We start from the raw sequence: 72089 nt of genomic DNA on the forward strand, positions 1-72089 counted from the left end.
GGGATCAACTATGAGGATCCTAATTGCTAACTCATTCGATCTTTAACTTATTTTCAATATGACACATGTTCATTAATATAAACATTTTTTGGGGGCGGGGGGGGGGGCAGGCTGGGTGAGTTAGGAGTTGCTCTATTAAGGATCTGTAACTTCAAGACATAATAAAACCATCAATTAGAAAAGTTCCATCTTTATCAGCATTTTCTTCTCAGATACCCGGTATTTTGAAATATAATAAGGGTTCAATAACTCGATTTTTTATCAGTGGGTCTGTCTTTGTCATTTGCGTAATAAATTCGGTACCAAAACGTTAGCATTTTCTTCATAACACTAGACAGGGTCTAGTTGTTTTTCCGTTTTTAAAAGATTTTTCCATTCGACAAAATATTTCTGTTCAAGATTCTTTCATGTCTGGTTCATGTAGATGTGTTTTACAGTCACAATGAATTACCTAATCATCTCGGTCCAGTGAGGGTTTGACTGCCATTTTAAATGTTAAGACTACCACTCTAATTTCTTTTTAGTTCATAACTTTACATGAAATATATGGAGATAACGAACAGTATTCAAACTTCAAATTCCATTAAACAATACAAAATATAGGAGCAAAGCAAACACGAGGCCCCAAAACACCAGAGCTGGGGTCAGAGTGAGCGACCCCTGCTGACAGGTCTCATCCGCCATCTGCTCCTTGTTATGATCGGGAATTAACGAAAAAATCCGTCAACAATTCAGTGTGTATATAAAGGCCTAACAATAAATATAAAAACGTCAGTTAGCATTTGTCTTAATGATAAATTGTATTTGCTGTCAAGGTCATTGTATTAACCATAGAACTTTCGAAATGATGATTTTAAACGGGAAAACTGATATTCTTGTTTCATCAACTTGTCTGTCAATAATTTACCTTGTTTCAAACATTTATCATACAATATGTAGAACAAGACCTTGCGTATCGAATCAAATGAGAGATATAAACACCGTATATAGATGATGAAGGATTATTGCTGCATAAGTAAGGAAAGTTGAAGACTGAAAAGTTAAACTCAATCGTTTGTCATAAAGCATGATTGTTAGATTACCCTTAACTTGTTTTGCAAGTTAAATATCTTGTGTTAGACTCTGTGATATGTTTTATGCATATTCTTAAGTAACAAGTCTTTTTCAGAATGGGTAGATGTGCATTAGCTCTAAAAATACCAGAAGTCTCTGTCGAGACTATAGCTCTACTGGTTTGTACTTATAACAAAGGATGAGAAAAGAAGCCATTGCCATCTGACCAAACCTGTAGAAGGAGTAGCGTTTTAAAGGAATTTCACAGAAAATTCTATTTTTAGTAACAATGGCAACACTGTTCATCGAAATCAAAAACGGATGCATAATTTTATGTATCTTAGTGTAGTCTACTTGTGTGCCAAGTTATATTGAAATCAGACCAAAACTGTAAGAGGAGTAGCGTTTTAAAGGAATTTCACAGAAATTTCTATTTTTAGTAACCATGTTAATTGAAATCAAAAACAGAACATTCCTTTCATCTTGTGTGCCAAGTAATCGAAATCAGACCAAAACTGTAGCAGAAGTAGCGTTTTAAAGTAATTTTTTATGTAACCACGGCAACACTTCGAAATCAAAAAGTGCTGTTTTTTGTATATTAGTGTAGTCTACTTGTGTGCCCAGTAATATTGAAATCAGATCAAAACTGTAGGAGAAGTAGTGTTTTAAAGGAATTTCACAGAAATTTCTATTTTTAGTAACCATGGCAACACCGTTCATCGAAACAAAAAATGGCTATTTTAACAACTTGTGTGCCAAGTTATATTGAAATCAGACCAAAACTGTAAGAATCGTTTTAAAGGAATCCAGATTTTTGCATAATTTTATGCACTATTCTTTAGTGCAGTCTACTTGTGTGCCAAGTAATACTGAAATCAGACCAAAACTGTAGCAGGAGGTTTTAAAGTAATTTCACAGCATTTTTTAAATGGAATTCGAAATCAAAAAACACACTGTATTTTGTAAATTCTATTTTTAGATCAAACCATGGCAACACCATGGCAACACCGCTCATCGAAATCAAAAACCGATGCAACTTTTAATGTATCTTAGTGCAGTCTACTTGTGTGCCAAGTTATATCAAAATCAGACCAAAACTGTAGGAGGAGTAGCGTTTTGAAAAATTGTTTACAGACAGACGGACAGACAGACAGGCGGACGGACGACGGACACCTTACTATCGCATAAGCTTTTCTGGTGTCTCTGACCAGTAGAGCTAAAAAAGAGATATCAATATTATATCCTTCTCATTGTTGTTCTTTTTTGTGTTTTTTGTTGTTTTTTTTCTATTCTTTGTTTTCTTGAATAAGAATACGCTGTAACTATCTAAAGAAAAGCAGTACTTTCATTCTTAGTTTTTTAAACATTAAAAGCCTTTGAATGAGAAAGTCAATCGTAGCGTATGTTTGCTATCTCTTGTAAATGACAATATTCCATAAATTAGCATAGCTACAGTGTCTGATGATAAAAGACTTTTATTTAAGTACTTATCTTAATCATGCAAACTACATTAATTTATCAGACAGATGATGTAATTTTCTTGCTAATCTATGTACAGCTGTATACAAAAGTAATGTCGATTGTATTGTATTATACTTAACGCATTTTATTTGAGGGTTCTCATGAAATTGCCAATGTTTCAAGATTGTTTCAGTATTTCTAGTAATAACCTGTGTAGACATATTGTTTTAAACATATTTTATTTGCAATGCATCATTCGAATAAAATACCCTCGAATGTTTGAGTAATCATTTCGAAAGAACAATCATTACTTATGTTTTGGTCTTAAGGTACACACGAGAATCGAATCAGGGCCTCTAATGAAGAAACCTTGAACCGTTGTTTCCTCTTTTTTAAACAGTATATTAAACATGCATTATTTTATTGATCAACAGATGTGGTGATGTTTCCGTTTTGTTCTCGAGCTCATTTACACCATGTCTGTAAAAATGAAAAAAAATACATTTGCACGAACCCTTTTCTTTATAACACACCCTCAAAGACATTTTTACGGTAATGAAATTATGAAAATCCCAATTTTGTATTTTAAATGTTCGAAACTTGATATGAGATGAAAAGTTTCTTTAACAGGACCATTTTATGCATGCAGTGAATTTGCAGCCCTCCATTGGCAAGTCGTAGCCATTCAATATGTCTGAAAAATTTAAAAATGGGACTTAACAACAAACAATTCCTTCTTAATAAGTTAATATTTGGACATGGAATAATAAGAGATTGAAAGTTCATTGCTTATCTAAAGTCATATGACTTTTAAGGAGAAGAAACATGGATTCCATATATCCGTTGTTTTGTTTGTGTATTTCCTCTTTGGGTAGGGGTGTTCAAGTTTTATAATATTGTCTATTATTTTCATGAAAGAATGCTTCAGTGTATATTTTCATCTACCGTATATAATATAAAAGCTAAGGAATGTCTTTCTTTCAGTGTGTCTGCTATCTTGTACATTTGTACACGTGACAAAGGAGCCATTTTTATCTACGGCATGGCAATACAAATACGATCCAAGTACGGTACGTTATCAATACTTTCCCAGATGTTTATGGTCGTGCAAAACTTCATGGTGAAAATTATTTGCTACTTAATCTTGTACTCTCCCCCTCGAAAACGTCAAAGTAATTATTTATCATTTTTGGCTTTTTAGGGTGTTGCTGCAATGAAGAATAGCTATAGACCAACCCCAAACGACACTTGTCACGTGTACAAATTAACAGACGAACAGAGACAAGACATACATACAATGGCCGGGGAATTTAAGATAGAGGTATCGGCATATAATAGACGGCTTTAATCTTAGCATCTTGTCTTTAACGCTTCAGTATTAGTTGCCAAATATCTTTAAAATATTTTTAACTATTATTTTCATGCTAGTTAATCTATTCTCAGATAATGATGTATCAAGCTGTCTTGACACAACACGGAGAAACGATGACAGCACAGGAATTAAACAAAACAAGTTTTTACATCTGGAGATACTGTTCACATCAGCTAAAATTTATGAAATATAATTTTTATACATGAATCACCTAAATAAAATTCTGATGTATTTTATTTTTAAATGGTACAGGTGAAGATAATAAAGGACGATGAATTTCAATAAAATATAATCAAAAATTATGTAAGACAAAAGACAGGCACTCATAGAATGAAACACCAGAATACGATCAGGCGTCTGTAAGGATGAGGATAGCCAGTAAAATCAAGAGCGTGTTTTTGTATTGATCACATGATCGAAGTATTCCGTGATGAAAACTTAATATCCAAATTATGGCTTACCATTACATGTGAAAACATTGGCTAATGAAATGAAGCCCACTCTACTGAGTGAAAGCTAAAAAGTTAATCATGTAATTTGATATAATATTATAACCATATAAACTGCAAGTTTGTTAATTTTAAAGAATCATGAAAAAGAGGCACATACCAGGGGTGATCAAAAAGTTCGCGAACTACCTCTATATCTACAAAACCACAATTCAGATTACAAAAAAATTTGTACACAAATAGCCATACACAAATTCTATAAATAGCATATGTTGAATAAAGTTTTGCTCCTGTTTGTGGCGTCACAATGTGAAAATGACGTCAGTATGCAGATCACTTGTTACAAAAAATTGTTGCCTCAGTCTTACTCGTTGAACGAATGACAATAAAATTTATGGAATATCTTGGAAATTCTTTGCAGTAGCGTATAATAATTTGTACACTGTTTATTAAGAGAAAAGACTTACTATAATTCAATCAATGATTGGATTGATCGTTTTAGAGATGGTTAAAAATGATATTTATTATGTTGCCCAATTGAAAGCACGTTTGAAAAGAGATGTGTTTTTGATTAAGCAATTTTTTACCAAAGACCTTCAAATTACAGTTTGAAAAAAAGTTGAGTATCTTAACAATAATATGATTATTAAATACCTAAGATATCGTTTACTTTTAAGATTTTAAACATACTATTTTTAGATATGATAACAAGGAGGCAGAATGATTTGGGTTTTGATGGTCGCCATGCTTATTTTTGGAAGGGATATTCCTATCCATCCATTCTGTTTAAGTGATTTGACCATTTCCGACAAATGAACTGGTCTTGTTATAAAAAGATAACTTACATAGAAAGAAATATAAAATTCAGAAAAATCTTTCAGCTTTTGTGACAGAACGATACTGAAGGGGTGGCATATGTGCATATGGCATACCGATGGCATATGTGCTTTGAATTTGGCAAGGACTAATCTAAAATATAATCAACACTGAAATCAAAGCTTGTTTCTTTTATGGAAGTTCTCTCTCTCTCTCTCTCTCACATAGAATATATGAATTTATGACCTTGGCCCTGACCTTTTGACCTCAATATCAATAGGGGACTTTGTTGGACCATGGGGAGTTGTGTAAAATTTTTGCTTAAGCCCAAAGGCTTCTTAAGATATTGCGTGAAAACGAAAGTGTTAAAGACAGACAGAACTACAGACAGATGGACGGGTGGACAGACCGAAATTAATATCCCCAATTTCGGCGGGAAACAACACAGCTGTGAACCTGCACATGAGGGAGAGAAAAGAAACGTCCCTTCATATGCTTTAAACCAAACAGGCTGACTGTATCATACTGAAGGATAAAAAATAAACTTGCTTGTATTTCTATTTCTCTGAAAAATATAATTTTTTTAAAAATATAAACAAAGCAAGAAAACATCAAAAAAACATTGAGATCGTATCCCTGTTTCATAATACAGGTGGTAATCTTTAATTTCTTTTAAGGTGTAACTTAAGTTTTTTATTCTGTATAACTTATTTTAATATTATCGTTTTTTAGAGTACTATAAGGTTTTGAACTCCCTACCTTTGTATATTATAGATAAATTATATAATGATATATTTTATGCCTCCTATGAGAAATATCAGCCTGATGGTGCAGTTCGAATATGTCATTTTAATAATTCAATGACAAAAGTAAAATGTAAAACAAATCAAAGCAAGAAAACAATACAGGTTACATGTACATAGGTGAAAGGTACAAGTGTGATCCCTGAAATTTACATGCAGTGAACATATCAGAGTACATGTAAATATGCATAAAATATAACATAAATGAGTAAATTTGGAGGCTTTTAAAGTGACAAGTTATAAAATAATATAAAACCAAAAACCCCAAAAAAGGGTGGGTGGTGGTTTTTTTTTTCAAGGCACTACCAGGCTAACAAAAATGGCGCAACAAAATCAAGGATTTTGATTGGGTTACTCTGTCAAGAAAAGCAAAGCACGCAGGTCCACTTTTCCACAAACATTTTTTTTCAAGGCACTACCAGGCTAACAAAAATGGCGCAACAAAATCAAGGATTTTGATTGGGTTACTCTGTCAAGAAAAGCAAAGCTTGCGATTTCGCAATGAAAGGTTATATGATAATTGCGCTGCGATAAAGGCGCATATCCTGCAGACTGCGCAGGGATTTGCGGAATTATCCTAAGGTGTAAAATATAATATATTTCTCATAGCGGCATAAATTGAATTATCTGTGATAATATTTTTTATTATAGGATGTTTTGTAGATGTTTTATATTAGGATTAACAAAAGCATTTAGAAAGTATTAATAAAAATTGATGATAAGACTAATTAATGGGTTTTTTCTCCTATCTTTTTATTTCCCCTTTTACTTAAATAGTCTTACAACGCTGGCAGCATGTTAGATCATCAAAATTCTGGCACATATGGACTTGGACAAACCTCCATCAAGAGTTGTATGAACACTGTAATTCGTTCTGAAAAAGAAGTGCATTTGTTTTAATCAAAGACTGTTAATCACATGGACATATGTTTAAACTTCATGCAGATTATGTTTATCACAAGATATATATCTGAAATGTAGACTTAAATTCATTGGGACCATTAAACAAAAATTCAATAAATTAGTCAGTAAACTTTTAAATTTACTCATTCAATTGAGGATTGAACATTTTCAGTTCTATTTATACCATCTCAATGAAAATAAAAACAACTTTTTTTTTTCCTTTTAGGGGTGCATATTTATTCTTAATATCAGGTTTGAAGGGACTGAAGTATTTCAGAGCAATTATTTGGCAGTCTATACTTTACCATGAAATATTTGAAGATGCAATGTAACAAACAATTTGAAAAGTCTATTAAACAATACAAATCAGGAGCAGAACAAACATGGACCTCTAAAACATTAGAAGTAGGATCAGGTGTAATAGAGGAAATAGTATCTTTTGCTGACAGGTCACATCCGCCATGTCCTCGATCCTTGACATGACCGAGAAATAACGGAGAAATGCGTTGGTGTTTTAATAATGGCATAACAATTAGTATGGAAAAGTTAGTCACCATTTGAGTTAATGATAGGTTATTTGCTGACGATTGTATCGACCTTAGAATTTACGAAATGATTACTTTATATGAGGCTGCTGATATTCTTGTTTCATCAACTTAATTAAGAATCATTCATACGTAGAGCAGTCTTTTATGTATCGAATTATTAACTTACTCCGTATGCAGGTAATAAAGGTATATTGATGCATAAGTAAGGAAAGTGGACAATTACGAGGGTTGTCCCGTAAAATCGTGGACAAGTTGTCTAGTTTGAAAAATAATCATCACTGCGTTCTGAAATTTTCACCACTTTTTAGTAGATAAATTATGAATATACATAGCAAATTTCAAATAGATATATGCATAGGTAAACAAATTGTGATATTTTATGTTATGTACTGTATACGGCGCACGGATGATTCAAAGTGTCTAAAACAGCTTCCATCTTTGCTAAACTTAAAGTTGGATAAGCCCCACTTAAAATTTTATTGATTTACATATGTTATATCTATAACCAGTTAAGAAACCAATAAGGCACATCATGCATTTCTGAATATTTATTAGCAAGTTACAGACAGTATTCTCACCATCATTCAACTAAAAGAGAATCTCACATCGAGGTCGACAGTGACAGTGTCCTTTGCTATAACAAATGGCACATATGTTTTGCACTATCTGGGGACTGGATCACGAAGACTTCACTAAGAAAACTTTCATTTCATTTATATACTAAAGATCTGGTGATATTTTTCATATTTTCTTTCTTCTGTATTCATTTAAAGTCTCTTAAGGCGTCATTAAACATCCTAATCTATCTGAAAATTTATAAAAAGTCGCCATTTTTCGTGTATTGTGTTTATTACTTTCCCATTTCAAATGAAACTGCCAAAAATTAACCAAATGCCTTGAAATTTTTAAAAAGACGACAGAATTGATTAAGGAATGGAATTGATAATTTTCAAAATGTATTGAAAACTTTTGAACGAATTAATTCACGTCTTCTCTAATATAATGCTATTTTTACCGTGACCGTACCTTGTGCACAAAGAGAATAAAATCTTTATTTTTAAATATATTATCAAAAACATTATGATTCACTTAAATATGATGAATAAACATTTACTGAAAATTTCAGCGTGCGCCCATTACTTTTAGAAAAACGCTTTGTCCACGATTTTATGGGACAACCCTCGTAAAAAGTTAATTTGTTGTTAGATAACCATTAACGTCTTTTTCTAGTAAAATATCCAAATATGAAAAAGATGTATCAGCTTTTGTGATATCCCCTTTTTTAAAACCCATTGGGATATAAGTCAAATTTTATTTACAGTTATACTTTGTCTGCTGATATCATTTCAATAATTTCAAGAACATAAGAGGTTATGTTCCCCAATGAAAACTGTTGCCATGGACTGGATCTTAAAAAGTATAATACTCTCCTTCAATTTATTCTAAATAAAAACAAATTTATGATTTGCTTCAAATGGATTGCTACAGAAACATATTTTTCTACGAAATGTGTATGAAAAAAGCTGTCTGCTGAACAATTTAACTATATGTTTGATTGAAAGATCAATGGATTTGATCTATGAATGGAAAGATCGTAAGATCTTTCTGTAGCGTATGACATTAAAACCGGATCAACGATCCAATTTGATAACATTTCAGTTCAAATGAAATTATTGTCTGCTTTTATTTTTTCCAACACTTACTGAAACGCCTCTTGTTTTTCTGGAAGTGCATAAATGGTAGATAAAGCAAAAGTCCTCCCAGAATGAACAGGAACGCATAGAGGAACTCCAGTCTAGGGTCTTGTATGATCGGAGCCACGACCAAGTACAGTGAACACAGCAAGAAAATGACCGGAAACAGGATAAAGATCTGAAAACAGAGATACCATGAATTATTAAAAAATCTAAAATCATAACTTGCTCAGTGTATCGCAGTCGTACAAATTTCTTAATACTGTTTTTTAGACAATGTTTAACCTTTTTAAATAATGCGTCGAATAATGGGGAAATATTTTATATTTCATCTCTATGTATTGACCTTTATCTTGCGCAGAATTTAAAGAACTTGTAATGAAAGTATAGAGTAAGCCATACACAGAGAATATATTTATTAAGGAAAATGTCATTTAAAAATGCTTCTTCACTTTTTGAATATCTCTGTGTTGTACTTTTTAAATATATATTTATTAATAATTTGAAATGAATATCAGACATGTTATAAATTCTCTGAAGAATGAAATTATGCTTAAATATGAAAAATAAGAGACAATTGGACTACGACACCTCAGAATACATTTGGAAAATTTGATAAAAAAAATCCATTGGTTCTTGAAAATAAGAAAGTTTATGACAAAAAGAAAAAGGTCAATCTTTATAAAAGAAGCTCACTTTTTGTTTGTTTAAGGTGAGTTAACAAATCAATCACAATAAGAAAGTAAAGCGTATAGAATGTTTTTCTCTCAGTCTAAGTGTAAAAAAATTGAGTTTTTTGTAAAATACATGTAATATTATGTCTATATGATTTGCCTTTATTGGTCTTTTAACACTCTTCCATTTGAATCTCAATATAAGAAGAGACACAATGGCTAACGCATAAAACAACCAGGCGGCAAAGCTGAAGAAGTCGATCAAACTCCCGATATCCCCAGGAATTAACATGAGCAAGCCAATCACAGTCTGAAAAGAAAGATAGAGACTTTCAAACGTTTATTTACTGACACGTTTGTTAGAATGTGCTAGATACATATATGAAAACAGGCTTATGTTAAGTTTGTCAGTTTCAAAAATCAAATAATGCCCTTCAAAACTATATTAATGAAGGAGTTGGTACGCAGTGATATTTCAATAAGCAGATATTGATTTCAAAGATAAGGTCTTCAAAGTCTTCATTTGAATAACAAAAATTATTTAAAAATGTAAGAATATTGCAATGAGATGATAAAATAATGTATGCCTATGGCATCTTCAATTTCTCATCGATATGCTTTCAGTTATACAAATAGCAGACCATGGAAGTCTTATGAAACAGTAACAGTCCTTGCATTTGAAAGACTGTATACACAAGCTAATGTTATCACTCTGAGAAGAAAACAGGAAGAAAAATTGGCTAAAATAATTATTAAATCATCGTTGACAATGGTTTTCGGTCCACTCGTTTCCAGCACACTCTTGGCAGATTAAACCACTAACACTGTATCTGTATGAGGCGCGTTCTCTGTATTTCTGAGTTATCTTTTGATATCAAAAAGAATCCTTGATAGCAAAAATTTGAATTTTTTTATATCAAAAATTCTTAATTTGAATTTTCGATATCAGAAAATCATATTCTTATAGCCAAAAATCATTGAATTTTTGATATCAGAAATTTTTTTTTGATGTCAAGAAATGCGTTCCAAATTTTGATATCAAAAATATAAGTAAAATGAATGCTCTCTTATTTCCATTTCAATAGCGTCATTCTGAATACTGATTCTACTTCTGTTTAGTGATTAGTGTTATCACTTTATAGTTGTTTCAGTCTATTTCTTGTCTTTGTGTGTGATTAGTGAAATATAAATAAACATACAAAAATTAATTATGCAACTTTATAGTTGTTTCAAAGAAAATGCTATATTTAACTAATTAATATATACTTTTGTGTGTGTTTACATCACAAAACATTGTAAAATCATCAAAAATATATAAATATATTGGTTTTCCATGTTTGAATACATATATAATAAACATACAAAAATTAATCAATACATTTGCAATGCGGAATCAAAAGTTTAAAAATGCATCTGGAAGATTAAGTCGGCTACAGTTTTAGTGATGTAATCTGCTAAAGGTTTGTGGTTTTGCGGAGGTGTGATTAAATAAAACTTTAATTAGTTTTTTATAAATAACACGTTTATAACTTCAATGGGAATTAAGTGGGTCGGTCAGATCAAATGAGGCCTTCTGTTATTAAATATATATAATGAGAAAATTTAATATTAAAGAATATATGCTATAAATAATATATTTACATCATAAAACGTCATTTGTAAAATCATCAAAAATATATAAATATATTGGTTTTCCATGTTTGAATACATATTTATACATTACATTCTCAAAAACATTTAATATCAGTAACTAAAGGCATATTCGACAGTTTACATTTGAGAAACCTTTAATTTTTCCATTTAACATCGAATTTAATAAAAAAAATGAACACAGTGACTGGAATCAAAAGTTTAAAAATGCATCTGGAAGATTAAGTCGGCTACAGTTTTAGTGATGTAATCTGCTAAGGGTTTGTGGTTTTGCGGAGGTGTGATTAAATAAAACTTTAATTAGTTTTAAGGCGATAACGTACAAAATGTAGGTATATGTTTGTTATTGATCTCAATACATTATTTATGTCGAGCAATATTTTACTTATGCAACCTATCACATTTCCTTCCTTTGTCTCAAAATCACAATACCAACGGATAAGTTCAATACTCTTTAAATCTTTGTTTGCCATAACATTCAACTGGATCTTCATCATAAATTTCAAATTTAATTATTGCATAATTTTATTGATTATAATACAATGAAGCGCATTGAAGTGGTAAAATTTTCCGTTTGGATGGAACGTTTTGAGCTATATTTAGACACGCCCATTTCTTTAGAAAGGAAAAATCGGTCAAACGATTCAATAGAATACCTGTAGAACAGGTATATCATAAATATAATAGCCAATGAAATTGACGGTCTACATAAACACCGAGTAAGCACGTGTTCGACTGATACATGAGCTATGCTAAATCCAGTAAACATGATAAAATTATAATTACTAGTATGTACAAATTCGTTGCAATGCGTGTTTTACATGAACTCTATACATAGCTTTTTCTAATTTAAAAAATTTCAGTTAACTCATGTTGCTTGTCGAATATTTTCCTTTCTCGTTTCTAAAGAAATGTCATTATGTTATTATTGACGTTCAAAACATGACTCAGAACGTTTCGTCCAAATGGAAAATTTTACCACTTCAATGCGCTTCATTGTAACACGACTAATGCGTCATCCGATTAATCTGCAGGATAAATCAACATAGTTGAACATATTAACATACTCGTATTAAATGATATTTTAAAATAATCATTCTAAATGTTTTGGAGGTCCATGTTTGCTCTGCTCCTATTTTGTATTGTTTTATGGATTTTCTTCTTTTTATCTTGAATACTGTTCCTATCTCAATATTTATATAATAATGCATATGACTGAAAAATTCATAGCCGTGCCTTATTCAAGATAAAGAGAAATGATATATTCAATGGCTAGTAAATTTACTTGACCAGTTTGTTCAATACAAGAATTAAAGCGCGTTTATATTCTACCGCCATACGGACGTTATTGGCAGGGAAAAACATACACTATCTACAAAGGCCTTGGACAAATGCATTTGACGATTAAAAAAATCCCTCGTTAATAACTTTGCTTAATTTTTTTTTAACTTTGTGTCTTAGACTTTATATACTTTATTTCTAAGCTAAGACATGACGTCCTTTTATTTCTTTACGTCATATAAGTATATTTCTAGGAATGACATTTACTTTATTATTTTTTTTTTTATTATTTTTGCGTATGCATATTAATTAATCTCAAATTTGTTTGACCCTTTGTCTCTATATTTTGATTGGTTACACATCGTGAAGACCAATTATACAACTTACAATGGACTACATGATGGCAAACATGATTTCGCCTACTGTAAAGTTCAATGCATTTTGATTTGCCAGACATATCTAATAATTTTGTATATGTATCTGACATCTACCTTTCCACATTGAGCACAGTTGCAATACATTTTGTTAAACAATACCCCAAAATAAGGAGCTTACTTCACTCTTTTTAAGACTTTCTGTAACATATATATATATTTTAAATGAATCAACAACTTGTTTCAAACAGGTTGTATACCTGTGAGATACATCGGAGAGAATACACGTCTTGTATACGATCTGATGCACTACACAGAATTGCATGATATTCCTGGAACATTAGTCATGATTGATTTTGAGAAAGCCTTTGACTCTGTGTCATGGACTTTTATTCAAGAAACATTGGAATTTTATTTTACTTTGGACCAAGTTTTTGTAACTGGATAAACATTTTTTCAAAATAATATAGTTTCTTGTGTGTCTCGGGCAGAAATTTTATCTACATGTAATTTTTTCAAGTTAGGACGGGGCTGTCGACAGGGTGACCTAATTTCTCCTTATATATTTCTCCTATGTGCTGAGATACTGTCTATTAAAATAAGAAATAATGAGAATATCAAAGGAATTAAGATTAATGACACAGAGTACTTAATGTCACAATATGCAGATGACACAAACATAATTCTTGACGGCTCTGAAAAATCACTAGAGGCTACAATGCTAGAATTAGAAGAAATTTATAAAATGTCAGGTCTCAAAATCAATCAATCAAAAATCCAAATTGTTTGGATTGGAAGTTAGAAGAATTCTGAGGATGGACAACGAACTTTAAACTTTTAGGCATATATCATGATGTTGACTTAGCAAAAATCACAAAACTGAACTATGACAAAAAACTGGTTAAAATTAAGACCATCATAGAGCAATGGAAAAAGAGAAACTTAACTCCTATTAGAAGAATCACATTGATTAATCACTACTTATATCACAGCTTAATCATTTATTTATTACTTTACCAAACCCACCTATAAGTGTTATAAAAGATCTAATTGATTAAATCACTACGTATGTCACAGCTTAATTATTTATTTATTACTTTACCAAACCCACCTCTGAGTGTTGTAAAAGATCTAAACAAATTGATCTTTAACTTTTTATGAAAATCAAATATAGACAAAAAAAAAAAAAAAAAAAGAAAAGTTGTTATTCAGAAGTAAGCACAGGGAGGATTAAAAATGGTTAATATTGTTTCTTACATAACAGCTTTAAAATCTGCATGGATAAGAAAAATAATTTAAAACAATAACCAAAAGTAGAAAAAAATTATTAGAAAATAGTGTGGAGATTGATAAACTTGTAAATACAGGATCAGAATATGTGTCACATTTACAAGAGAATGTGCAAAGTAATTTTTGGAGAGATGTTTTGAAAGCTTTCCAAGAAATTCAGGAGAAAATAGAGATAAGAAATTGTCAAGAATATGCCTGTCAACCTTTATGGTAAACCAACAATTTCAAAATTGAAAAACAAGCAATACTCTACAAGTCCTGGTATGCAAAGATAATAAAATTTGTATATGATCTTTTAGATGAGAATAGTAACTTCTTATCACTGGACAAATTCAACACAATTACGATCTGAAAATTAATCATTTAACTTATACAGGCATACGACAAGCAATACTTGCAGATTTAAAGAAGTATAACTTTTGTAGAAATGGATTTATTCATAAACCAGATATTCCATGTAATATTAAAGTCTTTGTATTGACCAAAAAAGGATCAAAGCCTATGTATGATATGATAAATAAATCAGTAATAAAACTTGTGGGTATGGGAAAATGGGCAAAATTTTTCACCTTGACAGATACAAACTGGAAAGAAATTTATTGTCTGCCTTTTTTAACAACCCAAAATAGTAAATTTCAATGGCTTCAATACAGAATTAATCACTATATATTGACAACCAATAGCCTTATGTTTAAAATAGGTAAAACATACTCTAACCTGTGTACATTTTGTGAAACAGAGGAAGAAACAATATTTCATTTAATTTGGCAATGTCCAGTTGTAAAACAATTTCTAGACAGTGTCATCAAAAAGACATTGTATTAAATCTAGATGGTAAAACTTTTATATTTGGAGATATAGGTACTACTAGCTGCAATAATGTAGCCCTCTCCGATTTCTTTTATCTGATGTTTTCTGGAGAGGGCTACAATTCCACAGCATCTCTGTAATGGTGCAAAAATATTTTTTAAATACGGGAGACGGCAGGCAGAAAAAATAGTTTTTACATTCAACTTACATCTAATAAGACGAGATTTTTATTCACTGTCGACAACATAACCCGTTAAACGCGAAAAACATGTAAAATATATCTTCGCCAAGTTCGTGTTTATCTTCAACAGCCATGACAGTTCAGGCGTGACGTACCGAGACTTGCGCTTGAAATTTAGAATAACTAAATAAAGCAGGTTTCGGTGTTTATAAGTAATTGTGATGAATAGTATCACTAAACATCGATAAATAAAATCATTCCATGTGTTATTTTCTCGTAAACAGCGATATTTAGGTAATTCAAAAGAAATCCGCTCCCTATAGATCCTTAATCTCATTGGCTGTCCCAGAATAAAATCTGTCAAGGTCAGTAAACATGGCGGATAAATTTAAGTTGTGATGCTGACATACACGAAAAATAATTGATATATGGATTGTTCTGTATATTTTTGTATGATTTATGTCTTGGATAACTACATTTTTGGAGTCAAGGTAAGAAATGATAATAAAATAGCCATTTACTAACAATTTGAGCCGAAATCCGTGCGGGAGCGAATCGCTTCCGCAGCTGCACCATTACGGAGATCCTAAGGAGTTGTAGCCCTCTCGATCCCCCCCCCCCCCCAAAAAAAGAGGGAGAGGGCTACATTATTGCAGCTAAGGTAATACGATATCATCAAAATCTTTAAATATTTTGCTTATGTCAATGAAGCAATATATTTACAGAGTTCGTTGTCAACACCTCAGCCTCTCTATCCATGGTTTTCTGAATGAATTCAAAATTATTTATAAATTAATTGAAATATACAGCTAGAGAAGGTGATAAAATAGATGAGTTTAATGCCTCCTGGCAAAAATGGCACTCCATACTCTCAGACTAACATCAATAAACCCGGTCTTAAAACTAGTTTTGTTACCTACTCTATTTATCACCCACTTTCTTTTATAACATCATCTCTTTCTTTCTCTCTCTCTCTCTCTCTCTCTCTCTCTCTCTCACACACACACACAATGAATGCTGCAATGAAATATTGTGTTCATCTCATATGTTTGTATTATAGCTTTGTGGAATTCAAATTAAAAAACCCCCCCCCCAAAAACAACAACAACAACAACAAAAACAACTTGTTTCATAAATTGATATTACGGCCATACTGACTTCAAGCTCTGTAAGTATTCTTTAAACAATTTTCCTTAAAAGCATTTAAACTTGTTGCATCTACGAAAGTGCCTTTATTTTTAGAATTCCTGCAGTCTTCCAATAAGCGTTGAGCGTCCTTATCGTAGCCGCATATAAATTTGGTATGCATTGCCTATGGAAAATTATTTTTCTACAAACTATGATTTTGTCTTTCTAGGTATTTTACGCTTTTACCTATCTGGTTGCTTATCCATTCAATCGTATACTAGTAGTGCTTTACATACAAAATGAATCGTAGAATTCATGACTACATTCGTAATATAAGGTTTCAGTAATACAACAAAATTGTTCCGGTTTTGAGTATACTTAAATTGCACTGATTAACGTGATAAAATTAGTCTTTTTTGCGCCCGAAACGATAGATCCGAGGCGTATATTGTTTTTGTCCTTTCTGTCTGTCTGCCTATCTATTTATCAGTTTGTCTGCAAACTTTAAAAATGCTTTGTAAACATGATTTTTAGCTTTTATCATAGAGAATGTATACATTGTGACGTCACGTTTTATTTACACCCGGCTCAAGTCGGGTCGATACTTTGTAACCAATCAAAGCTCATGTTACAAGCTAGATAGGAAATAAATTGTTTTTGTCCTGTCTGTCTGTTTGTCTGCAAACTTTAACCTTCGCCACAACTTTTGAACCATGAAAGACAGACTTCGTATTTAGTATGCATACTCCACTAATTAAGTTCTTTCAATTTACACCAAGTCAATGAGCTTGTGACCTTGACGGGGACCTTTATGCTAAAAATAGCTTTATGTCTGCAAACTTTAACTATCGCCATAACGTTTGAACCATGAAAGATAGAGTCTTCATATTTGGTATGCGTACTCCACTTATTAAGCTCTTTTAGATGACATCACGGTCAATGATCTTGTGACCTTGATTGTGGCCTATATGCTAAAAATAATTTTTCGTCTGCAAACTTTAACTTTCAACATTACTTCTAAAGCATGAGAGGTAGAGACTTCATATTTCGAATGCATACTCCACTAATCAGGCTCTTTCAAATTACATCAAGGTCAATTACCTTGTGACCTTGACTGTGACCTATATGCTGAAAATAGCTTTTTCGTACTTTCGCCCTAACTTTTAAACCATAGGAGATAGAGACTACATATTTGGATTGCATACTCCAAGTTAATCAAGTTCTTTCAAATGACACCAAGGTCAATTACCTTGTGACCTTGACTGTGACCAATATTCTAAAAATAGCCTTTTTTAAAAAAACTTTGTTACCGCCAGGCGCACAGTGTTTCACAAACACTTCTTGTTTCCATTCATGAAGAGTGTACATTTTACTTTCAAAGTAAGTGTCCTGTTCTTCGAAGTATGTATTATTTTGATGGTATTCAATTAACTCTGTTTTCTTGTAGATCGTTATATGTAACATTACCGTGAATATAACGCATGGCATTGGAGTAAGACGTCGCACACTAACATATGATAGCACTTCTGGGAACTGTTTCTCCCTTCCTGCAGCGTATAATGTTCTATAATGTCAAACACACATCGATCACATGTAAACATGTGTATTTTCATTAGTTTTTAAGAAATGTTAAAGTCAGTTAATACAAAATTAGATGCTTAGGTTAATGTACAAATATTTTTGGACTTCTTTTGATTGTAAATGATGTAAACATAAATTTACATGTATATGTCACAAGTATTTTGAATCTTACAAATAGCCTTTCATGGAGAGTTTGTTCTTTACATTTGTTTGAGTATAGGTCTTAAGTTGCGATCTTCCACCGGAAAGTTGCCCTTGTCAATAAAGACAATTGCCTCTGTGTACTAACTTTATTACCTTATTTTGAATGTATTACCTGACGCCAGCAAAAAGAGTACCATTGGCAGCTCCAAATGTTGAGCACATGACAAAGATCGGCATTATGATGGCGACCTGCTTTCCAAGAACGATTTTACCCCAATCCTGTCAATAATTATGCACATCTATGAGGTTCATTAAAATCATACTCTTTCATGATGCATGATCTTATGAATAATTTATTGAAAGATTGAGAAGAGCACTGTATGCAGTAAATCATCTTTTATTCGCTATATAATAACTATTTTTACGTAATTACTATGTGTATCGTCAAGTGCAAATTAAATTTTCTTATACAGTGTACTTACGGAACGACTTCAATAGCTAGCCATGTTTTGCACCGAAAATGAACCAGGGTAATACAATTTTAACTTGGACAGCTTTCAAATTCATTATTTATAATTTAAGTTTCAACCAATTGCAATGAGTGTAGAAGATAAGATATTTTTCCTTCAAATATGCCGTTTAAAAACTTATATTAAAAGAATTGTCAAGCGTATTCATTCATTTAAAATATTGTGACTTGTCAAGCGTATTCATTCATTTAAAATATTGTGACGTAGGCAACGCAGTTTATAAAATGCAAATCAATTTTCCTTTCCAGTACCAAATGGAGTGTTTAAACCAAAATTTAATTCTTACAATTCATAAATTATAAATAACAACTTTACAACAACCGAAATTCCGCAAATTTTTACTGGAGTGCAGTAGTTAGACAAAGTAATTGCAAAATATATTGGGATTTAATCTCCTCTGTTATGATATAAAGGTAAAATACACATTTCACAGGTTCTAAAATATAAGTAATATGAAATTTTGGTAAATCGTATGCTGTTTATTCTAACCTTGCATAGATGTTAAGAAGGAGGTTGATTAAGATTTCATTTTGTTACAAAGCACCTGTAATTCAAATTTAATTCCTTTTTTTTAATTGTTATTTTACGAGACTCACCACAGCAACTGCGTGGGAATTGAGAAGCCCATCTTTTCCTAGAACAGCTAGATATGAAATGTTGGTTAAAACGTAGATAATAGTCACCAAAAGTACTCCCATGGTATTAGCACGGGGTAAATTTCTGCAAGAAAAAAATATCATGTTTGGGAAAGCCTAGAAAGCCAAATCAAGATGCGTGTCTCCCAATGAATATGGAATTCAAAATCAAGGAACATGCTTCCAATTATTTTTCCGATAGAGAGAATACTAACACTAGTATTTGCTACAGCTGAACTTCGAAATCTCAAACACAAAAAAAACCTATAGTTGAATTTCGGAATTTCAAACACAGATATCTCGAATATCATGGATAATTTGAATAAAAAATAACGAAAGTCATCGATCTCATAAAAACTAGATATTATACATTTAATCCATCCGACAAAATGTCTCTTCTTTTTCAAATAAGAGTAAAAACCAAGCATCGTTCATGGGTAAAACACACTGTCTTAGAGCTTTGAAGGCTATTTGCTTGACGTACGACTACCGGCTTGAAATCTCTTATATGTTATGCAATGAATAGCTTATATTCTGTGCCATTGCTTGCTGATTCGATATGAAGCAGTAATGAGTTGTTATCGGCAATAGTCTTATTGATAAATTATAGTGGTAATAAACACCCGAAATTTCGAGGAAATGTATACGTAGCGATGAAAATTTTCGCAATGTAGCAGAAATATTGACCTCATGGTAAATTCCCCTATCCTCTTCTAATACATTTAATACATCAACTACATATTAGCTGCCTTTCTTTACCACCCCCTTAAACAGTTTTAGAAATAAAATTTTGATTAAAAATTCAAACAATAAATCTTAAGATTATAGTTATCTCAATGTTGAAAATAAGACTTTATAGCACAAATATTTTAATTATTTTGACTGTTTTCACTTACGTGAGAGGATTTTTTAACTCTTCTGTAATGAAATTCAAATTATTCCTACAATTAAAAACAAAATGCATACGAGTATAATATTCAAAATGTTTGAAAACAATACAAGGGGAGTTAGTTGGACAGAATTCTTATTGCTTTTCTATTCTTTATATTATTATTATGTCGCTCGATATTATTATTACTGTAAAATCACATATTTTCGTTGGGTAAAATTTTCGTGGTTTAAGGAAAATCTCTTGGTTCGTGGGGATTTGATTTCGTGGATCAAGGATTAAGTATGTAACATTTTACATTTCGTGGTGGACATGAATTCGTGGGTCTTGTCATACCTCGAAAACAACGAAAATTAAACCCCCACGAAAATTTGTGATTTCACAGTATGTCGTTCGACATATTGCGATTGTACGCATGGTTTTTTTGTCCAGGCTGTTTCTCGGAGATGGCTGGGGCAATATTTCTGAAACTTTCCTCAAAGGACGACCACTGGTTGCAGTTGTGTTGTGTGGTCATTCAGTTTCAAAATGGCTACCGTTGCCATGGAAACCTGCAAAAAGCGACGAATTTTGTCCGCGATTGTTCTCTCTGGTCCCTTAAACATTCGTCATGAAACCTTTTTTTATTTTAATGATTAGTATCTGTAGTTGTGCGATTCGCATTTAAAATTTTCAAATAATCGATTATTGCCATGGAAACCAAGGGAAAGTGAAAATTCTGTACTTTGATTTTTAAATCAAAGTACTGAAAGTACTCAAAGGACTGATACGAATTGATGGTTGTCCAAGATCAGCTAATGTGTATTGTTTTATTGATACAAAAAATGAAAGTCTTATCCACTTCGGGGCGACATACGCAGTCGCTATTGCTTGTAATAGCAGACTTTCTAGGTTATAGTTATTATTATTACTACACGTATTTCATTTCATTTTTTTTTTGGTTATAGCGCAACATATTTCAATGCACTTTTGGAAATCAAACAAACCAGAAACGTCTTTATTTCCCAATTTTGATATATTGTGTAGAAGGATTTTCAGGACAGCATATCTACATTTAATATATATCAGATGCGGAAATCATACCATTAGCACTTCTCACTTAGATTATTTTGAAATAACGAATTCATGCACAATATCACATTAAATTTTCAAGCTGGCACGTAATCCCGAATAATTATTGCGAAAAACAGTGTCAACTTGCGTTACATATATTGTGTTGATGAACCTTGAGATGAAAATTAGTCTACCACTTGGGTATGATTTGCATTGATGGATAAGCATTTATTTACCATGCATCGTAAGCCCACAAGGCATCGTAGAAAGCTAGAACTATTCCAGACGCAGAATTCGTTGAGCCTTCAAATCCTTTCTGAAACGTTTTCACCTCCCCTAAAGTGTAAATATGAGAAACATGAGAAAATGTATATGAAACGACGTACAATTATTTATGCATTAATTGGAGCATTAATCAATTGAAGCAAGATAATCAGCAGTCTCGTCTAAAATCATCATTTCGTTAGTTGTACGGTTGAAACAATGGCCTAATCAGCTAATATAATTAATCATTAAGTAAAATGCTGACTGACTTTTTTCATACTGCTTGTAAGGTCATTATTTACACGCTGAATTGTCAACGGATTTTTCCTTTTTCTCGAACATGACAAGGTGCACGCGGCGGCTGTGATGCTCACTACTCTAACTCCTGGTACCTGATCCCACCTCTGATGTTTAAGAGGTCCACGTTTGCTTTGCTCCTATTTGTAATATGATGTTTTTAATGTTTAACCCCTTCCCTGCAGTCACGCATGTTAACGCATATACCATTTCCTATTTCTAACGCAAAATCACGCGTTTACCTTTTCCCGCAATCACGCATTTTTCACGCACTTTAAAAAGTACTAATCTTTAATTTAATGCCAATTTCCTTCTATTTTATATTTGCTAAAGTCTCATAAAACTAGAGGTACTGTGAGCAATGACCTCACTAAATGATACCCCCGCCTCCCATATGGTTATAATGGCAAAGTCCATGTTTTGCTGTGGCCGGGAAACCCAAAATTTGAGTCGGATCAAAAAGTAAAATAGGACGTGCACAATGGCAATATGTAATAAAGATTCTGTGAAAGTTTCATTAAATTTCACTCCGTGGTTTAAGAGGAGTTGCGGATAAGAGATGGGTACCCCAAAGCGTAACAGACAGATAGACGGACGGACGGTCATACCGAATACAGTATACCCTCCCACTTTTCAAGCGGGGGTATAATAACATTAGTTACACAGTCAGTTAGTGACCTAATACGGATTCATACCATAGGCGCTTGGTTACAGGATGGTGTTTTGTGTATTATGTGATTTTCTATGTGTGCCTGAATACCCTCATTAAAATAAAAATAAAAATTCGCCGAAATTAGCACGTTTTAAAAAATGTCATATTTTACTGTATATAAAAAGAGTAAAGGAGCGTCACTCGCCATCTTGAAAATCAGGGGGTGCCTCGGTTCACACTTGATTTTAATCAATATCTACATTTTTCCTACCACAAAACACCATCCTGTAACCAAGCGCCTATGATTCATACAGGGTGTGAAATGGAAATCCGTATTAACAGATTTCCATTTCACTGTAAGTTGGTCGTTAAACTGACTGTGTTACGAATTTATCCCGCTGAAGACCTTTTTCAATATAAAAAAAATATTTGTGCATATTATGAAAATATTAAGTTTTAAACCAATAACAATCAACATAAAATATCGTTACGGTAACAAGAAATTTAACTAAACTACCTACGTAAACCGTTTCTTCACTCGGAGTTCCTCGGATGACTCGTACCTCGCACATAACCTCGGACGTCAACGGTGAGTTACCATCTTGCTGATTCAGTCATGTGATCTTATTTGAATTTCTTTCAAATATCATACATTTGAAATCGGCGTTATTTTATGACACACTCAACATTTTTTTCTTGCTTTCAAAGCCTATCTACATGAGTTTGTAATCAAAACCTGTTTGATAAATAATTCACAAATTAAGAAACATTTTCAAAGAACGTTATGCAGAGCGAAATATGAAATGAGTGATAAGGCAGTTTCCGGCAGACCTAATGTAATACCAATTCCGAGGTTTTAAAGTACAGTGTATGCCGTTTCTTAGCCGCCATTTTTATTTACAATAACAACAAAATAATTTTAAAAAATTAAGATAAAATTTAGACAAGTCATGTTATAGCTTTTATAAAATCGACAAATTTGTAAAAGGTAGGATAAGAAAAGTTATTTTCTTATTAAAATATCACGTCATACTATTATTTACTCTTAACTTTTAAGAAACTTGTACAGCGCTATAAAGTACTTGCGGGGAAAAAGGTAACGTGATATTTCTATGACGTGAACATAAAGTGTAACAGTTCAGTAAGTTGGGTGTTTGAGCTAAATTACTGCCCGTTATCTCCACATATTTTACTGTAAAGAGACTTTTAATAAGCTTTAAGAATACATGTTACCTTTCCCTAGCCAGACAAGACCGCCAGTAACAATGATGATGAGAGCTATAAGCTTAGCTACGGTGAAAAAGACCTGTACCCTGGCCGCAAACTTCGTGTCCCAGCAGTTGATTATCGCAAGAGTTACTGTTGAAGAAAAAAATACGCCAGACCTAATGTAATAGTTGTTAAAGTACAGTGTATCTTTGCTTTTCCAAAATAATTTTAAAAAATTAAGATAAAATTAGACAAGTTGTTATATCTTATAAAAGCGTTTAAAAGGTAGGTTAGATGTTATTTCTTATATAAAATACTATTTAATTACGTATAAGGCATTCCTTTGGATATCAATGCGTCAATGTTTAAATCGATCAAACTTAATGAGCTGATTTAAGAAACTTAATCAATTAATACGTATTAACAGATATCAATGCGTCAATGTTTAAATCGATCAAACTTAATGAGCTGATTTAAGAAACTTAATCAATTAATAATTAACAGTTACGGGTGTGTTTTCAATCTATTTTTCGAGAAAGTTATGCGATGAAAACTAAATATAGATACACATTTTCTAAAATGTGCAATTTCTTACTCATTGCAAGAGCAGCAATCACTTTCTTTGGTACAGGTTGTTCTCCACACAAGTCAAATAAAGCAATGAAATATTCTGCAAAGGTAAGACAGATAATGGCCATGGACGATGGATTCAGCACTATAATCTTGGTCCAGGCAAATAGGTAAGCCATCATCCTCCCCATTGCAACCATTATATAACTGTACTCTCCCCCTGACTTTGGAATTAGTAGTCCGAGTTCCGCATAGGAGAGTGAACCTACAAATACATGTATGATCCAAAAGAATTTTAACCTCTGTGTTTACATAACACTAATGTCTATTTGCAACAAGCCAACTCTTAAAACATTAAGATGTAAATAGATGGATGAGGGTACCTGTGAGAGATAAGAGACCTGCTGCTGCCCACACCACAAGACTTAACCCCACAGATCCGGACTCCTGGAGCACCCCCTTAGGGGAAATGAAAATACCCGAACCTAAAAGACATTGTCATTATAGTCAGAGGTTCTTATAGTGTTCATATAACAGTCCTGTAATGTTAGAGGTTTTTACCTGATACCATCCCTTGATGTGGGGAATATTTACATTTAACTCTATGTTTCTAACCTATCATATTTCCATAATTTCTTACTAAAACAATGATATAGGATTTTGCTATCTATAACAATTCCAATTAAAAAAAAATCTTACCTATTACAGTCCCATGAAGATGGAGGGTCTTACCTATAATAGTCCCTACGATTATAGATGTTCCACTGATCAATCCCAGGTTTCGTTTAAGCCTAACCCCACCCTTAATTTCCACGTTTACTGGTGGGGCCTTTCCACTGTTCATCCCCCTTTGTGATAGCTCCATATTTATCCTTCTACCGCATAGACAGGTATTACAACAGACCCCCGGTATGCAGTGACATGTTTTCCATACAAAATGTGGAGAGCTTTCAAATATTACCACCAGCTGCAGCAGAATAAAGTTATTGCAGAGTCCAGATTAATTTTGTTAATTTTGTACTTGTTTATCATCTTAAGATCACAAACGTTTATGTAGAATGCCTCATTTAGTTACGTAATCATTCTACAGTGTATTAAGTGATAGTTGAAAGGACTCCAAGTAAGCTTGAAAAATATATTTGTAGTAACAATTTATATATAAAAGAGCAATGTATGTATAGACGGAAAAAGAGGAAGAAAAAACCCAGGATGAATGTTTTATTCTATGTTTTATACATAAGACTTTATTGGCGAATAGATGTGTGTTCTTCTGAATATGCTCTTTTACAAACTTTCAAGATTTTCAATCTTAGATTTACAGGAAAGATTTCCAACATGCACCTTTATGAAACGATAAATATTTGTATATTTTTAAAGGAAATCAAATGTTTTAACATCCGTCCATTTATCATAAGCCTCTCTTAGTTTGTTCTAGAAAGTTTAAGCGTTTTACACAGATGAGTGTCCGAAACAGAAATGTCAATAAACATTCATATTTGATGTCATTTGACTGAGAACTTTCAATTCAAAGACTCAATAAATTACGTGTGACACGAAAAAATTGAGAAAAAAAAATTAAACAAAAGATCACATTTACTTCTCCATGTTCTCATATAGTTAAGTATTTCTATATCAATTGCAATTGCATAAAAAATATAATAATTTGTATTCTTAATGATAAGAGCTAATGATCATTTTGGCATTTCAATGCCATACATAACATGTGCATTTGGTACAAAATACTTATTTGATTAATACAAAAAAAAAAAACTCGGTCATTGCTATAAAAGGGATCAGTATACATAATTAGCTGACACATAAAATTTCCTTGCTTCCTGTATCTAAGACCGTAGAAATTAATAATGCACGTTAAAGCAAATGCTTGTTAAATACAACGACAAGAAATGATTAGATAAAAAAAAAATAATAATTAAGGACGATATAACACATATTGGGGCTGTTTTACGCTTTATAAACCGAGCGGTTTATAAAAAAGCGTAAACTGCCCCAAGTTATTTTTTAAAAATGTTATCAAAAAAGCGTAAACTGCCCCAAGTTATGTTATATCGTATAACATAGATTAAAAAAAAGCTTCATTCCTTATAATTTAATTTCTGTGGAGACAATAAGACAATTTCCCCTCCAAAAATGACCTCACATTGAACATAATTTTTATCTTAACGTCAAGCGGAGTCATACGTTTTTGACGTAACTCATTGTAACGTAGGTAATTTATGTTGTTCAATATAAAATAAATATTCTACCCAATCAAATGACCTGTTACAACTAAAATAAAATATAAAAATAACTATTAAATAAATACTTTTTGCTCGATCCATCAGGCGGTGAATTTGTCTACAAAATAACAATTATCGTAATTAAACCAATTTATTGCACTTAATTCTATTGTACAAATGCATGATTCACCAGAGGATTTTTTTTAAAAGCCATTAAAAATAATAAACCAGGATGTCCTTTTTATGCGGAAGAACTTTTTTTATCATTTTTTCCTAATGTACACAGTGCATTATTCTAAATGATACTTTTATAAAAGATTTTATGTGAAAAAATTAAAAAGATACCGCTAATCATACGTTTATTTGCAATTGCTTTGGGATTTAATAGAAGTGTCTTCGCATTTTGGTTTTATTAAATGATATAATTATGATGTTGAAATCATCAAACAGTAATTAATAATGGACAACGGAACAGATTTTAATTTGATTGTAATGTCTATGAATTATAACTTAAGCAAAAGAAAATATAAGAACCATGCAGTAAATAAAATTTAAGCGGAGGAAGCATAATCACTTATCATTGGAATTCAAAGATGTTTCACAAAAGTTATTATTCACTCATGTCGAAACATTGTCTAGAGAGTATTTTCTATGTAAAACATATAGAGATAACAAACATTATTCAAGATAAAAGTCCATAAATAAATACAAAATCGGAGCAGACCTCCAGAATATCAGAGGGGTGGGATCAGGTGCCATGGAGGTGTGAGCATCCCCTGTCGGTCACACCCACTGTGTGCTCCTTGTCATGATTGGGGAGATACGGAAAAATCTGTAGTGTCGTCAATTCAGTGTATAAATAATGGACTAACAATTAGTATGAAAAACAGTATGTACGATCAACAGATGAAGATTCCTTACAGATTAAATTTTATTCATCTCATTTTAAAAGATTCTGTTAAATCCTTGTTTCATCAACTTCTTTATAACTATAAAAAGTTTGCCTCGTTTTAGAAATTGTTTGTAAGTAGCACATTCTCTTGCGTGTCAAATCAACTGGGAGATATAACCCATCTGCAAGTTGAAGAGAGAAAAAGAGGACACATTTGTCTGGCAGACTGCAAAGTCCGATGCTGACGGCGAAGTCCAATGATCTGCGCCAAACTCCGATGGTTTAACTATTGTCGGAACGGGCGCCAGAGTCCAATGGTCAAGCCAAAGTCCGACGGCTTGTTTCCTATGAGAAGCGCTTCTTTGCTGAAGTGCTATGGTCCGATGCAAGCTTTAGACAGCTCAGTATTTCGTTTCGCTAGAACTCCAGCCTGTGGCAGTGGCATTATTCGTAGGAAAAGTAATCCCGGAGAATTGACACTGTACGGAGTTTGAGTCCGATGGTGCCGAGAAACAATTAACGTTTATGACGTCTCAATTATGAAACATGTGAAAATAACAAACAGTATTTAAGATCAAAAGTCCATAAAACAATAAAAAACAGGAGCAGAACAAACATGGACCTCCAAAACATCAGAGGTGGGATCAGGTTCCATGGAGGAGTGATCATCTACTGCCGACCAGTCACACTGGTCGTGTGCTCCAGGTCATGATCGGGAAATAACGGGAAAATCTGTCGTCCATTCAGTGTATTAATAATAGATTAACAATTAGTATGAAAAACGTTAGTCAGCATTTGACTTTCGATGTATCAAGACTCCAAAGTGCGATGATGACGCCAAAGTCCGATGATCCCGCCAAACCCCGATGGTCTGCGCCAAACCCCGATGGCTCGCTGTCTTTACAAAGTACGATGGTCACGCCAAAATCTGATGGCTCGTTTCCTATGAGACACTTGCGCTAAAGTGCGATGGTCTGATACGCCAAAGTCCGATGGTGTGGAGGAACAATCAATGTTTATGACGTCGCAATAGTCCGACGTCATGCCATTGCCCTGCATTCAAATCCATTGAATCAGTATTCATCTCATGTATACAATTTTTTGCTTATTGTTTACACCCACTACAGGCATTAATAAGGGTTAGTCCTCACAAACAACTCGAGATTTTAGGGTAAGCCTAGTCCTCGACTGACTTGGATTAGTCCAGCAAACATCCAAGATATTTAGGTTATAGTTAGTGAATATTACGCATATTTCAACTGATTAGGGTTAGTCTCGCACTTATATCCAAAAGATGAGGGTTAATCTTTGCATTTAATATTTATTTGTATTTATTTTAAACAATCGGGCCTTGGCAAGGCACGGCATTGGAATTTTCCGCAGTAGTACTATGACATCATAAACTTTAATTGTTTTCTCCACCATCGGACTTTGGCGTGTCAAACCATCGGGGTTTGGCGCAGACCATCAGACTTTGGCGTGACTATCGGGCTTTGGAGTCCCATTTCACTTTGTAGTCCTACATATCTAATTGAGGAGTTAAAAGCCACAGCATTTTGCAAAAATTATGCTTCATATGAATTCAAAAATAGGTCTGCTAATAACGGAGCGCAATTGGTAACCGTGGGAATTCCAATAGATTGTTGGAATACCTGGTCTCCAAAAATCATATAGATATTGTCAATCAGAAACTCAAGCATCTTTTTATGTCAACTTCAGAGTACTTGTGTTTGCAATCAGAATGTTTTTTAACAAAATAATTCTGCAAATGACCAATGACCAGGTAAATAAATTTACGAGTTCCACTTTTATTGAAAAAGCAGCTATCAATAATATCAAACAGTCTGGACCTTAATTTGTCGTGGGAAATGGTTGTTTATAATGTTGAAAAGTCGAAAGTTTTTACGCTGTTGATTTTGGCAAAGTCTTGCATTTGATATCAAATTGTCCGAAAGTTCCTTTGAATTTTTAAGTAACAGAAAATTAAATGACCACTTTTAAATTTATTTACATCATAAATGATGCCTTTAACTAAGCGATACAAACCCTTTAATTTAATGTTTTTTTTGCAATTTTAAGACATGTATGATAGTATAAAAAATTTCAGTCCCACGAGTGAAATCAATAATATCCTTCACAACTAGAACACTTTGAAATTTATATTGAAAATATTTTCCTCTATATTGGTGAAGTCGGTTGAAACATCATAGCTCAACATTGTGACATCTTTTCAGTATTTCTACCGCCTCGTATAATAGGCTAATTATAGAGATACCACATAGAGATATAGTTGCTTAAACACTCTTCGTGAAGGGAAGGGAAATGGATAAAGTTTTTGCCTCTTTTCATGTTTTTCACAGTACAAAATGTATCGCTTTGATATTTTGACACACGTAAATAAATCCCACTTTATTTGCTTTCATAAATTACAGTTTTTTACAGTTTGTTTTGTTTTTCTTATCGGGCTCTGCTAATATTTAAACAAATGTATCAATCAAAATAGACTTAGAGAACTTACAGAATATTCATCACTTAATCATCGAATCATATAATAAAACAATCAATTTTAGGGGTTTTTTTAGTGAATATGATGAATTAATTACCAATGGAGTAGAATATTCATCTTGCCCTTCGGGTAAATATTATACTGTACTCTCCAGGTTGGTAAATCATCGTATTGACCTACAAAAATAATGATTTTTATAAAATAGTTTACAGATTATTGAACATATGATGTCCTCAGCCTTATCTGTGGTAACTATAGAGGTAAACTTACCACTAGACTTGCTCAAGTCTCAATGCATTATTATGAATTCTTTTTATCATTTTTATATTGCATTCATCTTCTCTCTATAATATTTAAATGTTATCAAACATCTATAGATGTTTATATTAAAAATATAAAAGAGAGCACTAAAACGTACAGACTTGAGCAAATCTAGTTTACCACATCTGAGCAGCAGGATCGTATGAGAACATTTTTAACTCGTAAATATATGGGGAAAAAACTCAACTGGTTTTTCCAGATACAAAACATTTTATTTTTAAAATTTCAAAAACATATTTTATTGTAAATATATGTATATGTACAAAATAAAATATACATTAAAAATATACAGTAAATGATATAAATAGCTAACTTAAGTTTGTACTTCTTTGATTATACATATATATACTACAATCGATCTAATTAATGTAATAAATAATACTTATAATATAAAAGCACCTGTTTAACTGGTATCATGGGTAAAGAATGTACAATAGACATTTACTTTAACAATGGAATCTTTGGTTTTGTAACACAGGGATTTTCAAACAAAACACTAGGAATTCTGACTTTTTAAAAAGTTATGTACATATAACAAATAAATCTTGAAGTAAACGTAATTTAATTTTATAATCACATCTTCCAAGTAAATTCAATAAAGAAAACATAACTATCAACAAGGATGTTGGTTTTTGAAAAAAAAATTAAAGTTAAACGATGGTTAAAATGGCAATCGGTAAAGATAAGTTTTCAAACCAGACTCATTCAAAAAAGTTACATAAATTAGAAATACTTCCTTTAAACTGTTTAAGGAGACAGCAGACCTCAATTATTTATGATCATCCTTCCCCCAAAAAATGAATCCCATTATATCCAATAACTTATCTTTTCCCACAGTCCTTTGTATTAAAAACAGAATAATGTTTAACTTAACAAGGTTTAGCTGAAAAAGAGATGAGAATTTTACTATGTATTTTGTCTTGCTTTACATTTCCACATGAATATTGGATTTCTTCAGAGTAAACATATCTGAAGTTGTGCTAGTCAAAATCAGGCACATACGGACTTGGACCAACTTCCAGAAACAGTTGAAAGAATAGCGTAACCGGATCTAAAGGGGAAAAAAAGAGACTTCAATATTTTTTTACCGAATGATTGTAATTGTTTCAATATTCAAGCTCTAAATTCTAAAAAAAAATCAAATGTCAAGTTTCATGATAAATAAATGTATCGACTTTTTAGTATAGCCAACTTAATTTAACTATAGTTAACCAAAATGAATCTGTGCTTGGGTAGTTTTTGTCAACACTTACCAAAACAACCTTTGTGAATCTTAAAGTGAACTAGTGGTATGTACAGCAGAAGTCCACCAACAATAAACAGGAATGCGTATAGAAACTCTAGTCTAGGGTCTTGTATGATCGGAGCCACCACCAAGTACAGTGAACACAGCAAGAAAATGACCGGAAACAGGATAAAGATCTGTAAAATTCAAATATATCATGACGACTTTGATTCCTAGAATTTACAGTACTTTTAGCATAAATCAAAGACTATTTAAAAGAACTCTGCAGCTGAAGAGAAAAAGTGAACTTTTGCGACGGGCAAGTATTACAAAGTTATATGTGACAATAGAAGGTCGAGTTTTAATTTCAATATTTTTATGTACTTTAATTTATCAACAGAAGAGATAATATCTATATTTCCTTTACTTATCGCTATAAACGTTGTAAATTACATTCTCTTACTTAACAAAATATTCATCCAAATTTTGTACTCTTTGAAAACGTTTGTGTCAATTTAATATTGACGTCAATAATTGTTTGATTGGTTGAAATGTTATTGTTACTTTAATTGGTCTTTTACGGTCCTTCCATTTGAACCTCAGTATAATTAGACATATAATGGCTAAAGCATAAAACATCCAGGCAGCAAAGCTAAAGAAGTCGATCAGACTTCCAATATCTCCTGGAATTAACATCAGAAGGGCAATCACCGTCTGAAATAGATGTAAAATACGTATTTTGTTTGAAATTAATTTGATAGAAGAAAAGATACCTTTTTTGATCATTAAGTAGCTAGCATTTGAAATCATTTCATAATTACAGCCCTCATTGATAATTTAAAAGTATTACCGTAAATATAATACATGGGATTGGAGTAAGACGTCGCGCACTGACGTATGATAGCACTTCTGGGAATTGGTTCTCTCGGGCAGCAACATACAATGTTCTGTAATGTATACATTTTGAGTTTAACCCCTTCCATGGCAAAGATTTTGAGCATTTCTAGACAAATTGATATGAAGATTTCAATGCATTTTTGGAGGTATTTCTTTTAATTTTTGTATATGCCAATGTATATATATTCTGAAAGTAGGTATTGTGATGGTTCTGAAAATGATTATAAATATTTCATTTCTGTTGCCATGGCAATGAAATACACCCATAATCATGCTGGAATTTCCATTTATTAAATAATGAGTATCATTCTAGTTTTTTTTTCCTTAGTTAAATATATAAAAAGATATTTTATTGTTTTGTTGAAAATTATAAATATGTTGAACATTATTTTACAAACCAATTTTAAGTACCGGTATTTTGGGGGGATTGGGTAGGGTGTGGATGTAAACACCAAAAATCCAGCATTTTTACATATAACGTGATACCCCCAGATTGATTTGGATAATGGCAAACTCACTCAAATAGTGCGCACAGTTTTACTCAAGTTAGCAATAAACTGGTACAACTAATAAAAATATTTCTTGTATATTATTTAACCGTATTCATTTTCTCTTTCCAACGGTGCAAGATTTATTAACAAAGTTATGAATGTTTTTTTCACACTATACTTGTTTTTCAAGTTATAAGCGTAGAAATGCGTATATGCCATGTAAGTACCTTTTACATACGAGGGGTGATCAAAAAGATCGCGAATTCTATATTTACAAAACCACGCTTCAGATCAGAATGAAATTTGGCACACCTATAGTCATGCACATGTTCTATAAATAGCATATGAAAAGTAATGAGTTTCTTAATTATTGTGACGTCACAATGTGAAAATGACGTCAATATGTAGGTGACTCGTGACGAAAAATGGTTTTCAGTCTTACTCGAGCAACAAACGGCCGTAAAGTTTAACTTATAACTTGAAGAGTCCTTTGAAGTATCTTATAATGATTTGTACAAGGTTTATGAAGACAACAGACTTTCCAGACGTTCAGTCATAAATTGGATTGATTGTTTTAGTGAAGGGAGGGAGATGGTTAAAAATGACGTTTGTTTTGTAGCCCAGCGAAAGCAAACTGAGGAAGAGATGTGCGTTTTGTTAGGCAACTTGTTATGAAAGATTGTGATATTTACAGCTAGAAAAATGGTTGAATATCTTAACAATTATATAATTACTAAATCCCTAGAATATCGTTTATTTTAGACTTTTAACATATAAGATATGATAAAAAGAAGGCACCCGTACTTTATCCACATTGAATAAACGACGCAACAAAAAAAGAGGACTTGGGTGTTGATGGTAACCGTGCTCATTCTTGAAAAGGATAATCATTATCCACCCATACTATTGCCGAAATTTGGCCACTTCTGATAAATGGATTGTTTTTGTTATAAAAAAAAATAACTTGCATAGTATGAAATACACAGTAGGAAAAATCTTTCAGCTTCTGTGATAGAACGCTACGAGCATGTCACGTGACAGCCTACATCACGTGATCCGCGCATGGACGGAACGGTTGAAGATGCACGTTGAAATCGGAGAGGACTACTTTAAAAAATATTCAACACAGAAGCCCTATATCATTTCTATTTCTAATGTAATACAATTTGCTCGCAAACTTTTTGATCGCCCCTCGTAGATATGAATGGCTTATTTTTGTGCTTACAGTTTAGCTTTTAAAGCCATCCCCTGTATATGACTGCTTTTATACATAAAAAATACTAGTATATAATTGTAAGATTCCCCACCCCGGCCCTGTTTATCAAGTCTGATCCCGCTCTTAATATTTTACCTTTTCCAAACTTCAATATGCTATCAAACCCTGTAATTAACAGATTCAAAATATTTAAAAAGTATTATGATGTATATATTCAAGATCTATTCGCTTGCACGGACTTTACCGAGTGTAGACCGTCAGATTAGAACAATCTTAACCTTTATGCATCGATAGGCTTGTTTAAAAGAAAAAAAAAACGTGCGGGACGGGGCAAAAAGAGACAGAAGCGCGGCTTGTAGCACGTGAATTTGTGGAATTAGATTTTTGGTTTCATGACGATGAGCAATCGGTAGGATTTCATGATAATTTGCATTGACCAAAAAATTAGACAATTATCCCTAAAATGAAGATTCATTTATACATGTAAATTCTACTTCTTAAACAGATTTGTTCCCTTTGTTCAATCTATAATAGTACCTGACGCCAGCGAACAGAGAACCATTGGCGGCACCAAATGTTGAAAACATCACAAAGATTGGCATAATGATTGCAACGTTCTTCCCCATTACAATTTCTCCCCATTCCTGTCAAGGTTTATATAAAAAAATTAGATAAAACAAGCAACAGCATTTTGTAGTTTAAAACAAATTTATCATTTTGTTAAATAACAACGGACTGAAACTCTTTGGCTGCCAGGTATAAATCATAACAGCAAATTTATAGCCAAGAGATTCCTGTGGTGCCATCCAAAAAATTACGACACACTTTTACAAATTAAGATTAAAATAAGAGCAACAGCACATTTTTGTGGTGCTATTGATCAGCTTAAAATAGCCACCCTGTAGTATTTTCTTTATACAGTTTATTTTGTAATCTTAATATAATCCAGTTAAAGTTAGTTAATTATATAATAGTGTTGCATTATGCATGTACTATGCCTAAATAGTACAGGGAGAACACATGGTGCACGAGCCGGAGGCAGTGCAAATGTGTGAAAACCTCACAAAGATTAGGCATAGTAATGATAATGCAACACTATTGTTATTATTATGCTGACTGTTGTAATTATTTATGAGGCAATTCATTTGACTTTTTCCTGAAAATATCGGTGCTAACACAGCGCGCTTGCAAGAACTCATTCAAAATCTTCATGTTAAAATTGGTTGCATGCTTAGTTATTCTGATTACTAGTATTTTGTAGTTTAAAGCAAATTTATTTTCTGTTTTGTTATTATATTGTTGTTTGTTTGCAGACGTCGATTCTCATTGATATTTTTTTTACATCCTTCAATCAAGCGTCATATAAAAAAGCGTTTTAATGACCCTATGAAATCAGTTCATCAACGATCTGTGTGTAATTAGTTTGAAACGTTGTTGTATACATTAATCAAGGTCCCTTAGAATAATATATAACTGTTTTCAAATAATATTTGTCTATTTTCTCCTTCTTGTGTCAATTGTATAAATTAAGTTTATATATTTAATAAATTTACACCATTTAGTGATCGTCTCTATGGCGTAATCGATAAGGCATCGGACTGACAATTTCATGGTCGTGAGTTCGATCCCCGGCGTATGCACAGAAGAATTTTCTGTAAATAAGGGCGTGCACTATTTCGGCATAGTATGCTTACGCTATATAAATCCTTAGACCACTATGCGAGAATAGTAGGGTATGGGTTATATAGAGACAAACTGACAGGAAGCATAATAATAAAAGATAAAAGACTTACAACAGCCACGGCACTTGAGTTAAGAAGGCCATCTTTTCCAAGAACAGCTAAGTAGGAAATATTAGCTAGCACATAGATAACTGTGACTAGAAGTACTCCTATTGTATTAGCACGAGGCAGGTTCCTGTAAAGATCCAAAAATACACTACAATCACGGTTATTATATATTGAATTCTATCGGTGGGATTTGAAACATTTAAGTCCCTCAGATGGCATAATCTAGGTATTCATAAAACACTTACTGAGTCAGATTTGGTTCATGCATAAGGTGGAGAAATAAAGATGAAAAAACAAAGAGTCATCACGATCAATAGTCCTTTAAAACAATACAAATTTGGGGCAGAGCAAACGCAGGACTCTTTTCAGAGATGAGACCAGGTGCCATGCATGAATGAGTAAACTTACCCTGTCGATAGGTCACACACAGCGTGTGCCCCTTCCCACAATCCAACAAACGGAATAATCCGTTTGTGTGATTGTGTGATTGGTAAATGCATGCATTCTCAAATACCAATGATATTCATTTTTTAGTGGTACAAAATAACTATCCATTAACTCAATTGTGACAGCCACCAATATTTTTCATGCATCTCAAATATAAAAGAATTGCCCTGCAAATATCAAAACAAGTTTTTCTTACTTACACATATGGATTTTTCAGCTCTTCTGTAATATAGTTTAAATTGTTCCTGCAAAGAAAATTATTTTTTGTCAATATATTAGACAAAAAAAGAAAGAAAGCAGTTCAGGAAAAAAAATGCAGAAATACAATGCCTTTGGAAATAAAAAAATTAAATATTAACTACATAATTAAAATGCTTTGCATGAAATACGAAGATAACAATAAATCGTTTATTAAACACATTATAAAGTTTGATAATGGTCATCTCCCTTTTAAATAAAAAAAGTCAATTTATATTTTTATGCATCGGAGAACGATGCATGCATTTACAGCTGACAAATTCCAGCAAATCTTCTAAATCATGATATATAGGAATAAAAAAAAAATGAAAATATATCCATTCGGCATTTTTCCTCTCTTCAGAAGCAACATTTGTTTAAAAATTCCAGAATTGTAAGTATTCTTGACAATGTTTGTATGTTTGTTCGTTGGCGTACCTAACAATTTTACCGAATTTTTCAGTAAATGAAAAAATACGTAGGGTGAGTTCACCATACATCGGACACATACCTTGCTTCGGACAACTTTAGGCATTAAACTCTCTTTCAACTTAAGAGTTCTGTGTATTTATTTGTTTCTGTCGTAAAGATGAAGATTTAAATTTTTTAATGATACCGATTGTGTTTGTCATGTTGAGATAAAAATACCCCACAAATGGCCTTGAAGTTACGTCATATTTTACATCATCAAAGGGGAATAACCCAAAATTTATGATTTTGCAATTTTCAGAGTTATCGTTCTTTTAAATTCGACTTCCTCGGAACGAGTCGGACTTTGGTGAATTTTGTCAGGGATTGGTAATTTTACATAAATTATAAAGAAATTTCACTTCAATGTTTGTTTAATTCTTATTAGAGCTGGTTTTTACTAATGCTAATTTCACCGTACATCGGACACAAATTGACCATGCATCGGACACTTTTCGATGCAAAGGTAAGCACTACCATTTTCATACAGAACCCAGCTGACAGCTGTTTTTTGCGGAAAAAGAAAATAAAAACTCTATATTTTCAGTCAAAATACAAGTTATTGATATATGACGTCTGGAATTTGACTCAATTTATTTCTACAAACCAGAGTATGATAAACCATGAGAAAAAGGCGCGAATTACCGCATTCTAAGCATTTTAAAGCATTTCTAAGGCAGAGCGATGTAACTTGAATCGTTCTAAATTTGTGCAACTATATCGTCAATTAAATTTTAGATGAGGGTTATTTCTTAGATAAAAGATGAAAATATACCCATATCAAGGATTTTAAAGCACTGTGATAAAGGTACATATTTTTCCGTTTTCAATACCGTCGGTCCGATGCATGGTGAACAATGTCCGATCCATGGTGAATTCTCAGTTATTCCTAAAAACTCGATTTTGGGGGATATTTTCTCAATAAAAGGCATATAATTGTGTCCTAAATTGATATTTTAATCACAAACTAAATGTTGAGGTCCATTTTGATAATTTTCCTTCGGTAGCGATATCGCTAGAACTTGTTGAAGTACAAGGGTATCCGATGCATGGTGAATTCACCCTAATACCTGTTATAATTTAACATATGTTATTATTTCAGGTATTATTTTTTTTTTATTTACTGAAAATTTCATTAAAATTGATTGTTACGCGAACTCCTGTGGTTTGTTTAATGTCCCTTGCGCGAATTTTTCACTCATGCTGAGATGCAATCAGTTGCTGGTGGAGGGCTGCATTAAGACCAGTACTGGACAGCACCTTTTGCGACATGGGACTTCATTTTATAGTGTCTCAAACGAAAGACAGTTTACCACGTCCCGCAGTGGGATTCGATCCTGCGACGTAAGGATCGGCTCCTTACTACGCAAGTCTAGAGCAAACGCTTTACCACTGCACCATGCGAACGACTTCTTCACATCGTTAGGTTATATAAAGAGGAAGTACCATCCGTCATAAGCCCAGAGTGCATCGTAGAAAGCTAGAGCTACTGCTGAAGGGGAATTAGTGGAACCCTCAAATCCTGTCTGTAGTGTTTCCACCTCTCCTAATATGTAAAAACAGAAATTTACCGTAATTGATACAAAATAAAACTACAAGTAATAAATAACCGTTAGCAAATTATTTGGCATTACCTTTCCCTAGCCACACCAGACCTCCAATCACAATGATAAATAGAGCGATCAGCTTAGCCGCGGTGAAAAAGACTTGTACACTGGCTGCAAGTTTCGTATCCCAACAGTTCACTATGGCCAGAGTTACTGAATGTAAAAATAATATAGTTATGAATCAGATGACATAGCTTCTTTCAGAAACTTCTTGTACACTGTACATGTTGTAAGAATGCAAAAAATACCACATTATTTCTTAATTATAAAATAGACATGTGCTGGAACATATTCAAATTCAATATACTGTGTAATTTTACACACTTGTATGTACTTTTAATTAATACATGTAATTAAAGATAAGTGTAATTCAGTTAAAAGACATTTGAAAAAATACTAATCATCCTTTTAACCAAGTAAGTACGAAGGAAAAATTGTTTTATCGTATTTATATGAAAGCCATAAAGAGACATAGGGATTTTCAAAGATGTATAAAAGTAAACTTAGTTCTCGAATTATATAATCCGTTCTCTCGGATTGACAATCTGTTATAACGAATTGCCAATTCGTTCTCACAGATTAGCAATTCGTTCCCTCAAATTACACAATCCGTTGTCTCGGATTGTAATTCATTCTCTCAATTTAAACAATTCGTTCCCTCGTTCCCACGATTAATTATTATTTACCTGTACATATCGGTTATTGCAATACGTGTTTAATGAATAGAATATGGAGTAGTTTACATCCTACTTTTTATTACATATTCAGTCAAAAATGAGAAAACATGAACATATCTCAAATCCAAATGCTATCACTGATATTTGTACAAAAAAGTCTTAGATTTCTGTGTTACATGTATATTTGAATCATTGAAATTAAGCCCTAGTAAAAGTAAACATGGGCCCTGTGTAATTATTTTTCCTAAAATATATATACTTGACTTAATTGCATAAATATCGGAACGACCGGTTGCTGAATCAAAATACATAAAACGCATTAATTGATACAAAGGATTGGATTTTCCAAGCCTTTATACATGTACTCGGATATATGTATATATGTATGTGTAATGAAATTTGAGAAAATGGTTTATCAAAATTATTAGAATGGTATGTTGATTTGTGGGATCGGATTGTGTAATTCGAGATCTCAAATTACAAATAGAAATCTTTAATTATTGATCTGTGAAAACGAATTATGTAATTCGAGATCTCGAATTAAAAATCGAGGGAACGAATTAGTAAATTGTGACGAAGAAATATGTAATTTGCGATATCTCGAATGATAAATCGAGGGAACGAATTGATAATCCATGGGAACGGATTGTGTAATTCGAGATCTCGAATTAATTTTTACTTTTTTGAAAAATCGACGTGTCCCTTCATGGCTTTCGTGTTTTATGTAGGAGTACCATATTCTGCATACTTTAGTATTTTATAAAAACTCTTAATTTTTTATCTGACTTTAATACCTGAAATATATTCCATACCCAATTACAGTTGAACTTCGGTATCTCGAACTCCGATATCTCGAATACCATGGATGTGTCGAAGTGATTTGGAAGTCCAAACCACATATTCTTTAAGTATTTAACCTTTGACATCTCGAATTCCCGGAATCTCGAAGTTTTTTCTCAGTCCCATCAGGTTCGAGATAACGAAGTTTGTATAAATATTGAATATCTTCTTATATATACTTTTTCATACTGTATGTAGTTCCATATTCCAAGGCTCATTCCTTTAATCTCTTTATGTATGGATTTTACCAAAAGAAATAATTATTTGCATTAAATTGTCAATCATCTGTTATCCAAAAGGATCTTAAAACTATAAAAAGACATTGATTGTAATAAGCAATCATCTAAGAACGGGAAAATATGTTGGAAAAATATATATTCGATATAGTCACAAAGTTTAATCTATGTATGAAGGGTTTGATGGAATGGGTTATAAAATATTTGAATCGCATAAAGCATGATGAGGTACATATATTAGGGTATATTCAATGTTTTATAGTTATGTTCCCCAAACGGAGTTTGGGAACATATTGTTTTTACTCGGTTTCTTATTATTATTATTATGTTCCCCAAACGAAGTTGGGGAACATATTGTTTTTACTCTGTTTCTTATTATTATTATTATTATTCCTGGGAAAATTTTGTCCTTGAGTGATCTTGTAAACTACACATCCGACTAAGGTAAAATGTTTTTAGGGTCAATAGACATGTTATGTAGATTTGCCGAACAAAGGTCATTTTGCGCGCACGTGCTTGCAAGAGCGCGCACGTGCAACATGTAAAATGACCGATTTAATTGATATATGCGTAACTTTTTTTATTTTTGATGAAATGCTTTGAAACTCATAATGTAAGGATATATTAGAAGCATAGACAATATGACATGGTCAAAATTGCAAGATCTCACGCGCATGCACGTGCGCTTTGCTCTGATTGGCTGAAACTAAAATCTCAATATCTTTCTTGTTTTTTGAGGAAATCTTTGAAATTTTGAACATAGCCATGCGTTATGATATCCTACAACATGAGATATAGAAATTATCATGAAAACACGTGCATGCACGTGCGCTGCAATCTGATTGGCTGAAACTTTTAAAAGCTATAACTCCCTTGGTTTTCAACCAAACAGGATGGGATTTGGAACATAGATATATAAAATGGACTTCTACAAAAAGGTATGGTCACCATGCACATGCATACACGTGCGTGTACGTGAGCTGCAATCTGATTGGCTAAAACTTTAAACAGTAATAACTTCCTTGGTTTTCAACCAAACAGGATGGGATTTGGAACATAGATATACATAATGGACATCTTAAAGAAGGTATGGTCAACATGCACATGCATACATGTGCGTGTACGTGCGCTGCAATCTGATTGGCTGAAACTTTAAACAGTTTTAACTCCCTTGGTTTTCAACCAAACGGGATGGGATTTAGAACATAGATATATATAATGAACTTATGCAAGAAGGTATGATCACCATGCTCATGTATGCACGTGCGTGCACGTGAAATGGGTAAAATCAAAAATACACTTGAATGAGCGAATTTTTTAATACTTTAGATTAAATACTTTATTATTTAGTATATTAAAATATATAGATTGTGTAGACAAGATGATATGGTCATTACGTAGATGCATTCACATGCAATGCTAAAATTTGAATGAGCATGGTAAATTTCTGGGTAAACATTGTTAAAATCTCAAATGCATAGAGTTTGTGTTATTAAATAAAGCTTACAGGGAATATGGCAACAAAAGGGAGGTGGGGAGCGTTTGGGGAACATCTGTAACGGTCCCTGTTACAATTAGCACTAGTTATTATGTTCCCCAAACGAAGTTGGGGAACATATTGTTTTTACTCTGTTTCTTATTATTATTATTATTTTTCTTCTTCTTCCTGGGTACTTTTTTGTCCGCGGAGTGATCTTGTAAACTACACATCTGACTTAGGTAAAACCTTTTTAGGGTCAGTAGGCATGTTATGTAGATTTGCGGAACGAAGGTCATTTTGCGCGCACGTGCTTAAGAGCGCGCACGTGCAACACGTGAAATGACCGATTAATTGATATAGGAGTAACTTTTTAATTTTTAAAATGAAATGCTTTCAAACTTATAATATAAGAATATTTTAGTAGCACAGACAATATGACATGGTCAAAATAGCAAGATCTCACGCGCATGCACGTGCACTTCGCTCTGATTGGCTGAAATAAAGTCTCAATATCTTTCTTGTTTTTTGACGAAATCCTTTGAAATTTTGAACATCGCCATGCATTAGGATAGCCTACAACATGATATATAGCAATTATCATGAAAACACGTGCACGCACGTGTGCTGCTTTCTGATTGGCTGAAAATTTAAATAGCTATAACTCCCTTGGTTTTCAACCAAATAGGATGGGATTTGGAACATAGATAGATATAATGGACTACTACAAGGAAGTATGGTCATCATGCACATGCATACACGCGGGTGTACGTGCGCTGCAATCTGATTGGCTAAAACTTTAAACAGCTATAACTCCCTTGGTTTTCAACCAAACGGGGTGGGATTTAGAACATAGATAGATGTAATGGACTTCTACAAGAAGGTATGGTCACCATGCACATGTATGCTTGTGCGTGCACGTGAAATGAGCAAAATCAAAAATACACTTGAATGAGCGTATTTTTTTAATACTTTTGGATTAAATACTTTAACATTCAGTATATTGAAATATGTAGATTGTGTAGACATGATGATATGGTCGAGTACGTTCATGCATTCACATGCGCACGTGTGCAACGCTAAAATTTGAATGAACTTGGTACACATCTGGGTAAACGTTGTTAAAGTCTCAAGTGCATAGAGTTTGTCTTATTTAATGAAGCTTACAGGGAATATGGCACCAAAAGGGAGTTGGGGAGCGTTTTTCTTCGGTCCCCGTTACAATTAGCACTAGTTATTATTATTATTCTTTTTTTTCTTCTTTGTTCTCCGGTACTTTTTTGTCCGCGAGTGTTCTCAGAAACTGTTCACCCAACTGAGCTAAAACCTTTTTAGGGTTAATAGGTGTGTAGTGTAGGTGTGCAACACGAAGGTTATTTTGCGCGCATACGCATGCACGTGCGGGCGCGTGAAATGAGTGAAATGACGGATATACTTTATATAGCTATAACTTTAACATTTTTTGAGTAATATTTTAAAACTCATTTAATAAGGATATATTAATAGTGTAGATAATGTGACACTGTCAAATTAGCACGAACTCACGCGCATGCACGTGCGCTTCGCTTTGATTGGCTGAAACAAAAATCTCAATATCTTTTCTGTTTTTTGACGAAATGCTATGAAATTTAAAATATAGGCATACTTTAGGATGTACTACAATATGATATATAACAATTGTCATGTAAACACGCGCGTGCACGTGCGCTGCAATCTGATTGGCTTAAACTTTAAATGGCTATAACTCCCTTGTTTTTCAACGAAACAGTATGGGATTTAGAACATAGACAAACATAATGGACTCCCACAAGGAGGTATGGTCGACATGCACATGCATGCACGTGCATGCACGTGTGCTTTGCTCTAACAAAATAATTACAAAATAATTCGCTGAAACAAAAATCGCAATATCTTTTTTTAATTTTTGACGAAATACTTTAAAATTTTAAACATAATCATGCATTAGGATGTCCTACAATATGATATATAACAGTTGTCGTGAAAACATGCGCATACACGTGCGCTGCAATCTGATTGGCTTAAACTTAAAATGGCTATAACTTCCTCGTTTTTCAACCAAACAGGATGGGATTTAGAACATAGACAAACATAACAGACTCTTACAAGAAAATACAGTCGACATGCACATGCATGCACGTGCGTGCACGTGAAATGAGTAAAATTACAAATACACTAGATTAAATGTATTTTTTAATACTTTTGGATAAAACGCTGTAATTTCTAGTATATAAATAGTGTAGACAAGATGATATGGTCATTACGTACATGCATTCAAATGCGCATGCGTGCAATGCATAAATTTGAATATACTGAATATACTTCTGGGAAAACATTGTTATAGTCTAAAAGGCATAGAGTTCGTCTTATTTAATGAAGCTGTAAATAAATAAGAAACTTACAGGGAATAAGGCACCAAAAGGGAGTTGGGGAGCGTTTGGGGAACATCTGTAACGGTTCCCGTTACAATTAGCCCTAGTTAGATTTAATGTATTTCAGAAGTTGTCGAAGTGAAACACATTTTTTTCCTCAATATTTTCAATATTGCGAATTGAAGTTTTGAAAAAGATATTGTCTATTTAGTAAAAATATTTTGGGAGTTAAGCCAGATATCGCTTGACACAGAAATTAACACTGCTGAAGGCAAAACCTCTTTCTGTATGTTCATTCAGTAGAATTCGAAGGTCTAGTTTATCTAGTGGACATCACATAATTTATATTCATTACGACAAAAAAAATAATAAAAATGAAATAGACCTCTGTTGAATTGTACTCTTGTATTCTTCATGTCGCAATGTGAAAAGTTTCTTTATTCGATACTAGCATCTTACTCATAGCTAGCGCGGCAACAATTTTCTTCGGTATTTGAGGCTCTCCACAGAAGTCAAACAGAGTAATAAAGTATTCGGCAAAGGTCAGGCAGATGATGGCCATGGAGGACGGGGTGAGTACAATGATCTTGGTCCAAGCGAACAGGTAAGCCACAACTCTCCCCATGGCTTCCATCATGTACGGGTATTCCCCGCCTGACTTTGTAATCAAAGTTCCAAGCTCAGCATAAGACAGCGAACCTAAATTTTAATAAACAGTTTTCTTAATATTAGAGCAACATTTAATGACACAGATTTTTCACGAGTATAATGAAAAAAATATCCTGCTAACTTTTTTTTATTTCATTTTAAACAAAATTAGTTGAATCATCTACACATGTGATAATGATGTATTCTTCTGTTTTTCCCGAAATATTAAAAAAGAACATTCCAAATACAGCAAACTAATCTTTTATGTGTAGTTCGATAACAAGTTGTGAAAAATAAATGTCTGCAGTCTAATATATGACAGAAATTATTTCTTCATTTTAAAAAATTGCTTATCATTAATTACACGTGCAATTAACAGTCTACTAATTAGTATTTCCTTTCAGTGCTTGCAAAAAAATATTCACTTCTACATATTCAGCGTATTTGAGATACTAAAGTTTAAGCAGGACCATCTTGAAAACCAGCATACATGTATGTCATCATGAATAAATAAAGTTTTAATCATTCTTGAATTATCATTTATATTATAATATTGGTGAACATTGTACGCTTTGCAAAAGCACGAGGTTGTGTTGCAAAAGCATTTTATACAGCTAAGGGTGCCCAAATTTACAAATATATGTTATGTTATTTCTTTATTATATATCTAAATTATGTTTCACTTGATTTTTACTTATTTTCGAGTTAAAATACAAAACTAACGAACATAATCCAATTCCGAAATATAAGTGTGCAATGTCATTTCAAAATCTGTACGAATGTATTTGCTGTATAAGTTTATCATTCAGCTTTATTTTGGAAATACACATATCTTTCGGATTGTTAGGGTTATTATAAATATACATTAAAACAAAGAAGCCTCTGTTTCGTTGTATAGCTAAAGTATAGATTCCATTTTGTTCAGATCATGGTGCGAGAACTTTGATGAGACTACGATTATTCTCAAAAACAGATGAGTTACATTTAAAAGAACATTCAAGCAGAAATGTAATGAGGAAAATAATCGACCATTTTTAGAATATATATAAAAATATCTAGTTTTTGATTAACATCTTTTCAATGTTACTTTTTCAATATATTAATATATAACTTTTAAATAATTAACTTAGATGCATATTAATGAAAAAACATGATCATTCTCTCTCCATGGCACCTGAGCCCAGGCTCTAATGTTTTGGATCACGTTTTGCTATCCGTCCGTATTTTGTCTGTCCGTCTGTAAACTTTTCACATTTTCGACTTCTTCTCAAGAACCACTGGGCCAATTTTGACCAAACTTGGTACAAAGCATCCTTGGGTAAAGGGAAATTTAAATTGTTAAAATGAAGGGACATATCCCCTCACAAGGGGAGATAATCAAGAAAAGACAAAAATATTAATTAAAAAATGTTTTTGCAAGAACCCTGAGCCAGCTATATAAACTTAGGTGGAGGCATCCTGGGGTAGTGTAGAGTGATTGTTCAAATCATGACCCCCTGGCTGGCGACATGTACAAAGTTTTATATAGAAATATATAGAAAAATCTTTGAAAATCTTCTTCTCAAGAACCACTGGACCAGAATATGAAACAAGCATCCTGGTATAGTGTAGATTCTAAATTGAAAATGTTGCAAAGTTTTCCATAGAAATATATAGGAAAAATCTTTGAAAATCTTCTTCTCAAGAACCACTGGGCCAGAAAAGCTGAAACTTATGTGGAAGCATCCTGGTATAATGTAGATTCTAAATTGTTCAAAATAATGACCCCCGGGGGATGGGTGGGGCCACAATGGGGAATCAAAGTTTTATATAGAAATATATAGGAGAGATCTTTGAAAATCTTCTTCTCAAGAACCACTGGGCCAGAAAAGCTGAAACTTATGTGGAAGCATCCTGGTATAGTGTAGAAAATTGTTCAAATCATGACCCCCAGGGGAATTCTCGGGGCCACAATGGGGTGCAAAATTTTACATAGAAATATATAGGAAAAATCTTTGAAAATCATCTTCTCAAGAACCACTGGAATAGGAAAGATGAAACTCATGTGGAATCATCCTCAGGTAGTGTAGATTCAAGTTTGTTCAAATCATGACCCCCGGGGGAAGGGCGGGGCCACAATGGGAATCAAAGTTTTACATGGAAATATATAGGAAAAATCTTTGAAAATCTTCTTCTCAAGAACCACTGGGCCAGAAAAAGTGAAGCTTATATGGAAGCATTCTGGGGTAGTGTAAATTCTAAATTGTAGGAATCATGACCCCCGGGGAAAGGGTGGGGCCATAGGGAATCAAAGTTTTACATAGAAATATATAGGAAAAATCTTTGAAAATCTTCTTCTCAGGAACCACTGGGCCAAAAAATATATGCCCATGGAAGGATATATAGATTTCAAAATGTCTAAATTATTATCAGTGGGGTAGGGTGGGGATGCATTATGTATAACAAGGGTGAAATCTGGTAAAGAACAGAATGGTCAAAGCTTCTCTCGATGTGGCCCATGGGCCTCTTTTTCTATTTCTCACCCATTTTCCCTCACCTATGATAGTTCCTACGATGATTGAGGTACCACTGATAAGGCCCAGACTCCTTTTAAGTTTGATCGCCTGAACATCTACTTTTACATCCAGACCCTCTTCACTGTTTGTATGTCTTTCTTTAAGTTCCATTCCATCTTTATCTGCAAGCAAAAGTTTACCATTTCATTTTAATAAATAATAGAGGTTGGTTGTATTTTATAATAAAAATAATTTGTGATCATCCAATATAATTTTTCAGGGAAGAAATACAAATGGGTCAAAAAAGGTTCGTGGACTATCATTATAAAAACTAAAACCGTAGAGTGTCTTAATGTTCAAACGTTCAAAAAATATTTCATCCTGGAAAACTGGCATAAATTTAAGACCTGGAAATTTTTTGAAGAGGGTTAAGGAAAAATAAATACTGTAAACCAACTTTTATTCGCGACGACTTTATTTCGCGATTTACCAGCGGTAAACTAGTTCGCGACGATTAATTTTCGCGATCATGCCTATTTAGGTTCGCTTGTTAACTAATAGACACATTATAATGACCGGTAATGACCGCGAGAAATATTCGCGATAACGAGGTTCTCGCGAAGTTCGCGAAAATTTCTCGCACGCGAATAAAAATTGGTTTACAGTACATCCAGAGTATATCCGGGCATCCTATGTATATCTCCATTTACAATATAATGCATTAAAATAAGATGTTAATTTTACAGTAAAGTCATATGAACAGTACAGGGTTCGTTTTTTTTTTTAACTCCAGGAAATTCATCAAGTTGATAGGGCATGAAGGTCGAGAAATAATGAAGTTTAAGGTCATCATAGTGCATATGGTGACAACACCGGGTGAGCAAATATTGTCTTTTTATGATAAATATACAAATTATATATATATCAAGCCAACATTTTTATCACGTAAACGTCTGTTGGTTTATGTTCCTAATAAATATAGTAAGCATCGATTACACAGTACTGATTTACTGCATCAGTTCAAGATCTTTTTGTTAACAGTGTTATATGCATCAAGTCCGATCTCTTTGGAGCATATTACACAGAATGCGCAATTACAAATGCGGAGTTTACATATATCTCAGTTGATTCGATATGCAAGAGCATGCTCTATGTATGAACAATTACTAAAACGAGGTAAATTATTGACAAACACGTTGATGAAACAAGAATATCAGCAGTCTCGTTTAAAGTCATCATTTTGAAAGTTCTATGGTCGATACAATGACCGTGTCAGCAAACACAATTTTTCATTGAGTCAAATAATGACTGACTTTTTTCTTACTAATTGTTAGTCCATTATTTAAACATTGAATTGTCGACGGATTTTCCGATATTATCCAATCATGACAAGGAGCACATGGCGGGTGTAACCGGTTGGCAGGGGATGCTCACTCCTCCATAGCACCTGATCCCACCTCTGATGTTTTTGCAGTCTCCTATTTTGTATGGACTTTGGAACTTAAATACTGTTTGTTATCTTCATATATTTCATCCAGAAGTCATCAATAACTTCGAACTCAAACGTATTGTTTAACAATTTTTAACATTCATTTTTTCTTCATTCAGTATCAACAAGTATTGCAAGTGGTTACATTTAAAAGGAATATAAAAATTTACAGAATTGTAATATTTTACAACAGGCAAATGTGACATGATAACAAGCAAATTGTTTTCAGTACGAAACTCAAGTTCCCCACTTCTTTAGTTTGACACACACTATTGGAATTCATGCTGAAGGGCTGATTTGAAAAGCAAAAGCTCGATAATACGAGGGGTGATCAAAAAGTTCGCGAACTATATCTATATTTACAAAACAGCAATTCAGATCAGAATGAAATTTGGCACATGTAGAGTCATACACATGTTCTATAAATAAAATATGTAATGGAACGTTTTGTCCCGTGTTTGTGACGTCTTAATGTGAAATGACGTCATAAGGTAGATCACTTGTGACAAAAAAAATGGTTGACTCAGTCGTATTCGAGAAACGAACGGCTGTAAAGTTAACTGTATATCTTGGAAATTCCTTAGCAGAAGCTTATAATAATTTGTACACGGTTCATGAAGACAAGATAGTTTTGTCATTAATTGGATTGATTGTTTAAGTGAAGGAAGGGAGATGTTTAAAAATGATGTTTGTTCTGTTGCCCGGTGAAAACAAACTGGGAGAGAGACGTGTCCTTTGTTAAGCAGTTTGATTTGAAAGATCGCCAACTTACAGTTAGAAAAATGGATGAATATCTTTACAATAATATAATTATCAAATCCCTAAAATATCGTTTACTTTAGACCTTAAACATATCAGATATGATAAAGTGAAGGCACCCATACTTTATCCACATGAAATAAACGACGATCAAAAGACAGAGGAATAGGCTTTTGATGGTCACCATGCTCATTCTGTAAAAGGATATCATTATCCACCCACACTATTGCAGAGATTAGGCCGTTTTTGGCAAATGTACTATTTTTGTTGCAAAAAATAACTTGCATGGTAAGAAATATAAGAGTCCGAAAAAATGTTAAGCTTCTGTGACAGAACGCTAAAGAGCATGTCACGTGATCGCCTATATCACGTGATCCGCACATGGGCAGAATGATTGCAGATGCGCATTAAAACAGGAGAGGACTACTTTGAAACATTTTCAATACTGAAACCCCATATCATTTCTTTTACGGAAGTTATTCAATCAGTTCGCGAACTTTTTGATCACCCCTCGTACAGTTATTTTGTCTACGTCAATTGTAATCTTTTTTAAGGAAATCTCAGCTCAAAACTGATTTACCAGGTAAAAAAGCCTAGGTAAGGCTCGATTACAACATATGTCAACGTGATTTCAAATAAAAGAAATCAAAAGGGAACATTCTTTTTTTAATTTGTCCGTTTTTCATACTGTTTTTTTAAAGTGATCTTCAGCCGTATGACAAAAAAACCTTTGAGAATGCCTAATTCAGATTGCGTTCCGGTTTCAGATAAAAGTCTGTAAATGAATATAAAGCTTTTTCCCATAAATGGACTGTTTGAGTCACGGAAATGAATTACAGACTTCAGAATGAGTGCTTGATAGTTGCATAATATATATTTATTGAACAAATTCTCAGTGTTCTGATAACAAAACGAGAGTGTTCAAAGGAACGCATGTGTCGCCTGCTTCTAGCTTCTTTAAAGATGTAACTAAATCTAAGAGTGTCAGCTATCTATATGCTACTATCATAAACAGTATTTCATGCAAAAAATCCGGTATGATAGTTCATAAATACACACACACACAAAAAAACACATCCACATAGTATAAGACTGCGATAGAGTTTGTCAGTTGAAAAAATATGATTCCCAACCCTCAAATGAATATTAAGTTGAAATCATTTATCATTTTACATGTGTTAAGAACAGATATTCTTAATTTAGGATTATTATGCCAAACTTCGGCACTTTGAAAAACTTTGGTGAAAACTTTGACACTTTGAAAAACTTTAGCGAAAACTTTTACACTTTGAAAAACTTTGGCGAAAACTTTGACACTTGGAAAAACTTCGGCGAAAACTTTGACACTTTGATTTACTATGATTAACTATAGTTTACTATAGTTAACTATAGTTAACTATAGTAAACTATAGTTAGCTATATATTTTTAAGCGGTTAGCTTCGCTAGCCGCTTTATGGCATGTGTCCGATTTTTATCGACACCGGAAACTTCCATAAGGCGCTACCTATCGACAACGGAAACTTCAACAAAGCCTCTACCTAGTACCTATGATTTGTTTCTAACACATATAACATATGTTAAATAAAATCAAGACTATCAAAACAACATAATCTTTCGGTTTTTTAATGTTTTTCTGATTTTGTTTGTCAATGAAATAAATTTATAATTGTTGTATTAAAAAAGGTTTATGTATAGGAGCATTTGGTACCGAGATTAAATTTCCGTGACGTCAGCTGATGGCGATCGGGCCCTGTGACGAAATTCGAAGTCAGCATGAAGTTTAGCTGATAACATTATCAACGCGTTAGATTAAACTTTAGGAAGAAATGTATAGCGAGAAATATCATATTTGAACCCAATGCTACACGAAAACCAGTAGGCATTTCCGATTTATGTGTTAAATTGAAGCCTGAATCGAACAGGTGGTCAAAATGGCGTTGGACACCTTGTGTATTTATATATAGAGGGGGTAGAATGTTTCGATATTTGGCTAATTTAGAGACTTACTGATAAAAATTCAGGTGCCTGTGATTTATTATAGGGCACCCCTCATGAACAATAAATATTTAACCGAATTATGCTACTGCCACAGGGAGGACGGGTTAATTACTGGCTAAAGGGGTTGAAGATTATTACCGACTGCAAAACATCGGAGAACAGTTTCATTTTCCAAAATATTAAGGCATCCCTTTAATTAACTTAAGTAATACTAGTACACGAAGAAAGCCTTTATATAAAAATACTGAATACATCTGTAAGTTGTACAGTTATGGATTACTTCCATAATGAAACGTTTGTTTTCTTCTCCTTTTTTTCTCAATTGAAATTATTTAAAAGATGATAAAAGCTTTGTTTCCAGGGATAAATTCTGTACTCAGTCTAATTATTACAAACTATTTTAAACGATCACATTTTTATTTAAAAAAAAAATAATGGGAGCCTGAAAATACTAAAATTAATTTTAAAAAATTGGCGAAAAAAATTTAATCGGCATTCGATCCTTTTCTAAAAATCAGCCGATATAAAATATGCACAGAAAAAAAGAGGCATGAAAAATCTTGACGATAAGCACAAATTGAAAATTATGTCTAATGAATGATTATTTTTGAAAGTTTGCTAAATTCCTATGCAAGGTATAAGTTGTAAAAATACTTTTTAAATTTGAATTTGTCCAATTTGTTAATTATCATTTTGAACCTTTGAGAAGAAATAAAAATTAAAATACAGATGCTTACAGACATATTGATAGAAATTCGCATACTTGTTTTTAGTAAAAAAAAAACAACAAAAAACAATATATTGCTTATGCGACATATTGAAGAAAATGACAATGATACCTAGGTAATTCTTGCAATGGACAATTTAATTGTTTGTTATACACTGACTTTTAGTGAACCTTTGAATTTTTGAAATACTAGTATTGATGGATTAAACAACAACTTTCCTTTTCACACGTTTTTTTTTTTTTTTTTTAATACAATATTTGATGAAAAATATTTGCCAAATACTCAGTATATGTTCGTTTATACATATCGTGCAAGACTCTTTTTTAAATAATTGTCATATTCCATTTACTTATTCGAACATTTAATTGTATGAAAAGTCAGTAATGTATACATTTCTTAAAACTTTATTATCTTGTTTTCTTGTCTTTCTTCCTGTGAGAGAAATAGTTCATAATATTAATAAACAGATGTACTCAGTATCTGTATCAAAATACAGAATGAACAGTGATCGGTCTCAAAAGAAAAACAGATCCTTGAAAGTTCCGGTGCCTAGGAGAAGTAAGCATCCCCAATGACAGGTCACACCTGCTGACCCGCAGTGAGCCTACGAAACTGAAGCTCTCTGAAATTAATTAATTCTCTGCTCGTCCATCCACTTTTCTCAGACTAGCCAGCTAAAGATCTATGTACAGCACTCCACATCAATTAATCTAAAGAATTTGAATTATCATTTTATTTTCTTTTTGAGTTGTTTGCTATAGTAGCCTTTACAGTTACCTAATTTCAGAATCAATAGAGCCAATTAAATTTGCAACATCAACATAATTCTTTTTTCGTTCTGAGCACTTTTGGACGCCACCAATGGAGACAATTAGGGAAAATTTTTTGAAATTGAACTTCCTGTCTTTCAAACTGAAAATCTCAGGTTGATATTTTGAAACAAACATTTGAGACATCAGTCTGGGATCTTATTGGTTATACCATTTAGTTAAGTACTACAAAAATTCAGTGTGTCTGCTTCTTCGCTGATGACACTGGAAAAAGATATGCATGCCTACTTTAATATCATCATTCAATGCATTTTTTGTTATTGTACACTGTACATATTCGATGAAAGCATGCTAACCGCTTTTGAGTACTTTCAGTACTTTGATTTTTGTAAGGAACGGTCCGGCATATAGTTCTCTCCTACATGAAAATGGGAGAGGATCGTACACTTTGGCCGTGGTTTGCGACGATGGCGTTACCAGGGTTTTTTAAAAAAAAATATCAATTGATGAAAATTCTTGTAAAATTCAAAGAAATATATACAAAAATTACAAAACATATATTCTAGATGTTTTGTTTATCCAAGCTTTTTCAAAAGAAGTGTACGACAGCATATATAAACTTTAAAAGGTAGCACACAATTCCTTTCAGTATTGGAACTCTTCAACTCCAGGGGAAAAGACAATTAAGTTCAAACTACGTTACAAATGTTTTAATAACGATACGTGTTTCAAAGTCTTCAAACCAACTGTCACTCTACACGATCCATTGTGGGATCCCGATGACCCGATCCCGATGTATTTTCATAATAATTTTAAAAAATATAGTTTTTGTGGTTACTGAATATAATACAGTTTCAAAGAACAGTATTATGAGCTCATAAACATGTATAAATGTTAATTATCAACACCAACTCAAAATTCAAAAGTTTTAAGTTAAGTTAAATTGTCCGGGGTATTCTTTGTAAAGAAGGCCAAAGATCGAGGCCAAGTGAATTGTTTATAATGTTTTATGACAATCAGTGCACATTTTTAATAGCATAGAATACCTCGTTAAATGTCAATAATATGCATATGTATATTGGCACCTTTAACTTTCTAGTTAAGTAGGTAAAAGGACAAGGTCAAGGGTCATGAAGTCGGTAACCATGGCAATTTACAAATGCTATACTGCCTAGCAATAAATGTGCAAAAAGTCCATATCTCTAAGAGTTCTTGAAATACAAGGTGTGACAGATGGACAGACAGACAGCTAGACAGACTGACAGACGCCGGGTAAAGTGATCCCTTAGTGCCGCTCTGCTCCGTAGGCGGCACAACAATCACTTTTTATATGCCCTTGACAATCTTTATTTGCTGTCTACCTCCCTGAGTACTTAAATGACATAGATACATGTATACATTCTGTCTTGCATTTAAAAAATATCCCCAAAAATCTAAACATTTTCTTTACCTGTAGTTCTACATTCAAATCTTAACAAGAACGAAATAAATAAATAAAATAAAATAAAATGAATAAACCAAAAAATATAGCTGTCTGTTGTACAGTGTATTTGTAGAATTATTATGATTAATACGATAAAAAATACAGACCCGTTCTCTCGCTTCGCTCTCGCATGAAATGCATATTCAGATTTTCTCTAGTTAAAAGATTTAACTAAAGAAAAACATGCAAGGCGCTATAAAAAAAGGTGTTTGAAATTAAAACGCAAGAAAATTTATGTAAGGTCAACTCGAACAACGACTTTGAAAAGTCTAAACTTACCATCTGAGCTATTCTGATTTACATATGTACTATGTTTAACTATACACCCGGTAGTCATAGAGATATTTTTTGCATTTTTTCGTGAACCTTGAGCCTAGGGCGGGTATGTTCCCATCATTTTTAAAATAATTATATGAAAGTATCATAATCTTATTTGGGACATATTTGTCCTGAAGTACTTCTTGGCAAAAAAAAAAAAAAAAAAAAGAACAAACAAAATTTGTTGATTTCCCCTGGAAATGCCGTTTTTGTAATCTATGAAGGATAGTGCAATGATAAATATAAGGGTTCAAGATGCAAATTTTAAAATTTTAGACATATATACAAAAGAGAATAATCAGTGGATGTTATTTCGACATGTTACTTTCCTGAAAATCATTCTATCCTATATGACATTTTCATGAGTCTTGATAAGGCATCATTCTGGACTCTCAGTACCTGGATTAATTGAGCCCTCGATCATTATTACAATATTTAGTCGCTGGTCAAAATCTAGTGAGCAGGTCAAGGATCGCGTCAATAGCCAAACTAATAAAACCAGTCAAGTGTTACTGGATGTTGAAATAAACACGACTGGAATCCTAAATAAACTATGGTGGGTATCGGTTAAAAAGCCATCAAGTTTAGGGGACGTTAAACTGGTATAAAGCTGTATTTTGAGGAAAAAAATGCCTGCTTTGTAGTAGGTACCGGGGATTCATTATACATACACACGTACATGTAGTAGGTACATGAATTCACATTATAATATTGTGTACAGAAACAAGCAAAATCTTATCTTGTTATCTGACCTATAAATAAAAAATGCAAGTTCTTTGTTTAAATTTATGATAAGTACTGTTTAAACAACTTTCAGAGCCGACAAAACATATACATGGGTCTTCTATCAAGGACATTGCTTTTCAGATGTGTTGTAAATATATATCCGTATCCTTTTACATTGATTTATTTCTTGATTTCAGAATTCATCATAAGTAATATATTATGTGTCTTTCTTTTTTTTTTTTAATTTTACATGGGTATCAATTACCAATTCTACAAGAATGTTTCAAACCCCTGTCAATTAACCAATTAACAAATTCATATTATGTTTCTTTAGACAAAAATGACAACCATCATTCTATCGGTATTCCAACGATGCATAAAAGTTAACGCAACGCATAATCTTACTGCAAATACTTACCAGAAAACGCTGGGTTTTCCATTTCCGACAATTTCCCAGTGTATGGAAGTGCCTAACAATTGTATACCAATAAATAATCAGTTGGTTTTGACATAAGTGCTCCTTGCAGGTCCCACAGATAAATACAGTCTAGAGTAATAAAGTTGAATTGGAAGATACGTCGGAAGAAAACGCCGTCCACATTAGAAAGGTTTCGGTTGACTGATTTTCGAATAAATAAATCTAACCTGACGAACAACTTGCATTGAAGTCACAGTGTTGCATTTTTTACCTGTAATGAGCAAACTGAGGTAAACTCTCGATACAAGGATATAGTTTAAAACAAACTGGAAATAGGCTAGCAGTGAAGGCAAATATATACATGTACAAGTTTGAATAAACTGTATTCAGTAATAATTTACTATCAGCAAAGCCGAAGATGAAATTTAAAACGAAACCTAACCAGATAAAATTAATTAAGCGAGAATAACGGGGACCAGATGAAAAGCAATAAATAAATAAATGAATAAATAAATAAAATAAATAATAATTATTAAAAAAAAGTAAATATTATTATATAACTTCAATAGGTGTTGGGAATGCATTTGAAACAAAACACAGCTACACGTACTGTATCAACCACTATAATTGAACTCACGTTAACGAATGCTTTTTCCATCAAGACCATTAATAGTCGCAATAGGGTATGATATTCCTCTTCCGTTAAAAAAAATTTTAACGTCTCTTGAAATTATTGATGAAACTTTTAAAACATTATTTTGTGGTAGCTGCCGAAAAAAGTCGATAGATTTCGTACATTTATTTATCATAGAATGGACATTGTCAAACTTTTTCTTGATTTGCGATGCATATGTGTATACCTGTCATATAAAAATTCCTAGATTCTGACTTTGTTTCGGGGAAATATTTGCCGTGTCAGTCAGTATAGAATCGCATTTTTTTTTCAAAATTCATAGAAAATATGAAAAAAGTGTTGAAACAAAAGTCCATTGAAACAATACAAATTGGAAAAAAGGCAAACTTAGACCTCTTCAAACATCCGAGGATGGATCAGGTACCACGAAGGATTAAGCGGCCTATGTCAACTGATCACACCAACCCTATATTACTTGTCATGATCGGGTAAACGTTAAATTGCAGATATGTCAGTGTATAAATATTGACCCATCAATTAGTATGAAGAATGTCGGCAAGAGTTCGCGATCTCGAGCTCGTACTCCTACGTGGATATAAGAATCCTTAATGCTACGTGTCAAAACAAAATTTTCATGCTGAATAGATTATCTCATTAACATTCAAAAATTAAATACATATATTTCTTAGAATATAGCTCCTTCGTGAAGATAATGTCTTCGTGTTACATGGATATTTGCGAGAACAACATTCTGATGTCAGTTTCATTCTTAAATCCATAATGACAGTAATCCTTCTTAATTGTATGAACATTGATACCTGTCATTTAATTCAGACAGTGAAAAAAAACCCCTCAAAAATGTTTCCATTTCATCTTCCAGATACAATAGAGAGGCCATAGGAAACAATTTCAATGATCTAATCGTGTTTTGACAAGCACCACCAAGGATTCTTATATCCAAGAAAGATAACAAACAGTATTAAAGGTCAAAATTCCATAAAACAAAACAAACTGGGAGCAGAGCAAACACGGATCTCCAAAACATCAGAGGTGGCCTCAGGTGCCACGAGGAGTGAGCATCCCCTGCTGACCGGTCACACCTGCCGTGTGCTCCTTGTCATGATGGGGAAATAACGGAGCAATCCGTTGTCAATTCAGTGTACAGTGTATAAATAATGGACTGATAATTAGTATGAAAAATGTCAGTCAGCATTTGACTCAATGATAAATTGTATTTGCTGACAAGGTCATTGTATCGACCATAGAACTGATGAGATGATGACTTCAAACAAGGCTGCTGAAATTCTTGTTTCATCAACTTGTTTGTTAATAATCTACCTCGTTGTAGAAATTGTTCATACGTAGAGCATGCTCTTGCGTATCGAATGAATTGAGATAGATAAACTCCATATGCAGGTGATAAGGGTATATTGCTGCACAAGTAAGGGAAGTTAAAATCATCACGTTTATGATAGAATTTGGTTGTTAGATTACCAGTAACGTCTTTTTCAAGTAAAATATACAAATACAAAACATATGAAGTTGAAAATTCGTAAGTTTTTAAGCTATTGATTTTGGTAAAAAAAATTGTCCATCAATTCTTTGGAATTTTTAGGTACATGTGACCATATCTGATTTACACTATTTCTTGAATATAACTTGTTGCACATTACTCTTGAAGTTTCTCCTTCACTACTGTTAATATTTTAGCGAGGAGTAGAGAAAGAGGCTTGGTAGAACATTTACTGGAACATATGTATCTTTGTTTGTTAGGATTTTCAGGAAATATATATATGGGAATCCAATATAGCAACATACATGGTAGTAGAAATTAAAAAAGAGATTACGTATATCCTCGTTACATCAACTTGTTTACTAAATAGTTTGCCTTTTTTGATATGGTATTGCGTTAAAATGCGTGAACGGGGAAGGGGGTTAAAAAAGAGTAGAGCCTTTTTGATATCATTCGTACGTAGAGCATGATCTTGAGCATTGACTCAATTGAGAGACATAAACATATATGCAGATGATAAGAGTACATTGTTAGATGTGGATACTTAAAAATTCCAAGGAACTTTTAAAAAATTTGAATCACGAGATGTTACCAAAATCAACAGCTTAAACCACTTTTCAACTTTATACACAACCATTCCCCACGACAAATTAAAGACCAGGTCTTCCAACAATTTATTGGATTGTTATGGGTACCAATTGCGCCCCGTTATGAGCAGACTATGAAAAGAGGAAAACACTTGTTGTGAAGATCAACTCGAGTTTTAGATATTTCGTCGATGTATGAACATGTTTTACTGGTCCCCTTGAAAAAAAAAAAGAAAAGTAGCCCTTGCACTTGCTTCTCCTTACCGTAATATTGTATTTTATGAACCCTGTGATGACAAAATGTTAAGTGTCTAATAACAATGTCTTCGAGGGTAAGTCTAGAATTTTTAGATATAATATGGAACACAACTCGATATTTTTTGGTGTCCCTACATTATTCAAACGAACATTTTGACGGCAATACTTCAATTCTCTTTTTTCCTTTAGAATTTCCAAGCCCAACTAAAAACTACACAGGGTAAAAGATTATTTTTCCACATATAATATGTTCTTGCGTATCGAATCAACTGAGATAAGAATTTTGTATGCAAATGACAAGGGTACATTGCTATACAATAAATGAGAGCCGACGATAGAAAAGTTGAAGTCATCATTTTAAGCAAACATAACCTACATGTACCCCTTGCTCCCGATTTGACTGACTAGTTTCGTAGCAATTGTAAGGCCTTTATTTTTGTACTAATCCGACTATAAAAAGACTCGTCTACTTGATACAAAGTGCTTTCTACGGGTGGGACCGGTCAAAAGGGATGCTTTTTCCTGCAATGTACCTGATCCCACCACTGGAATATCCAGGGGTCTGTGTTTTATACCCTCTTCTAAAATTTACGTCGCTTATAGATCTCTTGAGCTCTATCACGGTTTGTTATATTCATTCTTAAATTTACGTACAGTTTATTCAGCGACCAGACTTAATGAAGTGATTTAATTTTTTTTCTAGTAAGTAAATTGCAAGTTTTGAATTGTTTGCATAAAATGGTTTAGACGCAGTTAGCATATCATATTGCAATTAGTATTCGAACTAAAGTGATTTATTAAAAACATGTAACAGCTGCTTTGTAGTTTGATATGTTTATCAAAAATGGAATCATTTTTTATTCCAATATTATGCGTACGTATATTTTAAAATAGTTTAAACATTTCAGTAACTTATTTCGACACTACCTGTCATTTTGACCAGGCAACAAAACAGATTCTGAAATAAACCCTAGCAATGGTCGTTGTTCGAATGGTCATACATATTGGTATTAAATCCATTTTTAACAGGATTTCGACATCTAATACACAACAATTAGGTTTCAAACAATGAATTATACAACATGATAAGGATTATGTTAAAATGCACCTCGCTTACTTTAAGATTTTTGAACAGTGTAGAAAAGAATAAAATATTTTTTTATTTGTATTTTGATTTGATTCTACTAGTACATCCCATATAGAATAGGACCTGTGGCCTTTTAATACTAATATGAACTATAAATAAACTTAATATTCCATGACAATACCAGCACACTTGATGGTGATAATTGTGCAACAATATTGTTTTATAATTATCTAATCCATCCCTAGCTAATTTTGAGGATTGTTCCTTTTTTAAAAAATGAAAATTATATCCAACCATTGAGATTGTTTTTAACTTTGACTTATATATAATAAAATTCCTTTAATATTTTAAAATTTTATCAGTGAAATATTGTATTTAATTTAATGTGGTAAAAAATTCCAAGTATATATTATTTCACACTGTGATCTTTTTTAAAGAGCAAAAACTATTTTTCGTCCCTGTATAAAGAGTGTAACAGAAAAATCCTTAGTTATAAAGTAACTAAAGTATTCAAACTCTATCTAAAGTCAAGGTCAGAAAATAAAATGTTGGTACCGAAAGAAAAGTTTTTCATAAGAGAATCACTTTGAAATACGATTTTCCTGGCACTAACCATTTTTACAAGGTTCATTTTTTTTCTAAGGAACGTCAAGAATTAAGGTCAAGGTCAAATGTTAAAATAAAATGGTTCCCTTAACGTTAAACTCAAATGTCTTTTATTTCAGAGAAAATATCTTGGCACAAGAAAGAAACCTCTGAAATTTGAGAGTCCGATCACCAATCACCAATCGAAAAGATTCAAAGGGACCAAATTCAAAGATCAAGGTTATAAGGACATAACTGTTACCATCCAAGAAAATGCTCTGTCTGTAGAAATATGCATGTGAAATAAGAACACTCTTGTACAAACTGTTCAATACTTATGGCCAAGATTAAGGCTTTTAAAAATGAAGTGGGTCAATTTCCAAGATCAAGTTTATTGTAAATAATAATTGTACCCAAGGAAAAATCTTTTCTCCGTAAATATACAGGTGGACCAAGAAAGTCCTATCATCATCATTTATACATTATGGCAAGATTTAAAGTTTGTCGAAATTTTGCAAAAGCAGGTTAAACTCTAAGGTATTCAGTATCTTTTGACAAAAAATGTTGTTTTTGTTAATTTTATAATTAAATGTGATCGCCATTTGACGTTATTATTTAGATTAGCAGGTGCTTGTCCTGTAATTCAGTAAGGACACTGTGCTCTATCCGCACCAGATGCTCCCATCTAAAGTTTATAGTAGAACGTAAATTTTCGCCAGAAATAACTATAAATATGGACAAAATATGACGTGATCAGACAAAGGTGTTTTGTGACTGGAAAAGTAAGTAAACATTCATCTTATATTATTTTTAGTTATAATTCCTCTTTTAAATTTATTAAACTCTTAATGTTAAAGCGACAATACAGCTGCAAAGCATCTTTCTTTCGTTTACATTTACCAAAGATATATATCGTAACAATTAGGCGTCGATGGTTAAAAAAACATGAATCCCCCTTACCCACCGTGGTAATAAGGTAATTAGAACCTTTCGGAAATTCAAGGGTCATATCTTGCGTAGCAATCTTAGATCACGGGACTTCATTTATGTTAGTTTTTTCTTATTTCATTTACAAAAGAGAAACATTGTAATTCATTGATTTAATGCCACAGTGTGAAAGGATATGAAATTAATACTTTGAAGTTAAAAAAAATGTTAAATGATTTTGTCCAATACATGTTTTATATAAAATGTATGTTATAACCATTGGTTAGTTTACAGGTTGCCAACAGATTACTTTTACCTACTTGTATAGATCGGGTTTGTTGCATGAAATACACATGTTAAATTTATGAAGAAAAAAATTAGTGGTATTGGTATAATTTTAAGCAAAAATCACTGTAGAAATAATGACTTTTAAAATTTTTAATTATTTAGTATTTGATCTTTTTGAAAATCCCTAAACATTTTTTTCATTTTATGCAATTTAAAGTATTTTTTCTTCCTTTATATTTTCATTCAGTTTTTTCCTTATCATTGATCAACCCCCCCCCCCCCCCCTTCTTATTATATAAATAAAAATATAGAAAATATAACATGTATTATTATACAAGGAGAAAAAATAAAGCAAATAAGGAAATACGCAGTTAGAAGAAGGCGAAACCCCTATCACGTTTCAATGCATATTTATGGGGTCATTAATATTTATATAGAATTAAATGAAATGAATAAAATTATTTGATATTGAAAGTTGTAATTTTCTGGAAGTTAAATCTTATTTAAATAGTTGAAAAACAAAAAAGAACGATTAAATATTTTTTTTTAATGAGAAAGCTTCTTTAGGTGGAAGAGTAAAAAGAAATTGTGTATATATTATCAAAATATTTAAGGAATAACTGTCTTATTTTTCGAATTCATGAAGTGATCAATGGATTGGCTTGTGTGATAATTTGCATAAACGCCGAAGGCGTTTATGCATAAAATTATAACACAAGCCAATACATTGATCATCTTCATGAATTTGGTGACAGTTATTCCTTATATTTACATGCTTTGATTCCGCCAATCCACGGGCTCCAAGCCTGCTTCTCTCTAGGTGTTGTCCCGCCCTGCACGTGGTTTTTTTGGAACCGCGCCAAAACATTCATGAGGAAATCAATTACATATATTATCTCGGGAAAAGACATGGAAATGTAAAACAGATATATGTAATGACATATGCTAAGTTAGACATGTATTATTTCAGAAGTAACTCTTGAAAAATATACCAAATGGGGAAAAAAGCATTGCTGTGTTTGTTAACATGTTTCAGGACTCTCTAACATGAGCTCCCCAAACATCCAGATCTTGCTGACCGTGCTGTTTATGGTTTCTCTCGGAGTCCATTCAGACCACTCCCTGACTGAGAGAAATCCTGGAACACAGCTTTGTATGGCAATGCAGTTCAAACTTTTTATCAACATTTTTTAGTAAACCTAAGATAATATATTGAAATTACAATTTATTTCATTATTGTTTCATATGATAAACTAATTATTCTTCTTTTTAGTAAATAATCTGTTAACAACAAACCTGCTGGGTGTTCAGGTTCCCAAGGTCGACGGGAAAAACGGTCCACTAGCCCTCGTATTAGAAAAGTAAATGTATTTAATATACAAAGCTGTACTTTAACAATCTTTGTAATTTTGTGCTCAACTGGCTATCAGTTTAGTATCGCAGAAATGTTCATTGTAATTTAATATCGGGATCATGGAAAACTATAAGATCATTTCATGATTTCTAAAATATGTGATTTTTCATAGTAAGATTATTTGTGCACCATGAATGCAAAATTTTCTTCAATAGTTACAGGATATTGTGACAATTGTGATGTTGATATTATCAAATAACTGGATGTTTTAAAAAAATGAAAAGCGAGATTTAATCATGATTGGCTGAAAACATTTTTTGTTATTGCTTTGATTTCATAATTGTAAATTTCATGATTGCAGTTTGAAAATTACCGATGTACATCTACCTGGAGGTGTCATCAGAATTAAACAGAGAGACCCACTTGTTTTGACTTTGAATATCGACAGCGCGTCTTTGAATGGAACAAGTGATCTTCTTGCCAACTATAATGTACTGCTGTAAGGAAACGATACATTTATTCATTCCTTTTTATTGTAAAGAAAGATGATACAAACAAAAAATGGATGCCTGGATTGATATATATTTTTGCCTTTTTTATGCTAATAATGCAAATAATAAATTTCTATAATATTAGGAAATTGAAGACACTCTGTTATGTTCAGAATTATACCTTTCTGCAACCATCCTTATTGATGGATACAAATATTTTTTCACTTCCATTTCCATAATTGTGAAACTGACTAGAAAATTAAACGATGTAATTATGTCCCAAATTAAATGTATTTAAATGTTTTATTTTTGTATTCGTTCAGGCTTCAGCAAACAATCAATGGATTACTAGATGTTAGTGCTGAATTTGGATTGAGTGTTGACGTAATACCAGGTATATATTTTATAAAAACGCTTGTACATATTCACACGTAGTGATATACACTCAGAGAAAGAGTGAAAGAAATGCAGAAAAAGAATGAAAGAATATCAAAATATAGATTTAATCAACCTTAATTTTTAATTATTACAGATTTAGAAAACAAAACTCTTCAGACCGAAAACTGCATAATTCAACCTTTAAAAGTGAAAGTGAAGGTCTCCGTCCTTGAATCCATTCTACAATTCCTTTTAGACCTTTTAACTGCTCTTCTTCAAACTACAGTGGAGAGTACCCTAGATGATGTGGTAAATGTGACATATTTTAGTAAAAATTAAAAAAAAAATTTTTTAAATGTTTAACATTTGTTTCGGGTATTATTGTTGAAAACCTTAATACGCTATTCCATTCCATTTCCTAGATTTGTGAAACAGTAATAAGTACCATAAACAACGGAGGAAATCCAGTTTTTGATTTGTTTGGAAATGTTATAGGTATTCAGGGAAAAGCGTGCTTTTCTTTTTATTTTTATGTGAATTTTAAACACAATTCATTCACTTGATATTGATATTTTCCATTGTCATTCGTTACAACTTATCGATATCTTAAATTGTTTTGTTAAAAAAATAATAGTAATTTGATTTCAAGAAAAAACATTAATATTCTTAATTTTCCATATTATTTAACGAAGTAGACTGGAGAGAAAAATTTGAAATTAAGTACTTTAATTAATGATGGCCAAAAAGACTAGTTGGCATAATTTTCTTTATTGCTTTACAGGATAGAGTCAAACAAGTCAAACAACGATTAACCAAGAGAACGAACCATACTTGCTGTCGTTTAATGTACAACTACTTTAAAAGAATAAAACTGTTTTGCAAAGCAATACTAAAGTATGACTATCATTTTTTTATGGATGAGTTTTTTTGTTTTATTTTCAAGAATGTTTTGTATTCATAAACAAGTCATGTGTTTGCATTTGATTATCAATCTAAATCATCCCTATTTGTTCAAAACCCAAAACTGATTAACGAAAACATCATTGATACATAGTAAAAAAAATGTCTTCGTGGTTTTAAATAACTCGCCATTTTTAAGATTGATCACCAAGAAATACTGCCAATGATGGCCAATTAAAAGACAATGTAGGTCAAAAAAAAAACCAAGCTGTTAAGACATTTTAACAATCATTCTTTACATAAAAGTTATATTATTTATGGAGACAAATAGAAATAACTAACAGTATTCAGGCTCGAAGTTCACTCAAACAATGCAAATCAGGAACAGCGCAAACACGGACCTCTAAAACATCAGAGGCGTGATCAGATGCCTTTGAGAGGTTATCATCCCCTGCCGACCGGGCACAACATTGTCATGATGGAAGTTCCATCGACAATTAAATGTGAAAATAATGACTTACAATTAATATGAAAATCATCGAAGTCAATCAGCATTTGACTTATAATAAATTGTGTTTGCTGAAAAGACCATTGTACCGACCATAGAACTGACGAAATGATTACTTTAAACGAGACTGCTGGTATTCTTATTTCACGAACTTGTTTGTTAGTAACTGACCTCGTTTATAAACTGATCATACGAAAAGCATGTCCCTGCGTATCAAATCAACTGAGAGAAATACCGGGTATAATTCAAAGGTATATTAATGCATTAGTAACGGAAGTTGACGATCGAAAATCTTAAGTCTCACATTTATCATCAACCTTGTTTTAGATTACTCTTAACGTCTAACTATAGTAAAATTTCCAGAAGTGAAATAGTTGTGTCAGACTCGGTGATATCTCTTATTTCAATTTTATTGGGGTGAACTGTATGGAGATAAAGAACAGTATTCAAGCTCAAAAGCTCATTTAAACAATACAAAATAGGAGCAGAGCAAACGCGAACCTCCGTAACATCAGAGGTGGGATCAGATACCATGGAGGAGTGAGCATCCCCTGCCGACCGGTCACACCTGCCATCTGCTCCTTGTCATAATCGGAAAAAACAACGGAAAACTCCGTCCTCAATTCAGTGTGTAAATAATGGACTTTCAATTGGTATGAAAAACGTCAATCAGCATTTGACTCAATGATAAATTTGTAATTTACGAAATAATGACTTTAAACGAGACTGCTGATATCTTTGTTTCACCAAATTGTTTGTCAATAATTTACGTCGTTTTAGAAATTGTTTATACGTAATGCATGCTCTTGCGTATCCAATCAATTAAGATAATATTATATAAACCCCTTACTTATGTAGTATTATACCTTGATCACCTGCATACGGAGTTTATATAACTCAGTTGATTCGATATGCAAGAACATGCTCTACGTATGAACAATTTCTAAAACGAGGGAAATTATTGACAAACAAGTTGATGAAACAAGAATTTCGGCAGTCTCGTTTAAAGTCATCATTTCATAAGTTCTATGGTTGATACAATGATCTTGTCAGCAAATACTATTTATCATTGAGTCAAATGCTGACTGACGTTTTTCATACTAATTGTTAGTCAATTATTTATACACTGAATTGAAGACTGATTTTTCCGTTATTTTTCGATCCTGACAAGGAGCACATGTTGGGAGTGACCGATTGGCAGGGGGTGCTGACTCCTCCATGGCACCTGATCCCACCTCTGATGTTTGGAGGTCCGTGTTTGCTCTGCTCTTATATTGTATTGTTTTATAGACTTTTGATCTTGAAAACTGTTCGTTATATCATATGTCTGTAATAAATATATTTTCTTACTTTTGTAATACCTTCTGGCATACATGTATACCTGGTATACTAAACTGCGTATGTAGAAAGCTATCTTATTCTGGCATTTCTATCAAATTTTGTGTTTTGATTAATACTTGTAAAAGTTTAAAAATAATAAATAACCTTGTAACATAATGTAGTAGTCTTTCTCTTTGAAAATGTTTTTTCCTCAGGAAGTGTAGATTCATATTTGTTCAAATCATGACCCCCGGGTGTAGGGTGGGGCCAAAATGGCCGATCAAAGTTTTATATAGGAATATATAGAAAAAATCTTTAAAATCTTCTTCTCAAGAACCACTGGGCCAGGAAAGATGAAACTCAGGTGGAATCATCCTCATGTAGTGTAGATTTAAGTTTGTTCAAATTATGACCCCCAGGGTTAGGGTGGGGCAGTTAATGGCCGATCAAAGTTTTACATAGGTAAATGTAGGGAAACCTTTTAAAATCTTCTTTTCAAGTACTTCAAAGCCATGATTAGTAATATTAATATGAAATCATCCTCAGTAATGTAGATTCTAGTTCGCTCAAATCATGATCCCCTAGGGGCTTAAAATTCAAGCCCCCCCCCCCCAAAAAAAAAAAAAAAAAAAAAAAAAAAACCACAGTAAACTTTCAGTTCTGATCTGATATGTGCTCTTTCCTAGCCGATGTGCTCAGGTGAGCGCTGTGGCCCCTGGGCCTCTTGTTTATATATCAGATACACAGGACATTACATCGTAATTGATCGGTTTTGAGGAAAGAAAATCATATTTTAGATTTGTTATTCCCAAAAGACGTCGCTGCAGTCTGTCCTTAAAATAAAATCGAACGAACTAAGTCATTGGTCCCACGGTAGCGTGTTGACTTATGATCTCTGACAATGTACACATTTTGAAGAGGTGGTAGGTTACATAAACATGAAGATCGCGGTTGACTGTTTTAAGTCTTTAATTTCCAAAAGGAAATTAACCTCTAATTAATTAAATCCTATTGAATCATTCGTATATTATTGAAATATATTATTTTTAATAGCATTAGTTCCATTATGCATTAATTTAAATTCCTTAGAATGATGAGGTTATAAAATACACACAGAACTCAATTTATTTACAGGACAAAACAATGAACCCTTCTTTTAGAGTTTCCTTTCTCTGAGAAGATCAAAGGTTAACACACAGAAGGTAAAGTCTGATGAAGAATTAATAAGTCTATTAATCTTTTTTAAATTCTTTGTATTTCATATATAATACTAAGAACTGGTGCACTTATGGGCAACTGTAAAATGTGAAAAAATAAAGAATCAAATAAAGCAAATTTTTTCATCTCAAATCATTAATTGATATCTAAACCATACAATTCCACAAATTTTACCACTGAAATTCATGAATATACAAAGAGTAAAGCCATACAATGTGGTACGTATGTGATTTTCTACAGTGAGTTTTACCCAAGTAAACATTCCAATCGCATCATATCGGGTCTTTCCGTCAGAGGTCGGAAAAACGACCTCGAATGTATTAACATCACCGGACGTTAAAAATTTATACATTTCCTGTTTATTCAAATACAGGATAGACTGATTTAGAAGTCCCTTCTGTGGTATATTTTATGTACTGTCATTACATTAAATAAAGTTAAACTCCATATTCAACAGATAAAAGGTTTTCATGCATTTATTTCAAAGACCGTGAATAGGGGATGGGGATGTCATGGCGATTTCGAGGTCGTTTTTTCCGATTGGTCAACATTCATCAAAGGTGTTCACTGTATAGCCAGACTTTGAAGTCGTGCCGCTTAAAGATGTTTGTATGTATTTGGTTTTAGAAACAGTAGAGGGTAAAGAAGGTTTAGTGCCTTCATAAAAGTGTCAACATTTTTATCATTCATGCAAGACAATGAGACAGGTATTGAAGTCCACCTAAATATTATACTATAGTAGTTTACAGCTAACTGTAAAGTTTCACGTTACGTCACGATCTAGTTGACAGCTGCGCTAAAGGTAAATTGTATACGTCTCCTAACCGGAAGCTTTACGACTGGAACTTTAATCTATCTCTGATTGGTTGCTCGTGCAACAAACTATTTCCGTGTCAATGTTGATGATTTGAGTTGATCAATCACGTGAATTGTTTACGCTGGATGTATCTGACGAAAAAGATCGTGACGTAACGTGAAACAATTAGCTGCAAACTCTAATACTCTTTTTTAATTTCAAAATTAAAAGAAACTAATATCAATGCTTATTGTATTTTTTTTCAAATGCAAGCGTGCAATTTTCTTAGTTTGATCACTATGGCTTCAGGCATCTGCACAACCTCATTCGATTTTTTAAACATATAAAACAGCGGAGGAAGTATCATTCGGCAAACGCTCCAGTCGATGATCCGCCATCAGATTGTTCAAGTGTCGATTTCAGCATTTGACTCAATGATAAATTGTATTTGCTGACAAGGTCATTGTATGGACCATAGAACTTACGAGATGGTGACTTTAAACGACACTGCTGATCTTCATGTTTCTTCAATTTGTTTGTCAATAATTTTCCTTGTTTCAGAAATTGTTTATACGTAGAGCATGCTCTTGCATATCGAATCAACTGATATATATATATACTTCGTGTGTAGGTTTAGGTATATTTAGAGCTGAATATTTTCTCCTTTATTTCTAAGAAATATTGCGTTTATCACTGCATGAACTACAGTCGGCATGTCGCTTGTACAGATTTCTTGATCAGTGGCTGTTCCATCAATGAAACGTATAATGACATTCGCATCATTAATACAATAATTAATCTTTTTAATCCTTCTTTAAATAATTATTTAAAAAGATATAAATATAAACCATAAAATGTCTTTCTTTGTTTGTTAATACTATTCTATTGCAGAAAAATTTACATAACCCGCTTACGCGGGTTATGTAATGCAACAGCTGCTTCCGTTCATTCCAGTAACAACAAACAAAGAAAGCATTTTATTGTTTAAATATTACATACGTTAGGGAAGTTGACGATAGAAAAGTTAAAGTCATCACGTTTATCATATAGCTTTGTTGTAAGATTTACATTAACGTCTTTTTCAAGTAAAATTTCCAACTATGAAACAGATGTGTCAGATTCTGTGGCATCTTTTATCTCAAGCTCACCAGGATACTTTGTATCGACGTAGGAATGGAAATTAGCATTGTTAATTGACAATACGTCGTCGATATACTGTATCTATGTCGAGTTGAAGGCCACGGCAAGTGTTTTCTTTTTACGCATAAGATTTTGCACAAATTCTGCTTCATATGAATGCAAAAATAGGTTTGCCAAGAACGGAGCGCAGTTGGTACCCATGGGAATTAGATTGTTGGAAGACCTGGTCTCCAAAAACCACATTGATATTGTCAATCAGAAACTCAAGCATCTTTTTGATGTCAACTTCAGAGTACTTGTGTGTGCAATCAGAATGTTTTCTAACAAAACAATTTTGCAAATGACCAATGACCAAGTAAGTATATTTTCGAGTTCCATTTTTATTGAAAAAGAGGCAGTTATGATATCAAAAACCCTGGACTTTAATTTATTCACTTTAATGGCTGTGTATAAAGTTGAAAAGTCGTGGGTTTTTAAGCTGTTGATTTTGGTAAAATCATTGTCCAAAAGTTCTTTGGAATTTTTTAGGTATCCACATCTGATTTACATCACTCCTTGAATATGTTGTTGCACAGTGCTCCTGACGTTTTTCCTTCACTACCGTCAATATCTTAGTGAGGAGTAAAGAAAGAGGCTTGCTTGAACATTTACTGGAATCTGCAATGTATCTTTATTTGTAAGGATTTTTATGAAGTTTCAGAATCCAATACATATATGGTAGTTCAAAATCAATTTGGTTTTTCGGGATATTAAAAATACTCAAAACTGACATATGATTTTGAAGAATTTCTTCCTTAGAATGGGAACTATGAGTTGGATTACCACTTGTAGAATTTAATCCAAGTTCTTCTAAAATACAATTTATATAAAGAGCCTTACAAACGAAGACAGTGGTGTTACCTGCTTTGTCAGCAGGGACCAGTACGTACTGATCATGTAAACTATCTAATTCTTTTTCATTTCTGGATTATTGAATACAGAAGGATATATGGTTTTCATATTGCCCCTCAATCTTTTAATACACGATTTTAACATGAACTTGATACATTTAATCCATTCAGACAGTGTCAACGTCTTCTTTTTCATATCTGGCCCATCATCTGGCGTAATCTTCAACAGAATCCATAATATTTATGAAATTTCGACGCCACTTGAAGGATCAGGGTTCCCTATATTTAGGACCTTTTAAAATAAGTGATCTAAGGTCTTCATTATTAATTATATTTACGTCACCTATAATAATGTGTCCAGCAGGACTATAGTTATAGGGTGAAGAAGAACTTGAACACGATGGTGGATTATGTTTCAGATACTCGATGTCCAAGCCATGTAAAGGTTTTTTTGTAATTGAGAAGTTTTGAAGCAATGATTGATTTATATTTGTAGAAAAGACAAGGTGTAGTATTTAACTGGAAATATGTGGAATACAAGACTGGACCCTTTTGTGATTAAGAATATTACTTATATTTACCGCGTCAATTCCTTTAATGGCATATTGAAGTTTAAGGAAAAGACGGATTGTTTAAGGAGCTCACGGTCGGCAGGGGATGGTCACTCCTCCATGGCACCTAATCCCACCTCTGATGTTTTGGAGGTCTCTGTTTGCTCTGCTCCTATTTTGTATTGTTTTATGGATTTTCGATCTTGAATACTGTTCGTTATCTCCATATGTTTCATTTAAAAATCAAATCTGTTTTTAATCAACAGGCTACATTATTTTCTGTTTGTGTCATAGATTTCCTTTAAACAAGCACATATGTATGTGGTTAAAGACATGCAAAGGCGGCGGAAAGCAAGTTTTTAGACAATTAAAATATAAAATATAAAAAAATTACATGTCATTTTTTTTAATTTCCTCTTGTCTGCTTTATTTGATTATTGATGAACAATAATCAGTTAATTCAATACGTATAAACAGTAATACTGACGTGTGGTATTTGAAACAAACATAACACTGAAATTCAGACAGAATCCATAAATGACTAAGAACAGTGTGATACACAAACA

At 32.7% G+C, this 72089-nt stretch overlaps 4 protein-coding genes across 4 annotated transcripts; 2 read left to right on the forward strand and 2 right to left on the reverse strand.

The window, feature by feature from the left end:
- Positions 1 to 2736: 2736 nt before the first annotated feature.
- Positions 2737 to 25365, reverse strand: LOC134271440 (b(0,+)-type amino acid transporter 1-like). Its single transcript, XM_062753638.1, has 13 exons — positions 25044 to 25365; positions 24695 to 24796; positions 24337 to 24576; positions 23766 to 23891; positions 21556 to 21655; positions 20274 to 20318; positions 19339 to 19462; positions 18385 to 18491; positions 17955 to 18051; positions 9934 to 10083; positions 9109 to 9277; positions 6738 to 6828; positions 2737 to 2994 (listed from the first exon to the last, which is right to left on the reverse strand). Exons 1-12 carry the CDS (start codon positions 25174 to 25176, stop codon positions 6761 to 6763), a joined length of 1461 nt encoding a protein of 486 aa, XP_062609622.1. The 5' UTR covers positions 25177 to 25365; the 3' UTR covers positions 2737 to 2994; positions 6738 to 6760.
- LOC134271430 (uncharacterized) lies at positions 3277 to 4143 on the forward strand. Its single transcript, XM_062753630.1, has 4 exons — positions 3277 to 3385; positions 3499 to 3584; positions 3716 to 3835; positions 3958 to 4143. Exons 1-4 carry the CDS (start codon positions 3340 to 3342, stop codon positions 4090 to 4092), a joined length of 387 nt encoding a protein of 128 aa, XP_062609614.1. The 5' UTR covers positions 3277 to 3339; the 3' UTR covers positions 4093 to 4143.
- Positions 25366 to 30905: 5540 nt separating the features above from the next.
- Positions 30906 to 56315, reverse strand: LOC134271429 (b(0,+)-type amino acid transporter 1-like). Its single transcript, XM_062753629.1, has 12 exons — positions 56099 to 56315; positions 47450 to 47590; positions 44725 to 44970; positions 38673 to 38798; positions 38485 to 38584; positions 36534 to 36578; positions 35890 to 36013; positions 34634 to 34740; positions 32343 to 32439; positions 32057 to 32206; positions 31521 to 31689; positions 30906 to 31318 (listed from the first exon to the last, which is right to left on the reverse strand). The coding sequence occupies exons 1-12, from the start codon at positions 56118 to 56120 to the stop codon at positions 31248 to 31250; spliced, it is 1398 nt and encodes a 465-aa protein (XP_062609613.1). The 5' UTR covers positions 56121 to 56315; the 3' UTR covers positions 30906 to 31247.
- A 4658-nt stretch (positions 56316 to 60973) lies between these two features.
- LOC134271434 (uncharacterized) lies at positions 60974 to 65094 on the forward strand. Its single transcript, XM_062753631.1, has 8 exons — positions 60974 to 60979; positions 63021 to 63130; positions 63251 to 63338; positions 63693 to 63830; positions 64146 to 64216; positions 64355 to 64509; positions 64623 to 64695; positions 64982 to 65094. Exons 2-8 carry the CDS (start codon positions 63025 to 63027, stop codon positions 64984 to 64986), a joined length of 636 nt encoding a protein of 211 aa, XP_062609615.1. The 5' UTR covers positions 60974 to 60979; positions 63021 to 63024; the 3' UTR covers positions 64987 to 65094.
- The last annotated feature ends 6995 nt before the right edge of the window (positions 65095 to 72089 follow it).

Source organism: Saccostrea cucullata, unplaced genomic scaffold (genome assembly GCF_032062105.1).
Source record: "Saccostrea cucullata isolate Sc308-1 unplaced genomic scaffold, CSIRO_AGI_Scuc_v1 ctg2778, whole genome shotgun sequence".
NCBI lineage: Eukaryota > Metazoa > Mollusca > Bivalvia > Ostreida > Ostreidae > Saccostrea > Saccostrea cuccullata.

Coding starts and splice junctions, on each gene's coding strand:
- LOC134271434 (XM_062753631.1), top strand. CDS start 63,025: ATGAGCTCCCCAAACATCCAGATCTTGCTGACCGTGCTGTTTATGGTT. Junction 63,339..63,692: donor CTAGCCCTCGTATTAGAAAA/GTAAATGTATTT, acceptor TCATGATTGCAG/TTTGAAAATTACCGATGTAC. Junction 64,510..64,622: donor AGAGTACCCTAGATGATGTG/GTAAATGTGACA, acceptor TCCATTTCCTAG/ATTTGTGAAACAGTAATAAG.
- LOC134271430 (XM_062753630.1), top strand. CDS start 3,340: ATGGATTCCATATATCCGTTGTTTTGTTTGTGTATTTCCTCTTTGG. Junction 3,386..3,498: donor TTTGTGTATTTCCTCTTTGG/GTAGGGGTGTTC, acceptor TCTTTCTTTCAG/TGTGTCTGCTATCTTGTACA. Junction 3,585..3,715: donor ACAAATACGATCCAAGTACG/GTACGTTATCAA, acceptor TTGGCTTTTTAG/GGTGTTGCTGCAATGAAGAA.
- LOC134271440 (XM_062753638.1), bottom strand. CDS start 25,176: ATGGAGCTATCACAAAGGGGGATGAACAGTGGAAAGGCCCCACCAGTA. Junction 24,797..25,043: donor AATCGTAGGGACTATTATAG/GTAAGACCCTCC, acceptor AATGTCTTTTAG/GTTCGGGTATTTTCATTTCC. Junction 10,084..17,954: donor TGCCATGCGTTATATTCACG/GTAATGTTACAT, acceptor CTTTCTTTTCAG/ACTGTGATTGGCTTGCTCAT.
- LOC134271429 (XM_062753629.1), bottom strand. CDS start 56,120: ATGGAAAACCCAGCGTTTTCTG. Junction 36,579..38,484: donor CTCTGGGCTTATGACGGATG/GTACTTCCTCTT, acceptor TTTTCTTTGCAG/GAACAATTTAAACTATATTA. Junction 31,690..32,056: donor ACCGTAAAAGACCAATTAAA/GTAACAATAACA, acceptor TGAATTTTACAG/ATCTTTATCCTGTTTCCGGT.